This window comes from Chiloscyllium plagiosum, chromosome 37, assembly GCF_004010195.1.
Source record: "Chiloscyllium plagiosum isolate BGI_BamShark_2017 chromosome 37, ASM401019v2, whole genome shotgun sequence".
Classification (NCBI taxonomy): Eukaryota; Metazoa; Chordata; class Chondrichthyes; order Orectolobiformes; family Hemiscylliidae; genus Chiloscyllium; species Chiloscyllium plagiosum.
The window spans coordinates 22,947,952-23,010,879 of NC_057746.1; the positions used below are offsets into that span (position 1 = coordinate 22,947,952).

The 62,928-nt window shown below is 43.2% G+C and overlaps 1 protein-coding gene and 1 long non-coding RNA gene across 8 annotated transcripts; one reads left to right on the forward strand and one right to left on the reverse strand.

Moving 5' to 3' along the window:
• Window positions 1-30,210: 30,210 nt before the first annotated feature.
• On the reverse strand, window positions 30,211-33,991 carry LOC122541372. Of its 2 annotated transcripts, none has more exons than XR_006309581.1 (3): window positions 33,912-33,991; window positions 32,860-33,182; window positions 30,211-32,125 (listed from the first exon to the last, which is right to left on the reverse strand). It is a non-coding gene; the product is annotated as an uncharacterized LOC122541372 (long non-coding RNA). The 2 variants fall into 2 exon arrangements; XR_006309582.1 differs by lacking the exon at window positions 33,912-33,991 and adding an exon at window positions 33,585-33,772.
• Window positions 33,789-59,457, forward strand: LOC122541371. 6 transcript variants are annotated; one of them, XM_043678081.1, is made up of 6 exons: window positions 33,790-34,135; window positions 38,760-38,804; window positions 39,557-39,949; window positions 54,871-55,017; window positions 56,393-56,472; window positions 58,592-59,457. In XM_043678081.1, the coding sequence occupies exons 1-6, from the start codon at window positions 34,063-34,065 to the stop codon at window positions 58,736-58,738; spliced, it is 885 nt and encodes a 294-aa protein (XP_043534016.1). In that variant the 5' UTR covers window positions 33,790-34,062; the 3' UTR covers window positions 58,739-59,457. The 6 variants fall into 6 exon arrangements, with proteins under 6 accessions (XP_043534021.1, XP_043534016.1, XP_043534020.1 ...); XM_043678083.1 differs by having other exon boundaries at window positions 34,049-34,135; window positions 38,477-38,804; XM_043678082.1 differs by lacking the exon at window positions 33,790-34,135 and adding an exon at window positions 34,988-37,134 and having other exon boundaries at window positions 38,477-38,804.
• Window positions 59,458-62,928: the final 3,471 nt, after the last annotated feature.

The following is a 62,928-nucleotide window of genomic DNA, read 5'->3' on the forward strand; positions in this document are numbered from 1 at the left end:
AGTCAACACACTTCAAACCGACTTCTTGCTTGCCGGTGCCTTCTTGCAACCTTGAAATCTTATTTCTGACCTCAATACTCTCAACCTCCTGTGTACTGGAACTACAGTTTAGGTTCCCATCCCCCTGCTGAATTAGTTTAAACCCTCTCTAAGAGCATTAGGATGGACACAGTGAATGCTGGGGTGGCCCAGTGGGGTGCCAATCAAGCTGCATGATTTGTCCAGGGTAGTATCAAGCTTCTCCTGTATTGTTGGAGCTACAAATATCAAGATAAGTGGAGAGTATTCCATTACACACCTGACCTGTGCATTGTATAGCATTATGGAGCTGGGAAGTAGACAATCCATCAAACATTTCTAGACCTTGACCTGTAGCCATTGTATTTACATGGCTCATCCAATCCACTTTCTGATCGCTGGCAACCTCCAGGATATTAATAAGGCAGGATTCAGTGATAGCGGTAACATTGAATGTCAAGGGATGAAGGTTAGATTCTGTCTTGTTGGAGATGATCATTACCTAGCACTTGTGTGATGTGACTGTTACTTATGAGCCCAGGCTTGGATAGTGTCCCGATCTTGTTGCATTTGTGACTGCTTCAATACCTGAGGGTACTGAATGGTTCTGAACATTGTGCAATCATGGGTGAATGGTCCCAATTCTGACCCTGTGATGAGGGATGGTCACTGATGATGCAACTGAAGATGGTGGAACCTAGGATGCTCCCCTAGGGAATTCCTACAGCAATATTCTTGAAATGAGTTGATTGAACTCCAACAAGAACAGCCATCTTCAATTGTGCTGGTGACTCCAACCAAATAGAGATTCTTTCCCCTGATTTCCAATGACTCCCATTTTGCAAAGTGTTGAGTCCCCAAGAGCTCATTTCCTTCTTTAGATTTTCAAGTTGACTTGATGACCGAAAACATGCGTTCTGCTGATCACATGGTGCCAAGTTGGCTGCATTTCTGACATTTCCAGCAGTAATGGAAACTTCAGGAGGGTTGTTAAGAAGGCACATGGTGTGTTGGTGTTTATTGGTAGGGGATTGATTTTTGGAGCCACGAGGTCATGCTTCAGCTGTACAAGACACAGGTAAGGCCACACCTAGAGTATTGTGTCCTGTTCTGGTCACCGCATTATAGGAAGGATGTGGAAGCTTTGAAAGACTTCAGAGAAGGTTTACTGCCTGGTATGGAAAAAAAGTTTTACGAGGAAAGGCTGAGGGAACTGAGGCTGTTTTCGTTGGAGAGAAGAAGGTTGAGAGTGACTTAATCGAGGCCTATAAGATAATCAGGCGGTTAGATAGGATGGACAGTGAGAACCTTTTTCCTCGGATGGTGTGGGCTAACACGAGGGAACATAGTTTTAAATTGAGGGGTGATAGATTTCGGACAGATATTTCACTCAGAGTTTCTTCACTCAGAGAGTAGTAGGGGCATGGAACGCCTTGCCTGCAACAGTAGTAGACTCACTGACATTAAGGGCATTTAAATGGGCATTGGCTATACATATGGATAATAATGGAATGGTGTAGGTTAGGTGGGCGTCAGATTAATTTTGCAGGTCGGCGCAACATTGAGGGCTGAAGGGCCTGTACTGCGCTGTAACATTCTATGTTCTATGTATGTTCTAATTGCAAAAGCCAGAATCTAAAACCACTAACCTCCTGAAACATTGGCATTGTTTGCAATTTGCAGTTCACAAGCACAAAGGTCTACAGATGACATGTCTCCCAACTACTTTTGAAAACAAGGAAGCTATTGAAACTTATTATGCCTGAAGTGCAGCTCACTACTTATCTCATACAATAAGACAATGGATTTTGACTGGAGGCATGGAAGTATAATCTCATTATGCTGTGGAGGCACCTATATTTCCATTTGTCTCCTACATTGCTTACTCAACCCCTGGCCAGAAAAATAGAAACCTTTTGTTACATAGGAGCGGCCTAGTTACATTGAAGCTGATTTATCCAGGAGCCTCATCACATAAACAATACTCCTTTGGTTCAATTGTACATTTCTGAACCCTTGCTTCAGGCAGATCAGAAACCAATTTGGTGTTGGCCTCAGTCTGTTCGTAAACTAGGTGGTAACACCACAGCCAGCTTCCAGGCTCGGCTGAATTCGTCTCTTATTTCAATCTCCTCAAAACCCAGAAAAACATCATATCCACTGGAAAAGAGAGCACAAACCTAATCTCACCATGGCTTCATCAACTTGAAAAAGAATTCAGCAAGTTCAGCCATTGTATCTGACCAGACCTGAATGTACACAGAATGGAATAATCTTGTGGCCTCAGTCAAGAGTCATGTGAATTAATCCTCTTGGAGTTATAGAGTCATATAGGACTGAAACAGACCCTCTGGTCCAACTCATCCATGCCAAACCAAGTTTCCCAAACTAAGCTAGTCCCACTTGCCTGTATTTGGCCCACATCCCTCTCAACCTTTCCTAATCATGTGCCTTTTTCATGTTGTAACTGCACCTGCATCAATCACCTCCTCTGCCAGATTATTCCACATAGGAACCACTCTCTGTCTGAACATGTTGCCCCTCAGGTCCCTTTTAAATTTTTCTCCTCTTATCTTAAAGTTATGCCCCCTAGTTTTGAACTTCTCCACCTTGGGGGAAAGACTTGGCTATTCACCTTATCCATGCTCTTCATGATTTGATAAACCTCTATAAGGTCACCCTTCAACCTCCTACACTCCAGTGAAAAAACTCCCAATTTATCCAGCCTCTCCTTATAACTCAAACCCTCCAGTCCCAGTAACATCCGGGTAAATCTTTCCTGAAGCCTTGCCAATTTAATACTGTCCTTCCTATAGCAGGGCGACTGGAACTGCACACAGTACTACAGAGGAATCCTCAACAACATCCTGTACAACGTCACCATGACATCCCAACTCCTATTCCTGAAGGTCTGAGCGATGAAGGCAAGCGTGCTAAATGCCACCTTCACCACTCTGTCTATCTGCAATGTAACTGTCAAGGAGTTATGTATCTGAACCCCTAGGTCTCTCTGTTCTACGACACTATCCAGGGCCCTACCATTATCTCTATAAGTCCTGCCCTTGTTTCTTTTACCAAAATGCAAAACCTTGTATTTATCCAAATTAAACTCTATCTGCTGCCCCTCAGCCCATTGGCCTAATTGATCAAGATCACTTCGTAATTTATAATTATACAATGTTTGATGACTTCAGAAATGTCTAAAATTATTTAAGTACATCAGCTGCATAGTTACTGTTATAATGTAGGAATCACAATAGCCAATTACACAAGCTCACAATGGGTGGCATGGTGGCTCTGTGGTTAGCACTGCAGCCTCACAGCACCAGGGACCTAGGTTCGATTCCAGGTGACTATCTGTGTGGAGCTTGCACGTTCTCCCTGTGTCTGCATTGGTTTCCTCTGGGTTTCCGGTTTCCTCCCACAGTCAGGTGAATTGGCCGTGCTAAATTGCCCATAGTGCTAGATGCATTAGTCAGAGGGAAATGGGTCTGGATGAGCTCCTCTTCGGAGGGCTGGTGGGGACTTGTTGGGCCGAAGGGCCTGTTTCCACACTGTAGGGAATCTAATCTAATACATCCTTTTGTTCGAGTTCCTATGGAAGACAAAGGCAGGGGTCATGTTACCAACTCTCTCCTCACAATAGCACGGGTGGTGCTGGAAGGTGAAAAATGTTATTGAAAACTAGCTCTTCCTGTGTCCATTTGTTATGAATGATACGCAACCAATAATTTCTTAGTGATTTTTAAAAATGAATTAGATTTCATTGTCACATGAACTCAACTACAGGGATACAGGAATACAGAAAAAAGTGTACAAAGTCGCCAATCGTGATGCCATCTTAGACACAATAATGCCGAGATAAAACAATCTTCACTATAAAACAGAAAATCAAGAAATAAGTTAAGGGTTCAACATGACAGTCCTTTTTAAAGGCTTAGCCATGGCCTGGATCCAGGCCCTTCCACTCCAGACCAACAGCAGCTGGAAGCAGTAGGCCAGCCCTTTCTCCACACCACCCATCACCATCTTGCCGCCATCGACAATGCTCCTGCCATGAGCCCGCTCTGGGCCGATTTCAGCAGAGCAACCGCTGCTTAAGATGCTACACTGGGCATAGACCGGAACTCACCTCTCTCCTCCGACACCAGGACCACAGCCTCGCCTCACTCCTCCATCACCAGGAGCCCAACCTCGCCCCCCCTCTTCCATCACTAGGAGCCCAGCCTCGCCTCCCTCCTCCATCACCAGGGACACAGCCTCACCTCCCTCCTCCATCACCAGGACCACAACCTCACCTCCCTCCTCCATCACCAGGACCACAGCCTCACCTCCCTCTTCCATCACCAGGACCACAGCCTCACTTCCCTCCTCCATCACCAGGAACACAGCTTCGCCACCCTCCTTCATCACCGGGAACACAGTCTCATCTCGGTCCTCCATCACCGCTGGGGAGAAACCTGTATCAGATGCGTTGGACGTCTTGAATTGGACAGTGAAGAAGGCATTTGGTATACTTTCCTTTATTGGTCAGAGTGGAGAAAGTAAGGACTGTAGATGCTGGAGATCTAGCTTAAAATGTCTTGCTGGAAAAGCGCAGCAGGTCAGGCAGCATCCAAGGAGCAGGAGAATTGACGTTTCAGGCATGAGCCCTTCTTCAGGAATGAGGGGCCTCATTCCTGAAGAAGGGCTCATGCCCGAAACATCGATTCTCCTACTCCTTGGATGCTGCCTGACCTGCTGCGCTTTTCCAGCAACACATTTTCAGCTTAATTGGTCAGAGTATTGAGTACAGGAGATGGGAGGTCGTGTTGCAGCTGTACAGGACATTGGTTAGGCCACTGTTGGAATATTGCGTGCAATTCTGGTCTCCTTCCTATCGGAAAGATGTTGTGAAACTTGAAAGGGCTCGGAAAAGATTTACAAGGATGTTGCCAGGGTTGGAGGATTTGAGCTACAGGGAGAGGCTGAACAGATGGGGCTGTTTTCCCTGGAGCGTCGGAGGCTGAGGGGTGACTTTATAGAGGTTTACAAAATTATGGATAGGATAAATAGGCAAAGTCTTTTCCCTGGCTCGGGGAGTTCAGAACTAGAGGGCATAGGTTTACGGTGAGAGGGGAAAGATATAAAAGAGACCTAAGGGGCAACCTTTTCACGCAGAGGGTGGTACGTGTATGGAATGAGCTGCCAGAGGATTGGGTGGAGGCTAGTACAATTGCAACATTTAAGAGGAATTTGGATGGTATATGAATAGGAAAGGTTTGGAGGGATATGGGCTGGGTGCTGGCAGGTGGAACTAGATTGGGTTGGGATATCTGGTCGGCATGAACGTGTTGGACCGAAGGGTCTGTTTCCATGCTGTACATCTCTATGACTCTATGGCTCTATGGTCTGAACTTCTGCATAGGGTAAGGAAGGTTAAAGCAAGGAAAAAAAAAGTGAGAAAGAAGGAAAAAAAGGAAAAGCAGATGGAGCTGATGAGTTCCAGGCAGGAGCCCGCACTCCTGCTTCACTACCATCTCCCAGTTAAATGGGAGTGTGTATGTGGGACAAGTTGATCAAGCAATTTCAATATCATCTCCATTTTACACATTACATGCCAATCTCTCAGACAGTGAGTATAGAGTTACCAGGCAATTGACCAAATTCTAAAATCACCCCATTGTCTTCCGAGAATTTGAAAGAACATGCATCATGCAGGAACCTGTGCAAAACCACAGGATAACATCCAATGTGACCACAGTTTCAAATCTATCAACCTTGCTCTGCTACTGTTATAACAAGGCCTTACAACTCGGTGTTTAGGATCAACTCCATTCCAGCTAGAGTTAGTGGGCACTCGTCCTCAACAGGGACAGGGCTGGAGAGCTGGATTTTCAAAGAAAAATTAATTCTTTAAATTGTTTGCAAAACAATTATGTTTTATGTTTTTCTGGACCTTTGTGTGGGAAGTACTCATTGTCTGCTTGCTACAGTAGCTATCAAAGGCAGTGGGTTAGCTGAGAGAGTGACACCAACTTTTAATGAGGCTTGAAATGGAAAATGGATGGGGCAAAGTCAGCCAGTGCCCTTTTCTTAGCGATCCAACAGCAATGTTGGGAGAGACCATCACTGGATATCTAATCAGGGAATAGGTAGGTGCGCCTCAACGCAAATACCTTAGCCATTACCCTCGGTGGGTATCTTTGAGTTTTAAGTTATTCTGAATTGTAGAGTGTTTCTTTTCCTGCTTGCATTTTCTCTTCCTTGTGTATGTGAGCTTTTTGTTACAATTGGCTCTCTCCATGGGTTCAAATGCAAGAACAAACTGTAATTTTGTTTTAACACCCAAAAAGGTTGATGTGGTCCCTTCAAAAGTCAAACTTCATAAACTGAAGGTTTGGGGGTGTGACACACCATGGTCAATTTCAAAAGCGGAATAAAAAAACTTTTTAAATTCGCTGAAGTGGAGAAAAGTAAAATATTTTAAATTCTTTCATTCTCCCTTTTCATAACATAGGGCTCCTTGATGCAACACTCCATCGAAAGCGATTTTGGTGTCCAGGGCTGTCACTCTCATCTCACCTCTGGAGTCCAGCTCTATTGTCCATGTTTGATCCAAGGCTATAATGAGGTCAGCAGCTGAGTGGCCCTGGCAGAACCCAAACTGGGCATCACTGAGCAGGTTAATGCTGAGCAGGGGCTGCTCATTAGCACTGTTGATGACACCTTCCATCATTTTATTGATGATCAAATGTATTCTGATGACAAGGTAATTGGCCAGTTTCAATTTGTCTTTTTTTTGTTCACAGGGCAATTTCCCAGTTATGGGGAAGACACCAATGTTGTAGCTGCACTGGAAGAATTTGGCTGGGTGCGCAGATAGCTCTGAAGCAGATAGTTTCTATCGCTTGAAGTATCTATTGTCTTCTTTGCTTGCAATTACTTTCTGACGGGGGAACGCATTCACCACTACGGGCTCCCTCTCAGCCATTTGAAGCAAAACTGAAAAACAGAGAGATCAGGGCCATGTGCAGGCCAGTGTCAGCTACCCTTGTTGGTTACAAGCTTCATAACTCAGTGGTTGGTCAACAGTCTTCAGTATAATTGCTGGAATGTTGTTAAGGCCTGTAGCCCTTTCAGAATCCAGTTATCTCAGCCATTACTTGATATCACATGGAGTGAATCGAATTGGTTGAAGAATTAGATCTGAGATTCTACGGGGAGGTCAGGAGGAGGCTAAGAAAAATTACTTGACATAGCTGAAAAATGTGTTGCTGGAAAAGCGCAGCAGGTCAGGCAGCATCCAAGGAGCAGGAGAATCGACGTTTCGTGCATAAGCCCTTCTTCAGGAACGTCGATTCTCCTGCTCCTTGGATGCTTCCTGACCTGCTGCGCTTTTCCAGCAACACATTTTTCAGCTCTGATCTCCAGCATCTGCAGTCCTCACTTTCTCCTACTTGACATAGCTGTAAATGCTTTAGCCTGGTCTTTTGCACCGATCTGTCCTATCATTGGAGACACTGAGCCTCTTCCTCCACTTAATTGTTCAACCATCCACCACCATTTGCAATTCAATTTTTCATGACTGCAGAGGTTAGTGGAGATCTGCTTGCTGTGGGATCACTTCACCCTATGCTGATTCTGCTGCTTGGCATACAAATAGTCCTGTCTCGTCTCATTATTAACGGGTTGACACCTCGTCTTCAGGTGCACCTGGTGGTTGCTCCCGGCATGAACTTCTGTGCTGTCCATTGAACCAGGGTTCTTCCCTGGCTTGATGGTAATGGTAGAGTAGAGGATATGCCGGCTATAGATACAGATTGTGGTTGAATGCAATTCTGCTGATGGCCCACCTTCAGCATCTCTAGTTGTTAACTGAGTTGCTCGATCTATTCCAAGTCAATCCCATTCAACACGACAGCAGTGTCATGCAAGATGATGGGGTGTATTCTTAAAGTGAAGAAGGGCCTTTGTCTCCACAAGGACTGTGTGTTGGGCAGTATTGTTAATAGAAGGTGGATCCACCACAGATAGCAGCAGAGTGAAGATTAGATTAGATTACTTACAGTGTGGAAACAGGCCCTTCGGCCCAACAAGTCCACACCGACCCGCCGAAGCGCAACCCACCCATCCCCTACATTTACCCCCTTACCTAACACTGTGGGCAATTTAGCATGGCCAATTCACCTGACCTGCACATCTTTGGACTGTGTGAGGAAACCGGAGCACCCAGAGAAAACCCACACAGACACAGGGAGAATGAGCAAACTCCACACAGACAGTCGCCTGAGGCTGGAATTGAACCCGGGTCTCTGGCGCTGTGAGGCAGCAGTGCTAACCACTGTGCCACTGTGCCACCGTGCCGCCCGTGAACTACTGGGCCACCTTGAAGGGAGGGCTTCACAAGTTCAAAGCCCTGAGATATGACTGAGGATGTTGGCTGGGTGCCCTCGACTCACAAATGTTGAACTTTACAAGATGACTATCTTTTCAGAAATGTACTTTTTAACTTGAAGTTAAAAACGGAAAGTTCCGAAAAGAGAGATGGTGAACACCTGATAAACACCTCAGTTCTAAGAAGTAGACTGTGATCGCAGGTTGCCATGGAGAGAGAGAGAGAGAGTGAGAGAAACCAAATAGAAATGACTTAATCTGAAACTTATCTTTTCTTTCGCTTGAAGTATTTATTGTCATCCTTGCTTGTGACTACTTTCAGACGGGGGAACGCCTCCACCACTGCGGGCTCCCTCTCAGGCATTTAAAGCAAAACTGAAAAGCAGAGAGACCATGGGCGTCTGCAGGCCAGCATCAGCTGTCCATTTTGGTTACAAGCTTCATGTCTCAGTGGTTGGTCGACAGTAACTCTATGGCTCTATGTCTCACTAAAGGTTCACCCATTCCATTTGGTGGCGCAATGCACTCCCAGGCTCCTCAGCTGGTGTGTCTGCTGAGGATGAATGCCCAGAGGCCTGTGTTACACTGAGGCCCGGCGTTCCTGACGCCTAGTCGAATCATTGAACCTGCTCTGATACTGGACCCAAACTAGGAGCTGCCCATTTTCTGCCGACTGCAAAAGGCCAGCTACATCCACCTCTGCGCAATCCAGGCTTCCCTTCAGCAAGAGGGAGGTGAATCCACGAGGAAAGGTATCATCGCCCTCATCTACAAGTGGAAAATAGTGGGGGAGGAAAGAAATTAGAAATTGGCAACTAATATCACTGGTGAAGGCAGACAACAAAATCCTGTCTCAGTCCATTGCCCAACCGGGTCAGGTCTGCTCTGGGATTGGTGATTCACCCTTACCAATCCTGTGTTGTACCGGGCAGGACGATCTCTGACAGCCTCGTGCTCCTCAGGGATACGATTGCCTAGGTGCAGGACCAGGAGGGAATGGACACTTACCTCATCAGCTTGGACCAGGAGAAGATCTTTGACAGGATATCGCGCACCTATATATTGGACGTGCTTCCCAAACATGCACTGGGAGGAAATCTGCAATTGGATCCGAGTGCTCTATACCAAAATCATTTGTGCAGTCTCAATCAATGAAAGCTTCCTGATCAGACCAGGAGTCAGGCAGGGCTGCCCACTCTCTCCGTGTGTTTGTATGTGTGTGTGTGTGTGTTGCATAGAGCCCTTTGCTGAGTCCATCAGGAAGGATGTGAGCCTGAGAGGGGAGACTATGCCAGGCAGTGGGGGCCAGCAGGTCAAAGCCTCCCTGTACATGGATGATGTTGCCGTTTTCTGCTCGGCTCCGCTGCCCATGAGCAGACTCCTGAGCATCTGTGACCAGTTCGAACTGGCCTCAGGAGCCACATAAACCGAGGCAAGAGCGAGGCCTTGTTCTTCAGGAACCGTGCTGACCAATTCTTTATACCCTTTATCATCCGGATAGATTGGTCCTGGGAAGGTGCTGGGAATATGATTTGGAGGGGCCGGGGCTGGGGAGGAGTGTACCACCAAGACCAGGCAGAAACTAGGCAGATGGGACAACTGTTTCTTCTTCATTGCGGGTAAAAGCCTGATCATCAGGTACGAGGCACTCGTTCTGTTGTCGCATGTGGCACAAATTTGGCCCATTCCTGAAGCCTGCATCACTGCAGTCACCCGAACTATCTTCTACTTCATTTGGAAGTCAAACTTGGAGTGGGTCTGAGGGTTCAAATGTATAAAGCACTGGACAAGGAGCGTGGGGAAGTAAATAATGCCAGGAGATCCTGCTATTGATTTGGAAGGCTTTGTTAATCTCTAAATGGCCGAGTAATATTTGTTCCATTGTTTTAGGCTTGAGGGTCTGTTTCTTGGATCCACTATTTTGTTTACTTAATGAGATATGCCAATGACAGGATATGCCCTTTTCACTATGCTAATGTCTTTAGCACCTAGTTACTGTTTGCGTCTGGTGTCTGGGTTTTGTGACATCAGATTTTTTACTTGGCCAATGTACCCAGCATCCCTTGCTATTTTGCCAAGTTGGCAATCGATCTGCGTTTTAGCAGCCAGGAGGCTGTTACACCTGGCTGTCAAATACATCTCTGAGGGGAATCCTCTGTGAAACTCAGGGTTAATAAAAGGTTTCCTATTGGCTAAAGGGTACAGCACTCGCAGGCAAGACAGTAGCCCTGAGGTGCTTTCATTAGATCAGTAATCCAGGAACCAAAGTTCAAATCCCAAAGCAGCTCTTAGAATTTAAACTAATTTAATCAATAACTCGAATTGAAAGGCCATTTAATCCATGAGAATGAGACGTGAATAGGGAAGAGCTTTGCATTGATTTGGGGAAATTTGTGTGAAAAGGAAAGATCTGTCAGGAAACCATCGCTGGCAGACGTAAAAACCCAACTGGTTTAATTACAGAGGGAAATCTGATGGCCTTACCTGCTTTTGGCTTACATGTGATTTCAGATCCACACAATGCGGTTGATCTGACAGCATTCAACTGTAATGCATTGCCAAAGGCACCAGATGAAGGTGGCTCACCATCACTGTATCAAAGAACAATTAAAGATGAGTATAAAATCGTGGCCTTGCCAGCGATTCTCAAATCTCATTTCATCCTTTGTTCCCCACCCCCCACTGATGAAAATCAAGCCCAAATCAGCAGAGCTGATAGGGAGACAGCTTTTAAGCACAGAGGCATGGACTGTAGGATGATGGTGGATAAGGAAAACAGGCAGCGTCTGGGACAGGATGGAGAGCAGAAATGGGTAAATGACAAATGATGATGATGCACCGCAAAAGGGAGGATTCTTGGTTAGGCATCTTAAAGGCGGCTGTGCACAACTTTGAGTTCAGCAATTTCATGACCTCTGTCCCCAGAGGTGGCACCTGACGGCAGCAAATTTTCTTCGATTTACACCTTCTCTCGTCCCAACTCTAGTCACTTTCCCATCAGCAGCAATCTCGGAATTTACTGAATCCTTTTATTTCCTTAACACTTCTCAGGTCTGACGAGACATCATCAACCCGAAGCATGCTGAACCTGAAAGTTATCTTTCTCTCTCTCTCTGAAACCTTGCTGAGAATTCCCATCAGTTTCTGGTTTTATTTCAGAATTTGCAGTATTTTGCTTTTGCTTGAAATTGCTGTAATTTTGTTTCTTGTTGTCACAAAAGGAAGGTTTGCTTTTGTGCCATGAATGCATCTTGTGCTGTAGCAAAAATGAATATAATTGTTACAACCAAGGAAAACACAGCCAATCCCATCAGTTGTATCTGACAAAGAAATAATGCATTTATAGAGGAATTTGTCTTTTATTGCAACAGCTATTTTAAAAAATATTGCCTTGCTGTAATGAAGGAAATACAACATCTAAGTTGTGCAAAACAAGATCCCGGGAACTGTATAAAGGTAAAGTCACCATAGTACTGCCGGATCATAGTTTGCAGACTGGCACATTCCAAAGTCTAAGGCGATGAACTAAAGCTTTGAGCAGCTGCTAGCAAGTGGGGAATGGCCACTATCTGAGGTTTTCCTGCTGAAGTTAAATGGGGCTCCATTCAGTTATTCGACCCTCCTCATGCCTCACATGTATGTCAATACAATTTGGTTCAAGTAAGAAATGGCTTAGGTTTGTTTGCACAGAGTCAAACAATATTTGTTTGTTTCCTTGTTATGCCACTGTACAGAACCAAACTGTGTTTGTGACTATATATATATATAAAGATCTTTTTTATGAATAAAGTATATTTTGAAATGTAAAAAAATTGAGTTGCTCCCTCATTGGAAAAGAATGACTGGGGACAGTTTAACCTGAGGTGCATCATGCCTCTCACAAGGGGAGAGATTGACACAGGGAAACCCTACATGGTCATCTCTGCTAGCATGAGCATTGAACCCATGCTGCTACCATCACTTTACACTGCAAGCTAGTTACACAGCCAACTGAGTTAAACTCACCCACCAGGTAAGCCATTGTAGTGATGTTGTTGTGACACAGAGTCATAGAGATGTACAGCTTGGAAACAGACCCTTCCGTCCAACCCGTCCATGCCAACCAGATATCCCAACCCAATCTAGTCCCACCTGCCAGCGCCCGGCCCATATCCCTCCAAACCCTTCCTATTCATATACCCATCCAAATGCCTCTTAAATGTTGCAATTGTACCAGCCTCCACCACATCCTCTGGCAGCTCATTCCATACACTTACCACCCTCTGCGTGAAAAAGTTGCCCCTTAGGTCTCTTTTATATCTTGCCCCTCTCACCCTAAACCTATGCCCTCCAGTTCTGGACTCCCGACACCAGGGAACAGACTTTGCCTATTTACCCCATCCAGGCCCCTCATAATTTTGTAAACCTCTATAAAGTCACCCCTCAGCCTCCGACGCTCCAGCGAAAACAGCCCCAGCCTGTTCAGCCTCTCCCGAAAGCTCAAATCCTCCAACCCTGGCAACATCGTTGTAAATCTTTTCTGAACCCTTTCAAGTTTCACAACATCTTTCCAATGGGAAGGAGACCAGGATTACATGCAATATTCCAACAGTGGCCTAACCAATGTCCTGTACAGCCGCAACATGACCTCCCAACTCCTGTACTCAATACTCTGACCAATAAAGGAAAGCATACCAAATGCCTTCTTCACTATCCTATCTACCTGCGACTCCACTTTCAAGGAGCTATGAACCTGCACTCCAAGGTCTCTTTGTTCAGTAACACTCCCTAGGACCTTACCATTAAGTGTATAAGTCCTGCTAAGATTTACTTTCCCAAAATGCAGCACCTCGCATTTATCTGAATTAAACTCCATCTGCCACTTCTCAGCCCATTGGCCCATCTGGTCCAGATCCTGTTGTAATCTGAGGTAACCCTCTTCGCTTTCCACTACACCTCCAATTTTGGTGTCATCTGCAAACTTACTAACTGTACCTCTTAGATCTTTGCATGTGTTTATGTCTCTGACACTTTCACTTCCATAAAGAGACGGGCATATTCATTCACAGGTTGTACCTCCCTCTTCTTAACACTAAAGGTACCAGCATTTCAAAGCCAAGTGTTACTTGTTTTTTTTGCCAGTCGCTGCATGGGACGTTATATAAAACAATGAACTGTGGATGCTGGAAATCTGAATCAAAACCAGAATGTGAAGGAGAAGCTCAGCAGGTCTGGCAACATCTGTGGAGAGAAAAACAGACTTAGAGTATCAAGTCCAGTGACCCTTCAATAGATCAGCTTCGGAGCTTCTTGCTTTTGTTGCTGCGGGCACGGTGGGTTCTGTTGAAATGGAATTAAGCATTTACCCGCAACCGTTTCTTTTGCATTAATTTAAATGTTGCTGAGCTCCTCCCCCCTCAACAAACTGAAAAAAAAGACAGAAAATCAACAAGTGCTCACATATTCAACCAGTACATGAAAGCACAGAGGTGACAAAAAAAACATTTAATCAAAGGTTGCCACACTTGTCCCTTTGATGGTCATATATAATGTTCAGCCATAGATAAAGATCTTGATGTCTCAAGTATGAAAGGATGAAAAGGAAGGCAGTTTATCACATTATCTAAAGGCAATAGTGTGAAGCCATGACTGTGAACGTGTTGCAGAGCAGCAAAGAATTTAACCTCAAGTAATAGCTTCACAGTGAATGTTGGTCAAACGTGTTGTATAGATTTGTTTTAGTTTCCATCAGTTAAGGTCGAATTCCACAATCCTCATCTCTCATTTCCCTTGAATCAATGAGAAAACCTTCCTCTACAAGCATATGTAATGACTTACAATCAGTAAGAGATGAAACAAAGCAATTCTTCCCGAATCAGAATAGCCATGGTGTGGAGGTTCTTCCTTAATTCACATCTGGAATCCTCCAAGTTTGCATGGGATACTTTTCCCATTTACATCTCATTCGAAATCCTCTTTTATTTCCAATCATTTTGTCGCGAGGAACTTCCATTTTCCCTTCAAGTACATTTAGATATCAGTACGGTGCTTTACATTAATAAAATAACTTTAAAAGGAAGACATGAGATGACAAGTGTTAAAATGTGAGACGTTTACTTTGACACCAACAAATGTGTCAGGTGCAAAAAGCTGGAGCAAGACTTTAGCAGAAACAATGCTAGATTTGTAAAAACAGAGCATCAACTGGTTTTATTAGTAATTGTGTGCATTGTGAAGTTTAGCAGTTGACGAGAAAACAGGAACAACTTTAGATCCCTACCAAGATTGCACATTTGTGAAGGAATTTGTAACAAACATCTGGAAGAATGGCACGTAGATTGGAGTTTTTGTATCATTGCTCTTGTCTCTAGGAACACAGTGGAAAACATTACAAATTGATGAATATTCTGACATGTTGACCACATTCATATCTCTACACAGCTCTCTGGGAAAGTACAGCAGATAGCTGAAATAACTGTGACAACACAGAAAGATGAATAATAAGCAAAAGCAATTTAAACCACAGATGTAACAATATGATTCCTATTCATAATAGAAGGAATGAGCTCAAGGCAAAAGCTGAGCCAGGCAATTTGCAGAAGACTGAAAAATGGCAACTGATTGGCAACTAACACTAACTAGCATGACACATTTAGGAAGGGACTGGAGTGTGAGAAGCTGACCAAGACAAAGATAACATATTGATAACTTATAAAGGATGCCAATAATATCAAAATGGATGCAGAATCTATACAGATGCTGCAGGTGTTTGGTAATACAGAACCTGAGGATTGCTGAAATGGGACACATTATGCCAACCCGTTTTAACTTACACACATGAGAACAATTCAAAGAGATCCAATTTAAGGATTAAATCAACATTTATACTTTGAGTGAATAGTGCAAATAGGCTGCCAAGAACACTCTGCTAAAGGCAATGCCCTGGCGAATGCACCAGTTCATGGTAACTAGGCAAAAGTGGAGACTAGAAACCAGAGTTTATATCAGAGTGGTGCTGGAAAAGCACAGCAGGTCAGGCAGCATCTGAGGAGTAGGAAAATCGATGTTTCAGGCAAAAGCCCTTCATCAGGAAAAGGGCTTTTGCCCGAAACATCGATTTTTCTGCTCCTCAGATGCTGCCTGACCTGCTGTGCTTTTCCAGCACCACTCTGATCTAAGTTCATGGTAACTGGCATTTAAGTGCCAAGTTTTTTTTTGAATAGGGAGCCTCGCTTAGATTGGCCACTGCCCTGAGGTGGAAACCAGCTTATAGCTGTCACCTATTTTGTTGAGTTGAAACAGGCATTGTGAATGCATGTGCCTTTACTGTCTGCAAAGAACTGGGTCTTTTATATGATTATATGCAGCTTTCCAGTACACATAAGTACACCATACGACAATCTCGATTAACAATACTCGATTGTTAGCAGTTAACTGTCTGACATCATTAATTTATCCACTCGCCATGGCAACATTTCTACAAATCAGAGTCTACTAGCCAACCAAACAGCACTTGACTCTCCAACAGTTAAATTTAGTCTTCTCTTTAATTTGGTATTCTTGCAAATTGTCCTGATGGGAAATGAGCAGCTTATGAGGAAATCAAGATGAATGTAAAACTGAAAAAATCCTGAAAAGAAAAGAGATCAAAACACAGTGGGATATCTTCAACAGGGTAATTAACACACTTTAAGAGAAATATATTGCATTATAACCACAAAGCAAGCAAGTAATGCAACATGGTAGATGAATGAATAACTAAAGGGAGGATAAAATCTAAAGTAAGGGACACATAAAACGTTTATACATAATAAAGGAGAGGGCAAAACGAGATATCAAAAGTTTAGGAGGAAGTCCATAAACCATTAGGATATCAAAGAGAGATAAAAAAAATCAAGTTAGGAAGGAACATAAGCAGGTGCACTCTTTCAGCACATCCATAATACAAAGAAAATTAAAGTAGAATTAGGGTTATTAATATGAATGAACCACATAAACTCACAGGTAATGACAGAAGAAAATCTGATCTCCTGAATAACTGTTTGTCCTACCTATTATTCAGGTTAAACTTCAGTCCAACTCGTCCAGATATCCTAAACGAATTTAGTCACATTTGCCAGCATTTGGCCCATATCCCTCTAAACTTTCCTATTCATGTAACCAATCAGGTGCTTTTTAAACGTTGTAATTGTACCAGCCTCCACCACTTCCTCTGCCAGCTCATTTCGTACATGCGCCACCATCTGCGAGCAAAGGTTGCCAGTTAAGTCACTTTGAATTTTTTTCCTCTTTCACCTTAAACTTATGCCCTCTAGTTTTGGACTCCTCTACCCTGAGAAGAAGACTTTGGTTATTCACCTTATCCATGCCCCTTGTGATTTTATAAATTTCTATAAGGAACCCTCAATAGCCTCCAATGCTCTAGGGAAAACAGCCCCAGCCTATTCAGTCACAGCTCAAGCCCTCCAACTTTCCAATTCTTTTCTGAACTTTTTCAAGTTTCACAATGCCTTTCCTATGGGAAGGAGACCAGAATTGAATGTAGTATTCCAAACGTGGCCTAACCAATGTCCTGTATAGCCGCAACTAATTACTTGTTGAGCCTGCATATGAACCTGTTGCACTCCAGTACTCATTACCTGCCAGAATCTTCCGTCATTTGAATAATATTTCAATTTTTTTTATTCTTGCTGCCAAGTGGACAATCACACATTTTCCAACTGTGCACTCCAGTCGCCAAACTTATCAATATCGCTTTGCACAATAAGAAGCCATTGAGATAAATAAAGTAAAGTTTCAAAAGGAAACGAGATAAAACATGAGGAAACATGCAGCTGAAGACTAATCAAAATGCTGAGCTGAGGTAACTTAAATGGGAGGAAGTTTGTGTAAAGTCTAATTGGAAAAATAGCCTGTTTCTGAGCTGTATGTTCTATGTAGTGAAGTGAAACAGTTGGGGCCCTTGACAATATGGTGGGTACATTTGGATATGGGTATGGTACTGCACAGTGGTCAAAAGGCTTGGAGAAATTTGAAACAGGTCACTGATAGAAACATTTGATTGACTTCCTGTGTAGACACAGGAAGTGGCGTGAACCCACAACAGCTTCCAAAAACAATAGAAAGGGTTGAATTTCCCCACCTTTGGCCATGTTTCTTTTCAGCCTTTGCATCAGGTTGCCTTTTCTCACGCAATCACCCCCTCTTCATTTGATTTATTGTGCATCTGGTCTCTACAATAGAATCATCATTGGCCACAAAAAGCCCAGCTCCAAAGCATTTCAAGCTCTGTAAGCCAGTCATTGTCACCTACTCTCTGGTCCTGCACTATTACCCCAAAGGAAATGGTCCAGAATGTTAGCTCCTCACTTTACCAGCAGGGACATGGAGGTGCTGGTTTGTGGGCTAGTCAAAAGAAGGACAGTGTTTCTTCCCTCCAGACTGCCAAAGGCGGGCATGCTGCCAAAGACAGTCAGCCTGCACAGAGACACAAGCCTAAGTAAGGGCAGTTTCATGGGTTTAAGGCACATCTAGCAATGCCAAAAGAAGATTGATGAGTTTCTGTGCTCCGCAACGGTAAGTTGTGAATGTACCACCTGATTCTAACAGTGCCACTGCTTCTCACTTTAACCATATTGCTGCATACAACTCTCCCATCTACAACTACTGGTAAAGTGCCTGAAGGGTGGGTGGCTAATGTTGTCCCTTTGGTTAAGAAGGATTGTCAAGAGAAACTGGGAAACCATAGACCTGTGAGTCTGACTTCAGCTGTGGGTAAATTGTTGGAGGTGATTCTAAAAAATGTGATTAGTTGACATTTAGAGAGGCAAAACTTGATTCAGGGTAGTGAGCATGGTTTTGTGTGAGGAAAATCATATCTTACAAGCTTGAGTTTTTGAGCAAGTTACCAAAACGATTAATGAGGGCAGAGCAGTAGACTCATTCTTTAGTAAAGCCTTCGACAAGGTTTCGCAAAGTAGACTAATTACTAAAGTTAGGTCACATGGGATTCGAGATGAGTTTGCCAATTGGATACATAATTGGCTTAATGGCAGTAGACAGAGAGTAATAGTGGACGCTTGCTTTTTGGACTGGAAGCCTATCACCAGCAGTGTTCCACAGGGATCGGTTCTGGGCCCTCTTCTGTTTGTCATTTATATAAATGATCAGGATGAGAATATGGAAGTCATGGTTAGTAAGTGTGTGGACGTCACCAAAATTTGTGTCATAGTAGAGAGAGAGGAAGGTTTTGTCATATTACAAAGGGCTCTTGATCATATGAATCAATGGGCTCAAAAACTGGCAGATGGAGTTCAATCCGGATAAATGTGAGATATGGCATGTTGGAACAATGAACAGGGGCAGGACTTATACAATTAATGGTTGGGCATTGGGACAGAGGGATCTAGGGATGCAAGTACATAATTCTTTAAAAGTTTGCATGACATGTAGATAGGGTGGTTAAAAGGCATTTCTTCATTGCTCAGTCCTTTGAGTAAAGGAGTTGGGAAGTCATGTTAAGGTTGTACAGGATATTGGTGAGACCTCTTCTGTAGTATTGTGTCCAGTTCTGGTTTCCCAGTTTTAGGTAGGATATTATTAAGCTAGAAAGGATTCAGAAGAAATTTACCAGGATGGAAGGTTAGACTTATAAAGAAAGGCTGGATAGGCTGGGACCTTTTCCACTGAGCATAGGAGGTTGAGAGGTGACCTTGTTGAGGTTTATAAACTCATGAGGGGCAGACATAGAGTTAATAGTAGGTGCTTATTCCCTTGAATGGGGAGTCTAAAGATGAGAAGGCATTCTTTTAAGGTGAGAGGAGAGAGATTTAAAACAAAACACAAGAGGGGCAAATTTTTTAAGCATAGGGTGGTTTGTGTGTTGAGTGAACTTCCTGAGGAAGTGGTGGATGCGGGCACAGTAACAATCTTTAAAAGACAATTAGCTAAGTACATCATTAGGAGAGGTTTGGAGGCATATGGCCCAAATGCAGGCAGGTGGGATTAGTTTGCAATTATGATCAGCATGGACTGGTTGGACCGAAGGGTCTGTTTCCATGCTGTTTGGCTCCATGACTCTATGTAACTGTCACTGTTGCTTGCAGCATGTCCACTCAATAGCTCTCTCCAACCTCACCCTCCAAAATGCCAATGCTTCTTGTAAACTGCACTTCCTACTCACTCACTGGGGACAGCTCGCCAACTCTAGCTCGCCATTAACACCGATAGCGCTCAACCACTTTCATCATACTCAGTCCTCCACTTTGGGTCATTGCAAGAAAAGATACGGTGTAACTGGACCAAGCGCACCAAGACCAGTAGCTGGGTGATGGACAATAAGTCCTCATCCCAAATGTGGTGAAAATACTGAGTTGGCTGACCAAAACGGATACCACTTAGGTAGGGACATCAGGACATCATGAAGAATTGACTGAGTGAGCTCCATGATGCTGATCTCCTCTCTCATTACCATCAGTGCTCATCCAGAATGAGCTTCCTTACAGCTAATTACTTCTCACCTCTTAGGCAGGCATCAATGGGAATCAATGAACAAAAATGGCAAAGCAGCCAGTACCTCCTACCCTTAGCTCAACCTCCATCCCTGAGGAGGTGGACACTCAACCCTCAGATGATGCACTAGCAAGGCTTTCACCCCTCACCTTCCTCCAGCTCAGAGACATTTGCCTCAATTTCTCAATTGGATCCAGGAACACAATCTGGCGAGGACATCACTGATGCCTCTCTGCAGCTGGGTGAGGAAGAAATGCCACAGGTCATTGGCACCCGCTCAAGTCCAAGTCAGCAATGCACAAACAGGCACCCGCTCAGCTCCAGGTAGATGTTGATCCTCATTAATGAGTTTGTGAAGATGTACAGACTGGCACAGGACTAACAGACAGGCTTGTCAGAGGCAACTGGCAAACTGGATAGAAGGATAGAAGAGTCCACCCATGGTAGATATTATCAATGCCATGCTGTCACTGGCATGTGTCTGGCTGCATCCATGGACAGGCTGGTGACTGCCAGTGAGACCCACAGTGTCTGTTAGGTATGAGGACAGAGCATAAGAACATAGACATATGAGCATAAATTAGACTATTCAGCCCATCAACTTTGCTCTGCCATTTAATCACGGCGATAAGTTTCTCAACCTCATTCTCCTGCTTTCTCCCTAGAATCCCGCTGATACTCAAGAAACTATCTAACTCAATCTTTAATATACTCAATGACCTAGCCTCCGCAACCTTCTGTGGCAATGAATCCCACAGATTCATCACTCTCTGGCTGATGAAGTTTCTCCTCATCTCCGTTCTAAAAGGTCTTCCCTTTACTCTAAGGTGATGCCTCTAGTCCCTCCCACCAATGGAAACATCCTCCCAACATCTACATTATTCCATTGATCCAAACATGGGGTTCAACAAGTTTGGTTACTGACCCCTTAAATAATGAATAAAGTGGCTGCCTATCCATTCTATTCATGCCCCTCATAACCTTGCACACCTCAGCTAAGATCCCTCTCAACCTGATAATTCCTCATAACTCAGATCCTCCAGCCCAGGTAGGATCCTGGTAAATCACCCCGCAGTGCAATCACATCCTTTCTATGATGCGGTGATGAGAACTGCACCCAGAACTCCAGCTGTGGTGCAGCCAGCGTTTTGGACAGTTTATACAGTTTTTCTGTTCCTTGACGAATGAAAGCAAGAATCCCAGAAAATCCACTATTTTCTACCTGAACCTGCCATCTTCAGCAGCCTGTGAACATGCACAGCACAATCTCTTTGATCTTCAGTGCTTTACAGTTCCTTACCAGTTATAGTGCAATCCCTTTTGTCGCTCGCCCTCCCCAGGTTGAATTGCATTTGCCACAGATCCTCAGATGCTGCCGGACTGGCTCTGCTTTTCTAGCGCCACACTTTTTGACTCTGACTGTCCAGCGTCTGCAGTCCTCACTTTCTCCTTTGTGACAGCTCTTCCAAGCTGACCAAGTCTGATGATATCCGCCTGCAGTTTCCAGCTCTCCTCCTCACCATTTATTTACATGTCACCCACAAACGTCTTGATTATACTCCCATAATACAGCCCAAGTCAGCAATGCACAAACAGGATAAACCCCAGAGCTGTGCCCTGTGGAATCCCATCAGAAACAGACTTCAAGTCACAGAAACATCCCTCTAGCATTGCCCTCTTCTCCCTGTCTGTCAATGTACCACTTTAGATCCCATGGACTCTTACTTTCTTGACTATTCTGCTATGCTGGATCTTGTCAAAAGCTTTGCTAAAGTCGACCGAAATCATGATAAATGAATTACCCCCAGCAACATTCCTAGTTTTCTCCGCACAATTTGATCAAATTTATCAAGCAAAGCTTCTCTTTAACAAATCACACTGATTATCCCATCTCTCTCTCCAAATGCAGTCATATTCTGTCTCTTAGTCTAAACTGCGGTGCTGGAAAAGTACAGCAGGTCAGACAGTATCCAAGGAGCTGGGGAACCGACATTTTGGGCAATTCCTGATGAAGGGCTTACACCCGAAACATTGATACTCCTGCTCCTCAGACGCTGCCTGACCTGCTGTGCTTTTCCAGCACCACACTCTCGACTCTGATCTCCAGCATCTGCAGTCCTCACTTTCTCCATATTCTGTCTCTTAGAGTTCTTTCTAATAACGTTCTCACCACTGAGGTTAGAATGAGTGGTCTGTAATTTCCAGCTCTATCCCTTTCTCCCTTTAGTAATAACAGAACAGCCCTCCAGTTCTCTGGCATCTCATCTGTGACAGAGAGGATTTGAAAATTATTGCCAGGAAGTCTGATATGCCTTCCCTTCCCTTTCTCAACAGTCTGGGTTAAATCTCAGGGTAAAAACAATGACTGCAGATGCTGGAAACCAGAGTTTAGATTAGAGTGGTGCTGGAAAAGCACAGCGGTTCAGGCAGCATCCGAGGAGCAGTAAAATTGATGTTTCCGGCAAAAGCCCTTCATCCAAGCTCACGGATTTATCCAGTTGTGACTCTGCTGAACTCACCCACACTTGCTTTCTCTCTCTGTTAATTTGTTCCAATAATTCACAGTCCTCCACCTTGATGTCTATCTCCAAATTGTCCTTTTCCATTATAAGGACTGAAGCAAATATTCATCGAGGATTATGCCTATATTTTGTGGCTCCACAAACTGATTGACGTTATGGTCCAGAGTTGTCCTCTCCCTTATTGATCCTTCTTCATACTGGCTAAAAAGCATTCTCCAGGAGGAAATTTATTGTTCCCTCGCTACCTTCTACACAGAAACTATCCCAAGTAATACTTGGGTATCTAAAATGCCCTAATCTTACACTTCTTCAAACTTTGATCACATATCTAATTATTATATCGCTCCCTGACTGTTTAAGCACCTATGGTAGACACCCCATTATGTAAATAACCTCTTGCTGTTATTAGTTCCTTCCACCTTGCCTCATTTAATGATCTTTTCAATATAGATGCCTCCTTGTTGCTATAATTGATTCTTCAACCAATTTAGGAACTGCCTGCTTTGTTTCTTCTACCCCATTCTCTAGTGCATCTGAAAACTCATGTACCAAGAGTATTTAGTCAAGTCCCAATTATTTCTGCTCCCTTAAGAGGCTGTGTGGCAACTCTGGGGGTTGCTGTTTATGGGCTTGGAGGCACCATGGTAATTGATGTCTTCTTCAATACTGTCATGGCACGCTCACCAAATTCTCAAGGAGCCCTCCAAGCATGGGTTCCATGTCAGATATGAGAGCCGATAATCTGTGAGGAATGTCAGAAATAGAACAGCACATCAGTACCCCAGATTCCTTACAATGAAGCACATGCCCTATCAAGTACAGATGTGGAGGGTTCACAAGGATGTCAATGCTGTACCTCAATATGGAGCTTTAAGCTCAATAACTTTATACAGATGCATGTTGCAGCTCCAAAGTGCTAAAACCATATTTTATTTCAAAGATACACTATATTCATAAAAGAACTTTGTATATATACTGTCACAAAACAGTTCAGTTCTGTACAGTTGCATATCAAGTAAATAAGCTGAAAATGTGTTGCTGGAAAAGCGCAGCAGGTCAGGCAGCATCCAAGGAGCAGGAGAATCGACATTTCGGGCATAAGCCCTTCTTCAGGAATGAGGAAAGTGTGTCCAGCAGGCTAAGATAAAAGGTAGGGATGAGGGACTTGGGGGAGGGGCGTTGGAAATGCGATAGGTGGAAGGAGGTTAAGGTGAGGGTGATAGGCCGGAGTGGGGTGGGGGCGGGGTTTTTAACAGTAGAGGTCCTTTACAGGTCTGTGAGAGTGTTGTTCTGAGCTGGGGTAGGTCTAACTGCAGGGAATGTAGGTAGCGGCGCATGGCTGCAAGTGTGGAGTAAACAAACAAGTAAATAAACAAATACATTGGACTTTGACTCTATCCAAAAATACCAAAGGTCTCTCTTACACATGCAGTACTAGTACTTACATATATTTGAGGCACTAGGAAGGTCCAATAACTGAACAGACTCCCATTTACCTTCAGCAGGAAGCCCTCAGACAGTGGTCTTTCCTCACTGCCCCTTGGCAGCAGCTGCCCCAAGCTTTAGTGCGCCCCTCAGCGCATAGTCCGAGACCGTGGAATATGCCAGTCTGCAGCCCTCAGTCGGGGTCAACTCCTTGCTCTGGAAAACCAACAAGTTTCAGGCAGCCCAAAGCTCATTGTTCACTGAATTGATGGTCCTCCAGGCGCAGTTGAAGAGCTTATGCTTGAAACGTTGACTCTCCTGCTCATCGGATGCTGCCTGACCAGCTGTCCTTTTCCAGCACCACACGTTTCAACTCTGTTCTTCCAAAGTGATAAAGCTACACTGTTAGAGTTGGGAAGAGAGGTTTAAATTCAGACACATATATACTGTGAGTACACACTTAACGCTAACCCTTGAACATCTCAGTCCATATTATCGCATACATACAGTTAAGTCCACCTCGAAAGCATTGGCTTCCAGTGTCAACGTGAGAAGGTATACAGAAATGGAAAACCTAGCTGAGGCGTTTGAGTTTACACCTGTATATCTTACCCAAAAAATGCTAATCTCGTGAAAATTATGTCACAGTCTTGTTTGCTTGAAGCCATAATTTTTAATGTTAATTATTTAAATCCAATCTAATATGATGGCAGTTGAGTGGTATTACACGATCAGTGAGTGTATGATTATTATGATTATTCCTAGTGGGGTCTCATTCGCTTCCATTAAAAACAAGATTTAAAACACAATTGATACATTTCTGTTTTAATGTCAGATCTCGAGCATCTGCAGCATTTTACTTATATTTAGAGTCATGGAGATGTACAGCATGGAAACAGACCCTTCGGTCCAACCCGTCCATGCCGACCTGATAACCCAACCCAATCTAGTCCCACCTGCCAGCACCCGGCCCATATCCCTCCAAACCCTTCCTATTCATATACCCATCCAGATGCCTCTTAAATGTTGTAATTATACCAGCCTCCACCACTTCCTCTGGCAGCTCATTCCATACACATACCACCCTCTGTGTGAAAAAGCTGCCCCTTAGGACTCTCTTATGTCTTTCCCCTCTCACCCTACACCTGTGTTCTTTAGTTCTGGACTCCCTCACCCCAGGGAAAAGACTTTGCCTATTTACCCTATCCACTCCCCTCAGGATTCTATAAACCTCTAGAAGGTCACCCCTCAACCTCCGATGGTCCAGGGAAAACAGCCCTAGCCTATTCAACCTCTCCATATAGCTCCAACCCTGGCAACATTCTTGTAAATCTTTTCTGAACCCTTTCAAGTTTCACACCATCCTTCCAATAGGAATGAGACCAGAATTGTACGCAATATTCCAAGAGTGGCCTAACCAATGTCCTGTACAGCCGCAACATGACCTCCCAACTCCTGTACACAATACACTGACCAATAAGGAAAGCATACCAAATGCCTTCTTCACTATCCTATCTACCTGTGACTCCACTTTCAAAGAGCTATGAACCTGCATTCCAAGGTCTCTACTTTCAGCAAATTCCCTAGGACCTTAACACTAAGTGTATAAGTCCTGCTAAGATTTATTTTCCCAAAATGCAGCACCTCACATTTATCTAAATTAACTTCATCTGCCATTTCTCAGCCCATTGGACCATCTGATCAAGATCCTGTTGTAATATTTGAGAAGGTTAGTTGCCTAACTATACTGTAAAGAATGGTATAGATTTTTAATGCAGCATATGAGACTGATTATTGATTTCAATAAGTATAAGAAAAAGGGTCAACCGACTTGCATTCCATGAGCAAGCTTTATACGCCTTTCCTTCCATTGTGCTATAACAATTTCAGACTTTTTTGTCATTCTAAATATTACAACATTAGAGACGGTGAGAGGGGAAAGATATAAGAGGGACCTAAAGGGCATCATTTTCACACAGAGAGTGGTACGTGTATGGAATGAGCTTCCAGAGCAAGTGGTGGAGGCTGCTACAATTGCAGCATTTAAAAGGCATCTGGATGGGTATATGATTATGAAATGTTTAGAGAGGTATGGGCCAAGTGCTGGCAAATGGGACGAGATTAGGTTGGGATATCTGGTCGGCATGGATGAGTTGGACTGAAGGGTCTGTTTCTGTGCTGTACATCTCTAAGTCTCTATGACTGTTAGAGGTTCGAGGTTCTGCTGGGGTCCTGGTTAGAGGTGCTGGATGGGACACTGGTCAGATGTTTGGACTGGGACCCAGGTTAGAGGTTCTGGATGCAATCCAGATTTGACATTCTGTCTCTTACATCAATTAAAGATCTAGATGGCCCTGTGTTTCGAGGATCTGGCTCTGAATTTATTAGTGGTTCTGACTGAGACACATTTGGTATGTCATGTCTCGAACTATGGTTTGAGGTTTTGTCTTGGTTGCTAGTTCTGGGTTCTGGTTTCGGTGTAAAACGCATCTTTAAAGTCTCTGTCTGGGAAATACTGGACAGATATTGCATGGTGGGGAGGGGGGGGGGGGGGTGTGGTGGTAGTAAGGTAGAGAGGCTCTGCTGCTCCAACCCTCAGTGTTAAAGCTTGATCAGCTCACCCTGCAGACATTGATGGAGGTTGGGCCATTAATTGGCCAAAGGTGGCACCTGATTGCCATCAGTGATGAATTTCCAGCTCACAGAGCTCCCAGCCAATCCATAGCTGTCTTGGCCCTGCCTGCAGTGGTTCCTGCAGTGCTGAAGAACAGCCAGGGAGCTGGGAATGAGGCCAAGTCGGAAGTCTCACTGGGGACCAGATTGTCAAACTTGGGAGAAGGAAGCGTGGAGTCGAGTTTAGGGGAAATGAGGGCCTGGGAAATAAATCAGGGAAGAAAGAGGCCTCCAATGGGCACAGTCCGAACCATTGCCCCTCTTTGAGCCAGCCTTTCAACCTGAACACTGAAGGAAAGATCAAAGGGGGTGCAGGAGGCTGCATGTTCACTCTGTAGACAGTTTGGAGCTACAGTGAGCCCATTGACAAGTGAGCCACTGCATTTACAGTAACTGTAGAGGTGGATCTGCAGTCAATAAGTGACAGATGTTAGGCCTATTTATGATCCACCCTACATTTGCGAAGCTTTCCCAGAATTCTGACCAAGAGACTCATATTGTTCAGTCGTAGTGCTTGCTTCGCTGAGGTGGGAGGTCTGAGTTCAAACCCCCACCCATCCCTGAGGTGCAGCATTACTTGCTGAAGCAATCTGCTTACAATTCTGATCAAACCTTCTGTTAGCTGGTGTTTGCAATTTCACAACCTTTGGAAATAATGTTAATGTCTGCAATTTCAAGGATGGTTCTCAGGATAAGTAAAATGGGGATAGAGGACAAATGCCCATTGACACAGTAGCATTCTGCTAAATAAAACTTACTTGGCATACGCTGTCATGAAACTCAGAAAAGAAAGCAAAAGCTTCTCTCAGGAAATCAGGACATCGCAGTGAATTTTTCAGTTTGTTAGGTGCTTCAGAAGGGTAGTTGGTGTTATAATGTATGAAACAGATCTACTATACAGCAAGCTTCAGTGGAAATCAATGAGATATATCACCAATTAAGCTCCTTTCACCATAATTGTTTGACCGATAAAATACTAACCAGCAGAGCTCTGAGTTCTAATTCCAAATGTTGCAGTGTGATTTATGAGAGTGGCAACAGGTATTTGGTCTTGCTCTAAAATTAGCAATGGTGAAATGTTGGGGTTCATTCCTATTGGGTTGAATACCCCTGCTGAGGGTTTTAGTGAGGATCTATGACAGGTACAGACAAATGAGGTGACTGGGGTTTTCACACTTAGAGAGTGGGCTGCATAAAGCGGCTGTACACAGGAAGCAGCCTGCGGCTCTTACTGTGGTTATTGTTGCATTAAATATAATTGCTCCAAGCAAAGGCTCAGCATTTAGATGGTTCATGTCAAGAATGGCTCTAATGTCCTACACTGAAATTGTTGACAGTGCTCAGTGAGGTGATGGCACTGTTAGACATGTGGGAGTTGTCACGCTTTGCGAGAGTATCAGTGGAGGTGAAATGGTGCAGAAGAGCGATGCCTTTTATTCCAGTGGCAGCAGCGCAGTGAAGGGGTCTCATGCCTGGCCTCCAGGTCCATGGCTTATGACAGAGCACTTAACAAGAAGGACTGCAAAGCTGGACACTTTCTTCACTTTTCTGGCTTCACATTCTCTGCTTTGGTTCATTCTCTGTGTTTTAAGACGGTGCCGGAGAGTGGCAACACCATGCAATACTTTTCACTGTATTTTGTAACAAGATGCACATGACAATAAGTGCATCAAATGAAACAAATTCTATGCAGATACGTCAATGCAGGGGTGACCTCTTTTATATCAGATGCTCAATCTCCCTCCTCAGGTCAGAGGATTCTCTGGTCATCATTAATGATGCTGTTGTCAGTTGGACACTGTGGTGCACAAATTGGCAGTTGTGTTTCTTATGTTTTAATTGCTTCAAAAATTACTTAAATGAGCTATAAAGTTCATTGAGATGTGCGTAACTAAAAAGGTGTGCATAAACGCAATTTTATTTTACTTCTGTAACCCAGAGAAGCTGGCTTTAATTTGAATCTGTACTATATAACACTCATAAGTTTAAAATATGGAGCAGGCAATGAAATATTAAGTCAGTGGGATTGCCCCTGGGAGAGAGTAGCGGCATTGGACTAATAATCTCAAAAACCAGCTTAATGCTCTGGGGACACAGGCTCACATCTCACCACAATAGCTGGTGGAATTTAAATTCAGTAAATCAGTCTGGAGTGATAAAGTTAACATCTATAATGGTGACTGCTGCATAAGGCCTGAATGGATTAATATGAGGCCACCGAAATACGTGCACAGGTTGTAAGTCAGTGTTTGTCTGGTTGTCTTATAGTTAGGCCTCTCTCGCAACCACAACTTAGTTTAGACATAGCTTAGATATCGGAGAAGATACCCTTACCTCTTACCAAGTATAAAGGCAATGTTCTGGAACATAATGACATGCCTGGCCATTACAGAGGCTAGTTATGAATCAACCACATTTCTGTGGTTCTGGAGTCAGACTGAGCAAGCAAGACAGTCAATGATAGTTGTCTTGGCCACTGGTGTAAGAGGTGACCACACCTGGCACCTGTTTGTGCTTGGATCTGCTTTGAGTAGATTTGCTGTAAGCAACTCTTCTTACAATTCACACTCTGGTAATAAATGGTGCAGGGTTAGCCACGAATACAGAAGAGACATGCTCATGAACAACAAGTACCCACAGCTCATAAACAAATTTTTAAAAAAACAACCAGCACACTAATTGCCTTTCCTCAATATGGCCTATGTGACACTAGGCTCATGCTGACATGGGTTGGTTTGGCTGTTTCAGATAACAATTGAGGGCAGATAAGGATTCAAAGAATGAGTAAGACAAAGCTTTCCTAGTAATTGATGTGTCTCATGGTATAACATTCTATAAAATAAAACAAATAATGGAGCCTGCAGTAAGAAGGGAGGTGGTGGCCAAGTGTTTTTATCACTTGACCTATTAATCCAAAGATTCAAATAATGTTCGGAGACCAAGGTTTGCATCCTCCTATGGCAGCTGGTGGAATTTGAATTAGATAAACACCTGGAATTAAGAGTCTAATGATGACCAATGAAATCATCACCAATTGCTGGGAATAACCCATTTGGTTCATTAATATCCATTAGGGTAGGACAGTTCTGCCCTACATCTGACTCCTGTCCCACTGCAATGTGGTTGATTTAATTACCTTTGAGTAATTTAGACAGGGGTAATAAATATTAGCCTAACTCATGACACCTGCATCATATGAATTAAAAAAAACATCCAGAGTAACCAAATAATAAAATAACCTATGAAATAGGAAATGAAACTCCTCTAAGTTAATCTTTTAAGAATGAAACATACTGTTCTCACATGCTCAGACCTAAACGTGACTCCAGTCCTAATGCTCTTGGGAGTATCTTATGAATGGTCTATAAATGTCAACTTTTTTGAATGATCCGAAATCCTGACTTCAAACTTTGAAAAGCCAGGAGTTCATCCGAACTAGCCATCGAAGAAAACCTTTTAAAGTGTTTAAGGGTGATCATAACATTGGAAAAATAATGTAAGATGGGCAATATTGAGTTGAATGGCTATGATACTCAATTTTTTTCTTGTTTTGACTTCAATGAAAAAGAAACTTGCGTTGGTGTATGATAGGAGCTTAATTTCCTCTGTGCATTTTATGCTATCACCCAAAAGATAAAATTATTTCCATGTGTTACTAACTGATTGTGCTAAAACATCTTATGTTACATTCGGTCACTCTGTTAATGCAGAAGTTCAAATCTTGCTTGATCTATTTTTGATCTTTATTTTCTCTACGTATGAGTCACCAAGTTCCATTATAAAAATAAACCTTTCTTTTAAAAAAAAGACTACCACCCTTTCCAGTGGTTATTTATAGACACAATGATATCAAATAACAGGCATCCCACATTCTTCAGTAAAAAGTCTTTTGTAACATTTGGAAGTATGTGCAGTGAAGGTAATGGGACAATTAAGTGGGATCAGCAATTGTACAAAAATAACAAAATGCAAACAAATATAAGGTATTAAACAAAAACCTTAATTCTAATTATGGATGTTCAGAAGGTAATTGATCAAACTACTCACAGCCTTTGAGCTAGAGTGTATTATAAATGCATGAATCCACAAGATTTAAGAATTTTGTTTAGAGAAAGAAGCGGGAAGAGTTTGTGTCAAATCGGATAAAGAAATGGAAATAAGAGATTAATTGGATCATACGAGAAAAGGAACAAAATTGAAACTGTAAGGTTTGGAAATTTTAATTCTTTCAACAATTCACTCTGAAGAATTAAGACTCCATGATTGAAATTGTTGAGGGGCTTTGTTTGGCAGACATTAACAGCACCTTGTATTTAAGTAGGAGCTTCAGCTAAGCAAAATGGCTCAAAGCATTCCAAATAAACCTGTTGGACTCTAACCTGGTGTTTTGTGATTTTTAACTATGTACACCCCAGTCCAACACCGGCATCTCCAGATTATTTCAGAAGAGTAGTACTCAAACAAACTTAAACACCCAGCCATTTATAGAACCTAATTAGAGGTGCAAAGAGAAGAGAAGCAGAGCTATTTCAAGGGGAGGAATTCTGGAGTTAGGTTAAAGGCATAACTGCCAATGATGAAGTGATTATACTCAACAGTGCTCAAGAAGCTAGAGTTGAGAATAGCTAGCGTCTTGAAGGAATGAAGGAGATGACAGAATCATGGAGTGATGGACCGGGGTATGAAACCTAGGAAGAGTATTCAAATAATTGAGCTATTGCCTAACAGGGAGTAAAGCTAGATGAATGAGACTTGATGCAAGTTACGAAACTGAAAGCAGTGTTTTGGTGGTGCTCAACATTACACAGAGTGTGATCGATTACTTCATAATTTAATTTTCTGAGAGGCATTTACTGGGCATTTCACGTGCAAATCCAGTTGGTTTTATTACATACGAGGGAAAGGTAAAAGGGACGATGGTTTGTGTGAGCATCAAGCCCTCCCCCGCCTAAAATGCACTAACAGTTCATTGTAGCAGCAAGTTTCACTGTGCAATTCCTAAATTTTTTAGTGATTGTCTCATTCCCAACTTTAACGCTGGGGTAGAAATTGAACATAATTTGTCGAAGTTTCAGATTCCATTCACATGTCTATCGCTCCTAAATAAAACAATCACATTGTATCATGATATCACCGAATGACATTGGAAATAAGTGATTCGCTATTACACTTGAAGTCATCATGCTGCAGGGTCCTGTGAATGTTTTGGCCGTGATGCATGTTCAATTACTTTCTGCGTGACTCCCACATTAACAGGGACGGAAGGTGACTGGACTCGAAACTCTATCTTTGTTTTTTTCTCTCTCTCCCTTTCCCCACGGATGCTGCCAAACTTGCTGAGTTTCTCCAGAACTTTTGTGGTTTTTTTTGTTTCAGATCTCCAACTTCCCCAGTTCTTTGTTGCAGTTTTACCCTCACAAAGGCACCCTGCCGTTTGCACGGTTAGCTTTGGTTCCTTTGACAGTAACGCTGCGTGTTGCTCCATCTATTTCCGCTTGACTTCAAAGAAACGACCAACCTGTGTTTTCCACCTCCTTTCTCCCGGGAGCTCAGAGCTTGAGCTCAGATGAACAACAATCATGATTGAAAGGTGTTTTTTTTTAAATAGTCCAGCTTGTGAGCTGGACGGGGTGGGAGGGAGAGAAATGAACATGTTTTTAAATCAGTGTTCACGCCTCAAACTGTTGCAAATTGTGTCGATCGGTGCTCGACCTTCCACGGATCGGATTACAGTTCACATTCTCCTTTTGACTCGCAAATGTACAAATCACACAACACCAGGTTATAGTCCAACAGGTTTAGTTGGAAGCACTAGCTTTCGGAGCGACGCTCCTTCATCAGGTGGTGATAAATTTGCTATAAATTCTGGTGTTTTACAATTGTGCCCTCCACAACCACCTGGTTAAGGACCGTCGCTCCGAAAGCTAGTGTGCTTCCAATTAAACCTGTTGGACTACAACCTGGTGTTGTGTGATTTGTAACTTTGTACACCCCAGTCTCCAACACTGGCATCTCCACATCATGAGTCGCAAATAGGTGGTGAGAGCCAGTGCGATCGGAAGGCAGTGTGCTGCAGTCCCACGGTTTACTCTCCCCTCTCTGTGATATGAGGTAAATGACTGACTGATGTCTCGCCCTGCTGCAAGGCGATCTATTGAGGCGAAGGATTCACTCTACCCCCGGCAAAACAAAAATCTGTATTGCAATTGTTCAATTCTCCACCTTATGATTTCGAATTACGTGAACATCTACGCTAAGCTGTAAGTTTTATTGGCGTTTGCTGGTCAAATATCTTTGGGGTTTTGTTTTTGAGAAAGGTAATAAAACCCAGGGAGGTTACAAACCAACAACATACCTGAGTCGAGCCACCGCATCTTGGAAACTTGTTCAATGGGGAGGGTAAATTGAAGTGTGCACTGATATTAAAAGATTAGGCGTGCGGGGCTTTGTTGAGGATCAGTCTCGGTTAAAAGTCCCGAACCTTTCGGTTTTGTTTTGCTTAGCGGTCGGTTCAATGCATTCCACCGGGTTACACAGATAAGCTCGTCAGAAATATAAAGCAAACGGGCGTCCCCTTTTTTTCCCCGGGGGCTGGTGTTTAATCTTATCGCCAACAGAGGAACTTGAAGGTTTGGTACTGCTATCCAGGTCACTGCGAGCTGTCTTGCTCACCATGTCCTGCAGAGAGAGAGAGAGAAGTGACCAGGAGCTGCAGACACCCAGGAGGTGTTACATAGAAGGAGAGAGGCTGACAGAGTTGCCCCAGAGAGTGTAGCATTGTCGGGGCTACCCTCTCTGGGCTGAGGTGACCGCGTGACGACAAATCCGTCACAACTTCCAATTAAACCTGTTGGACTATAACCTGGTGCTGTGTGACTTTTAATTTGGTACTCTCCCCTCCTTTCTCTTCCTCAGTATAGGAGCTGAGGAGAGTACTTACTTCACAGTGGCAGGTGAGAGTCAGAAACCTATTACCCTGATGCACTTATGTATAGTATGATAATGTCTGCACAGCTCGCAAAACGCTCCTGTTCACTGTAACTCTGTACACGTTACAAAGATAAACCAAACGCACAATACCTAGGAGGTGAAATGTGAGCCACTCTGAGTGCTGCTTGTTTTGAGAGGCTGTTCGGAGGAAGTTGTTGCTGTTTCTGTGCTACTGTGGAACATTATTAGATTTGCTGCACCGCACTGGGCCACTTTGAGGATGTAACAAACCCCGTAGCTGTGGGGAGGAGGAACGGAGAGATTGCTAATTTACAATAGGTACTGGTGCCTGAAATTGTTAGGGGGAGGGGGAAGTGGCGTGAAGTCACGCAGGAACCGGGCAGAGTGACAGATTATTCTCAACAAGAAATGACATCCCATTCAAACACGGTCACACCTATTAAGTTAAATGTGTACCTCTCTCTCGCTCGCTCCATCAGCAACGTGTGGTTTCTGACACCATCCTATGACTGCTCCGCTTGCTTCCGCTGCCAGTACAGGATCGCCCCAGTGAACAGCTCCGGGCAGTGGCTTTTCCCCTTCCCCGGGTGGGACCGGGCCCTTCGCTATGTACGAGCAACGGAGCTTGTTACAATTCGCCAGCATTCTCTTCCTCAGCTGTTGTTTCACTCGCCTCTCCGGTAAGTAAGGTGTCCATTACTTGCAGAAGTGCAGTTTCTGGGCGCCTCTTGGCTCCGTGTTTAATGGGGCATGACCTTTCCCTGAATTACTGTAAAAGAACCTCGGTTTCTGCTCCAGATCTTGCAGGCAGGCTCCTTTGAACGGGGGAAATTGTCCCCTGTTCCATCAAATTGAAGTTGCCATTGAGCTAGCTGTTCACACAAGTGAATCAACCCATCTCCCAAATTAGAGCTCAGAGTGCGTGCTTCTATACATTGTCACCTTGAGTCAGTTAGAAGTTATTTTTGTGTGTGTTTTAGATTAGATTAGATTACTTAGCGTGGAAACAGGCCCAACAAGCCCACACCGACCCTCCACAAAGAGCTACCCACCCAGACCCATTCCCCTACATTTACCCCCTTACCTAACACTACGGGCAATTTAGCATAGCCAATTCACCTAACCTGCACATTTTTGGGCTATGGGAGGAAACCGGAGCACCTGGAGGAAAACCACGCAGACACGGGGAGAATGTGCAAACTCCACACAGACCACACGCAGGATTTTATCACGAGGGCTGATCCTTCAGTACTGAGGGAAGGTGATGGTCTTCCCCTGCCTTCTCTTGCAAGGTGCCTGGGGACAAGGTTTCGAGAGTCGCTCAGCTTCTCAGCTTGACAGTCCTGCCTCAGTTAGGAACGCGGCTTAAAAATGTGTTGCTGGAAAAGCGCAGCAGGTCAGGCAGCATCCAAGGAGCAGGAGAATCGACGTTTCGGGCATAAGCCCTTCTTCAGGAACGAAACGTCGATTCTCCTGTTCCTTTGATGCTGCCTGACCTGCTGCGCTTTTCCAGCAACACATTTTTAAGCTCTGATCCCCAGCATCTGCTGTCCTCACTTTCTCTCTAGTTAGGAACGCGTTTGTCTCTGAGTCAAGGCGCTGCTGAGTTCAAGACTTGCGAGGCCTCAGATGCTAAACTCCGTCTGCTTCCTCAGGTCGACAAATTACCGATCAATGTGGTACTTTCTATCAATTGTTGAGGTGCATTTATGTAGCGCAGTGTAGTTGAAAATGTAGTTGGAAAATAAAATTGGACACTCAACCACAAGAGATGTTGGGCCCAAAGGTCAATTTGTCGAGCATTTTTAACGAGGAATGTGAAGTTAAAGGAATGTAAGAAGGGATTTCCAAAGCTTAGGGTTAACTGAAGCAATTGTGGAGTCAAACGGTTTTTTTAAAGCCTGGAAAATGGCCCTTTAGCCCCATCGCATCCACACCGCCATCAGGCATCTTTCTATTCTAATCCCATTTTCTAGGGTATGCAATCTCACATAATGGGGCTTGCCTGAGAAATTCTGCAAAAGTACATTGTTTGACATTACAGCAGAGAATGCCCACCATGGCAGAACTGGGGCAGTAAAGCCATCTCTCAGGATTGTGGCGTTAGAGGGTTTCATACCCATTGGAAAAGACAAGTTTAGGGAAGGAGCTGAAAATGAAAATTTGAAAACATCTTGATCAGGAGCTAATATAAATCAGAAAGTACTAGGGTAGTGGGGAATCTGACTCACTGTAAGACAAAACATAGATTGTAAAGCTTGTGATGACTTAAACATAGAAGGTGAATATTGGAGATCAGTCAGTATGCACGTTGGTGGGGAAGAATTGCTTAAAACTCGACACATCTTCATCTCTCAATCAACATAGTTAAAGCAGATTGGACACTAGAGACAGCTTTACGGTGTGTAAATTGATGCTGTATTTCTTACATTAAACAGAGATCACAATTCAAAGTTTTCTTCAGTGGAAGTAAAGAACTTTGGGAACACTGAAATCAGCAACACATGATACAAAAGGAAGCTTCAGCTTATTTGTAATTTGTGGACAAGTTGGTTGTAATGTTTGCTACAGTTGCTATTTTTGAAATGCTGTCAGTATTGGTTTGTAGGTAATACACAAAGGAAATCAAGGTATTTAGGTGTAAATTCTGATGGTATTATTCTTTGATGAAAAATGCAGGTGTTAGGTGGCTTAGCACAAATGGGAGCTATGGCTGAGATTCTGAGAACAGAACAAAAGAATTATATTCAACAAGGAGCATAAGATGGACTCCTCTCTCCACTGGCATTCAGAGCTGTTGATCATTTCCAGCACTTTGCGGTTTTAGATTTCCAGCATCCGCAGTAGTTTTCTTTTGCCGAATTGAGGGCTGATCTAACTGGAGTGTTTTAAAATGGTGAAAGGACTGATCAGATGGAGAGAAATTACTTCCTCTGTAGTGTCAGTTCAGAACAAGGTGTACAAGCTTACAAATAGAACCGGGCTTTTCAGCACTGAAATAGAGACACGTTTTCGCACAGAAGTTAATGGAGATCTGGAACAATATGGTGATCTTAAACTGAAATAGAATGTTAGGTAGATAGCATATAGAAAAATACCAAGTGTGCCAAAATTGCTGAAAACTAATAGTGTATAAAAGTTAGACACTCCTCACTACTAAAACCTCCATCCCTATGTTCAAATGTAAATATAAGTAGTCATTTTTTTTTCCAATGATTTAGCAATATCTTGACATAATGTAACATAGATAGTGGTTTATTTCTGTTTAGTAATGAGGACACTGTGAAATAAGTTTAAAAGTGTCACAAGTTGTGTTTTTGGGCTCCATATTTTTAAATAATGAAGGTGTTCAATAGGAGAAACTGTTCACACACCTTGGTAATTCCAGAATCTATGAGCCATAAATTTAAGAAATGGATCAAGTAAAGAATTTAGGTATGTATTTTATTGTTTTAAACAGAGTGATGAACTTGTGGAATTTACTGTCACATTGAAGAAAGTAACTTTAATACATTGAAAAGGAAGCTTGGTTTTCATACAAACAGTAGTTTGCCCTTAGTTTCTCTTTTATTTTTAAAAACTGGATTTTCATCTCAAATGCCCACTGAAATCGCCACAAAAGTGAAATGACGGCCATTCTGCAGACAAAAATTTTCCAGAGGTGAGAAATTAAATGCAGGTAAGTTATATCCTTACCAATTTGTTCTTTTCCAAAATTCCTGGGTTTCCTGTGAGTACAGCTTTGTGGAATTTGGGGTATCCTAAAATTGTGGAAGGAGTCATATAAACTTCTAATCTACTAACTTCTCATCTCGGCATTAAAATCATCCACTACCTTCTGCAAAGGGTGATGGAGTTGGCAAATAGCTAAAATCTAACGCAAATCATCACTTAAAGTCATAGAATCCTGCGTTGTATCACTTTGCTTTTAGACAGTGATCAGACTGGAATGTTTAATAAAGCAAATGGGTTAGACAGGATAGTGAGAGAAAGAAATGTTTCTCTCTGTTCAGGAAGTCCTGACCATCAGCTTTGAGTTAGATTCAGGCTACTCAGGAGTGAACCTCAGAATGTGCATTTTCACAAACTGGGTAGTAGAATTTTGGAATTCTCTCCCCTAAAACGTTATAGGCAATGGGCAACTGAGATATTCAGAATGAAATGAGCAGATATTTTATTCATTAAAAGGTATAGAGAAAGGTCACTCAAGAACAGGTTAGCAGAGTTGAGGTTCAATCTGCTTTTAATACAACCAGTAGTCATTTTACTTTTAAAGTCACAGATATCTCGACATGAAGATATGACTGATAGAGGAATTAGTGTCCACATTATACATCGAAGAGTGTGGTACTGGAAAAACACAGCCAGTCAAACAGCATCTGAGGAGCAGGAGAGTCGACATTTTGAGCATAAGCCCTTCATCATCCCTGATGCTGCCTGACTGGCTGTGCTTTTCCAGTACCATACTCTTCGACTCTGATCTCCAGCATCTGCAGTCCTCACTTTCTCCACATTATACTGTCAACTGAAGTGCAGGTTTATAATTGTTATCCTGATTCATCTTCAAGGTGATTCATGTATTTAATCAATTTACAGATCTGATGAACAAAGAGTACAGTGAACATACTCATTGTATTTCTGGGACGATTCTCTCTGGTCTGTATGGTACAATTACTTGAGAGTCCAGTCTCCAAAATATAGCAAAATATGATTGTGAGAGGCAATTGATAAGTTGGATGAATATAGGAAGTTGATAAATTGTGACTGGTCTGATTTTGATCTCAACTCCACTTTCCTGCTCACCATTGGAACCATAAAGAAACAGTTGCAATCAAGCCTACTTATATATTTCATTGCTGCTGGTAATAAAGGCCAACATTGCACTTGTTTTCCAAGTCATTGGCTGTACCTCCATAACATTTTTTAAACAATTTAATGTATCAAGCCACCTTTGTACCATTACACATTGCAATCTCTTTCTACTCAAATGGTAAATTGTTTTTCTATTCTTCTGACCAAAGTGAACGAAGCAAACCCAACAAGAAAAAAGTGAAGAAAATGAGTAACAACAGCTAGAAATACTATGATGCAAGAACAGAGGGAATTCATTCAGGTCTTCAAGCTTGTTCTGGTATTCGATGTGATCAAAGCTTTTTTGAAACCTTGCCTCATACCCTTTAAACCTTATGGCTAAATCTATTCATTTCAGATTTCAAAATTGACAATTGACCCAGTATTGTTTTTTCTGCATATTGAATGGGAGTTCCATGAGAACAGAAACTAATTGGTATTTTGGGTTCGTAGGAACAGGAAAAGGCTATTCATCCCCTCAAGCTTGTTCCACCATTGGTAAGATTCTAACTCCACATACCTGCCTTCGGCCCACGTCTCTTAATACATTGGCTTAACAAAGCAGTGGGTTCAGTAGGGTAGATAGTGTAGCGGCTGTGTTAATATATCTGAGAAATCTCACAATTCAGAGGATGCAAGATTAAATCCAATTTGATTTAATTTCAAATTGGAGCTGGTTGTGGTGACATTGAGGCAGTCGAGTTGATTTTAAGTCATAGCTCCCATACCTCTTGACTGGGCTTAAATAGACGACTTACTCTAAAATAGCTTCTGAAGCCGATCAGTTAATACGCAATCTCAAACCATCAGTACTTCCTTCAGGCAACCAGTGACAGACAATAAATTCTTACAAGCCAAAGAACAGTCCTGTCTCAAACTTTAAATAAGTCAGAAACAGTGCAGCATTCATAAAGGTAGAGAGTAAAAGTGAAGGAAAGATAGCCACATTTTGGAAAGGAATGTTGGAACTTTTGAATTTCTCGTGTAAAGTTGCTTACCTCACAGTTATGTCTTTTTTTGACACGTTATTGATTTTAAGAACATGCCAGCATTTTTGGAGATGTTTATTAGAAGTTTTAATTTTTTTGTGGAAAGTTGCTTATCTTTTGTTTTGTATTTCTGACACCATCAGCTCGTCCATCTCTCTCTCTCTCTCTCTCTACCTGGAGATTTCACTGTGTAAAATGTAACTGACGGGATGAGACTGCGATGCGGTTGGAAACTGACGTCGTGTTTTGATCTTGTTGCAGCCTCTGGAAGCGGTGTTACCCTGAGTGTCCCTCAGAGAGAAGTGAAGGGGACCGTGGGCCAGCCTGTCAATCTCTCTGTCTCCTATGTCACACTCACACCCTACTCCACGTTGAAGATCCAGTGGTGTTTATTCTCCGAAAATACTCCATTCGTGACCCTAAGCCGATCAAACTGCTCTCCAGGCCCTGTCACACCCCGGTATAACTGTTCAGATCACCGGGTAACACGGCCTTCCTACCAGCACCGGGTTCACCTCGACCCAGACACTGGATCCTTGTGGCTGCGGGATTTTCAATCTGATGACAGCGGCGTGTATGTGATATCAGTTTATAGAGATGGTGTGAACACAACTACTGAAGGGAATGTGACTTTAACCGTTTATAACGAGACAGGTAAGTGTTTACAGACATTTAACTTGTTTAAGGGGCAGGAGGTTGATGTACAGGAATACTTAAAAAGACTTGAATTGCTTACAGATTCTGGATAGAAGTCTTGAGACGAGATATAGAATCAGAACATGTGGGATTGAATTTGACCCTCCCCTCTGGGTGGCATGTATCGGGGATAGTGGAGGGGAAAGGACTGATCAGGGCGAAAGAAGGCATGGGGACAGTTAATGGTGTCAGCTCAGAGGGAGAGAAGGCATGTGGAGGGCTACGGTTACAGGGTCAAGGCCAATGGGTTGGTGTTCAAGGGCGACAAAGGGGCGAGGGATGATAGTGGGTGGGTTCAGTGAGGGGAGGGAAGTTGGATGGTGACTGGGAGAGGGTACACAATGGGATGATCAAGTTTGGAAGGTGATGTGAAAATTTCCTTTCACTTTAACACCGTCAGGGTGAGAATGCAATCTTTGGGCATGAGGAGAGTTTTTATTTCCCAGTGGATGGAGTTAAATTTCAGCTGAATTGACCCATTAAAGAGACTGATGATGAACCATGGCACAGACACAACCATTAAAGGGAACGTGACTTTAACCATCCATAATCAGACAGATCCTGATCCATTCCGTCGTGTGCTATCCTCTGCATGGTTACCCTCTGAACACAGGGACATCCAGTGAGAGGGGGGCTGCAGGAGGGGAAACCACTGAGGGGTCAGCTTCTGCTAAAGGAGGAGGAGGGGAGTTAGCAGCAAAGTACTGTGGGGGGGTGCAGAAGCTGAGATGGGGGAATGCAAAAGGGTAAAGTAACCAATGTCTCACTCTCTCACGACAGACAACTGGTTGTGATGGTTTAACCTGAGGGCTAGGAGAGAACTTGGAAAGTTTAGGGTAACCATCGTTGGGTGACTCAGTGGTTAGCACTGCTGCCTCACAGCACCAGGGACCTGGGTTCCATTCCATTCATGGGCAACTGTTGGTGTGGAGTTTGCACATTTTACCCCGTGTCTTTCCTCCCTTGGTCCAAAAATGTGCAGATTAGCTATGGGTAAAGGGTGGGTCTAGATGAAATGCTCTTTGAAAGGTCAGTGTGGACTCAATGGGCTGCTTCCACGCTGTAGGGATTCAACAAATCTATCCTCAGCCTGTACAGGATTTGAACCCATGCTGTTGGTGTCACTATATATGGCAAACCAGCTATCCAGCCAACTGAGCTAACCAATCCCCTTATAGGGTGATTGACATTTAGAGTTTCAGAATGACTGGAGGATGGGCAAGATACAAACTAGGAATGGTAGTCGCAGGAGACACACTGAGAGAAGGCCAGGGTCATGCAGAACAGAACAGATAGGGAGAAGCTGTTCCTGCTCATGAAAGGAAGAAGAACACAAGGGTTATAGAGTTAAATTGCTGGGCTAATGAAACAAGGGTGAAATGAGGAAAAACCTCTTCAAATAGTGAGTAGTTAGGATATGGAATGTACTGTCTGTGGTGAAGATAGGTTCAATTGAGGCATTCAATAGACCATTTGATGATTACAGGGGTCTCCAATTTACAAATATCTGACATACAAATATTAGCACTTACAAACTTGGTCTTACAACATCAGGTTAAAGTCCAACAGGTTGATTTGAGAGTGCTGCTCCTTCATGTGGTTGTGGAACAGGACCATAAGACACAGAATTTATGTGAAGGGTTACAGTGGCATACAGCTGAAATTGTAGATTGAACAAACCTAGATAGTTAAGTCTGTCTTCTTTTAGAATTAATTTGCTTGGTTTGGTTCTTTAATATATAAATCCCAGAACTACTTTTAAGTCACATTCTCAAGATAATTTAAAGTTTTATAACAAAAAGTGATATCTCAGCTCAGACAATACCTTAAAGGTGTGAGGTTAAAATCTGTCTGTGTCCCAATCTTGAGTCAGACTGGTTCTATTTCCAAAGTGGTATTTGCAAAATATTATATGGATTGACTGCCTGCAGGTTCTGCATATTTTGAGCAAAATATAATTCTACAAAATCAAATTCATTCCATAAACTTATATTTGTGTGCTCATGCAGGAGAGAGACAGAGTGGATGTCTAAAAGATGAAAGACTTAACAATCTAGGTTTGTTCAATATATCACTTCAGCTGCATGAGGCTGTAATCTTTTGCTTTAAATTCTGTGCCTTGTGGTTCTGCTTCACAACCACCTGATGAAGTAACAGCGCTTCAAAAGCTAGTGCTTCCAAATAAACCTGTTGGACTACAACCTAGTGTTGTGTGATTTTTAACTTTGTCCACCCCATTCCAGCATCGGCACCTCCACATCAAACCCGATCTTATACGGGGATGTAATGTTAAAGACCTGACATACCAACATTTTATGTACAAACGGCTCCTTTACATCGTGTTCCACTTGTGTTAAAATCGACTCCAGGATGGAACCCATTCCCAATCCTGGCACTGTCAGTATTTGGATAGAGATGGTGTACATGAATATGGGGAGAAGGCAGGAAAATGGCATGGGGTAATGGAACCAGGAGCTGAATGATCTCCTTCTGTGCTGTAACAATTCTGTATTGAAGGTGACAGCGGCATTGAATGTCTTCACCAGTAGGTCTTTCCAGGGGTCCTCTGGGCATATGTCCAATGAAAGGCTGTGCAGACAGTGTGAAAGAACAGAACTCACACTCATAGAATAAGGGCAAAATATAAGTGGTTTACTCACATATATGTGGGGAGCAGCTCAAAGGCTCTCCAGTGAGCCACACATATTCATGACTTTTATACATAAAATATAGTTACACACCACATACTGGTGGTTAATGTACGTATCACTAGCCTTGGTACATTTCACATGTAACAATGCTTAAACCACCTGTCCAGTAGCTGAACTGCCTTACACAAAATGGAACTTTATTACAGTTAAGTGGGATTGACTCATTCAAAGGTGTTCTCCAAAAATAGTAGAAAATTAACATATTCTCCAAATAGCATTACACTGTAGTTTAATTAGCCATCCTGATTGGTCAGAAGGTGCAAGTTTGACTCGTGACATGGGAGTTACCCCAGTCATAGAGTCATAGAGTTGTACAGCATAGAAACAGGCCCTTCGGCCTAATTCATCCATGCTGACCAGATATCCTAACCTATTCTTGGCCCATTTTCCAGCATTTGCATATCCTCTAAACCCTTCCAATTCATATACCACCAATCCAGATGCCTTTTAAATATTGCATTTGTACCAGCCTCCATCACTTCCTCTGGCAGATCATTCCATACATGCATCACCTCTGCATGAAAATGTTGCCCCTTAGGTCACTTTTAAATTTTTTCCCCTGACCCTAAACCTATGTGCTCTAGTTCTGGACTCTCCCACCCCAGGAAAAGACCTTGTCTATTTATCCTATCCATACCCCTCATGATTTTATAAAGCTCTATAAGTTCACCCCTCAGCCTCTAATGCTCCAGGGAAAATAACCCCAGCCTATTCAGCGCCTCCTGGATTTCTACAGAAGATTCATTGGCTGATACAGACAGAAGTTTTGAGTTATGACCTGAAACTATGAGGAGACCCTCCGTTATCTTTGTGCCCAATTGCACCATATCTTAAAACTTCACAAACTCAGCGAGTCTTCCTTTCCTTATTACCAGTCAGTTTATCAAAGGGGAGAAGATCATTCTTTGTGTCTTCCATTTCCTGCTCTCTGACATCTGTCCTATATGCTTGTACAGTGTTCTCTCAGTAATTTTCCACATTATGAGCCAGTCTGCATTAACCCTCTAGATTCCATGCTATCATTTTTAATACTGCCCTTTTTTTGTCTTTTATTTTACTTTTCACTTTCTTTCACCCTTAATGTCCCAGTCTGCCATGAACAAATGCTAAATACGTCTTGAACGTGGAAAGCCTCCTCTTCGGAAGAGCAAATGAAAAGTTCAGTACAGACCCTGAGAACCAGGCAGCTAATACAGTGGGACTTGAATCAGAATCCTTCAAATATTGGGGCATAATGATCTTTACACACATAGCACTGAGAGTTGCACACATTAACAGATAGCAGCTTCACTCTATGAAAATGCAGGCAGTCTGTGTTCAAAGGAGACCAACCTTGCAGGTTTCAGCCAGGGAGCTCTTCATGATGCACATGACCAGAAGAACTTGCAAGTGGCACAAGTGTTTGTTCCACCTCCTCATTGATTACAGGGCTGGCTCAATGGTAACACAGAGGATTTGGCGGAAGGCATCCATAATGAATGTGCAAAGTGTAGCAGAGAAGAAGTACAATGTTCAACCAAGAGCAAAAAATGAGATTCTGTTGTCTGGACCATTCATTTAGAACATGTCAAGCACTCGCACAGGTCATATCCAGGATCATTGTGAAATATCCAGGAACCTCGACCAGTAAAGAGGGTTTTGCAGAATTGGGAAGCGCAGGACCCTGATATCGCCCTGATAAGGGAGGAAGGGGAAAACACTGCTGATGAGGGAGTGAACAGCACCAGAAGCCAGGGGAGTAGTGCAACACAGCAGACTGCAATTTTATCAGCACTGGGTTTCAGAATAAGTGTGGCACCATGCGTCTCTACTACACTGAGCATTACAAAGCTATATTGTTTGGAAGGCTGGGATTCCCTATTGAGCACAGATGATTTTGTTTAATTTCATTGCTCTGGGGCTGCATTAAGTTTTGCTCTTCCACCTTGAAACCCTCGATACTTTAAATCTGTATTTGTGTCTTTCTGAAAACAAATGCTTCTGCAAAATGTGCTGGATCAGCACCAGCAGGAATGTTTAGTTAACGCTACATATACCATGACCTCTGTAAAATGCTGCAGCTCCATGGCACAAGCAAGCCCACGTGCATACTGCATCAGAAGCTGAATGCACTCCTAATTTGGTTGTGATGTACTCAAGACTCACTGTTGCATGCTCCAAGTGGGGAAATCCCTTGCAAACAACTCAGTTACTGCCTCAGCCACAGATACTGCTGAAATTACAGCCTTGGAAGGATAATAATCAGAGCAAGCTAACAATTTGATGGATGCATTCCAAACCTACAAATGATGCCCTAGTTTCATTCCTAACCATCAGAATAACTAAAGATGGCTGCTACTAATGAGGTGCTGCAGTAACTGGTGCACCATACATCCACATTATCTGAGGCTGATCAAGAAAATATAATGACCTCAACGGATGCAATCATTGCAGCAAATAACATCACAATTCAAACATTCTAACTTGAGATCTGAACACACAAAAGGCTCTAAATTCATGAAGCAGGGATTCTTTGTACCACTTGCTGCTTGGTCAATACAAAACAGGAGGGAAGTTAAGGATAAACAAGGAACTCTGCAAAGTATGGAAATGGTACAAAATAAAAAAGGCAAAGAAGACACTGGTGGGAGGAATTTTCAAGTCCCTTGACAGTAGCTGTTCTGTCAGACACAGAATCAGTCCTTGGAATGAGTCCTAATCCTTGCAGGGAGGTTTCCCAATGCTGTTGGGGAGTTTTAAACTAATTTAGCAGGGGGATGGGGAACAGAGTAGATGTAAAATTAAGAGCAATGTCCACTCAGATATAGAAGGAATGCTGGGACAGTCCAGTAGACAATGGGCAGGAGAAGGCACGCAGGGGGTTTAGAATGCTAAATTACATATATTTTAATGCAAAGAACTTAACTGGTAAGGATGATGAACTCTCAGATGAACATTTATCAGCTTGTGGAAATATGATATTGTTGCCATTGCTGAGACATGTTTGAAGGAAGGGCTGTACTGGCAGCTCAATATTACAAGATGTAGGTGTTTCAGGCACAGTATGCAGGAATGTAAGAGAGGCAGGGCATCGTGTTATTGATAAAGAAGACCATCACTGCAGTAATGAGAGATGACGTACTAGAAGGATTTTCAAATGAGGTCATTTGGGAACAGCTTAGAAATAAAAAAGGGGCGATTACCTTAAACTACAGCCCTGCCAACAGTCAGAGGGAGATAGAAGAGTAGACATATAGGCAAATCCCAGGAAGGTGCAAGAGAAACAGATTCATAGGTTTCGGGAACTTCAGCTTTGCTAACATTAGCTCGGATTGCCTTAATATGAAAGGATTAAACAGGGTAGAATCTTTAAAGTATATCCAGGAGACCGTTTCGCGCCAGTATATAGATAATCCCAGTAGAGATGGGGCAGTGCGAGACCTAATCTGAGGGTCCGGTGAAGTGGTTAATGTTTCAGTGGTTGAGCATTTTGGGAATAGTGACCATAACTCCATCAGTTACAAAGTCATTATGGAAAGCAATAAGGACACAGCAGAAATTAAGTGTCTAACAGATTTCACGATAGAGTCCTAGAGATGTACAGCACGGAAACAGACCTTTCAGTCCAACTCGTTCATGCCGACCACATAGCCCAACCTAATCTAGTCCCATTAGGCAGCACTTGGGCCTCTGAACCCTTCCTATTCATGTACACATCCAGATGTTTTTTAAATGTTGTAACTGTACTCGCTTCCACCACTTCGTCAAGCAGTTCTTCCCATACATGCGCCACCCTCTGCATGAAAAAGTTGCCCCTTAGGCCTCTTTTATATCTTTCCCCTCTCACCCTAAAGCTATGCCCTCTAGTTCTGGATTCTCCCACCCCAGGGAAAAGACCTTGTCTATTTACCCTGCCCATGCCCCTCTATAAGGTCACCCTTCAGCATCCGATGCTCCAGGGAAAATAGCCACAGCTTATACAAGCTCTCCCTGTACCTCAAATCCTCTAACCCTGGCAACATCTTTGTAAATCTTTTCTGAACCCTTTCAAGTTTCACAACATCATTTCTATAGAAAGGAGACCAGAACTGCATGCAATATTCCAAAAGTGGACTAACCAATGTCCTGTACAGCTGCAACATGACCTCCCAACTCCTATATGCAATGCTTTAACCAATAAAGAAAAACATACCAAACACCTTCTTCACTATCCTATCTACCTGCGACTCTACTTTCAAGGAGCTATGAACCTGCACTCCAAGGTCTCTTGGTTCAGCATCACTCCCCAGGACCTTACTATTGAATGTACAGTCTGTCCTGCCCTGATTTGCTTTTTCTAAAATGCAGGACCTAACACTTATCTAAATTAAACCCCATCTGCCACTCCTTGGCCCATTGGCTCATTTGATCAAGATCCCATTGTAATTTGAGATAACCTTCTTCACTGTCCACTACACCTCCAATTTTGGTGTCATCTGCAAACTTACTAACTATAACTCCTATGTTTATATCCAAATCATTTATACAAATGACGAAAAGCAGTGGACCCAGCACCGATCCATGTGGACACCACAAGCCTCCAGTCTGAAAGATAATCTTCCACCATCACCCTCTGTCTTCTTGCTTTGAGTCAGTTCAGTATCCAAATGGCTAGCTTTTCCTGTATTCCATGAGATCTAACCTTGCTAACCAGTCCCCCAAGAGGAACCTTGTCGAACACCTTACTGAAATCCATATAGATCACGTCCAGCACTCTGCCCTCATCAATCCTGTTTGTTACTTCTTCAAAAAACTCAATCAAGTTAGTAAGACAGGTGGGATTAAGGAAATCCCCAAGGCTTTTTATATATATATATATATTAAGAGTCGGAAAATTACTAGAGAAACAGTCGGACCTATTAGAGACCAAAAGCAGGAAACTGTGAATAAAGCTAGTGGCTGTGGGTGAGGTCTTAAGCAAATACTTCACCTCTACATTCACAGAGGAGAAAAGTGCTATCGCTGGAGATTTCATTTGGGATAGTGAGTTTCTTAAACATGTTAAGATTAATAAGGAGGAGATATTTGATGTTTTAGCAGGCATTAAGGTACACAAATCCCCAGGGCCTGATGCGATGTATCCCAGATTTCAATGGGAGAGAAGGGAGGAAATTGTTGCAGCCCTGAGGGAGATATTTAACATTTTGCTGGCCACTGGTGAAGTGCCAGATGACTGGAGGATGGCTAATGCGGCCCGTTTGTTCAAGCAGGGATGGGCCAGTTAGTCTGACCTCACTGCTAAGGAAAACCATTGGAAAATAATCTGAGAGACAGGATTAATCAATCCTTGGAAAGGCAGGGATTGATCAGACATAGACAGCATGGACTTTTTTTTTGAGGGATATCATGTCTAATTTAATTGAGCTTTTGAAAAGATCACTAAATATATTGATGAAGGTAGTGCAGTTGATATGATTTAGACAGACTTCAGTAAGTCCTTTAATAAGGTCCCACAGGAAGTCTAAAAGATAAAAGCGCAAAGCTAGTCAGCAAACTATCCAAAATTGGCTTACAAGGAGGCAAAGGGTGGTGGTGGAGAGTTGCTTTTGTAATTGAAAGCCTGTGACCAGAGGTGAACCACAGGGGTCAGTGCTGAGACCCTTACTGTTTGTTAAGCACATTATTGACATGGAGGTGAATGTACAAGTTTATAATTAGTAAGTTTGCAGTTGAGTTGAAAATTGGTTTTGTTGATCAGGAGGAGAATGGTCTCAGGCTAGAGTCTAATATTAGTAGAACGTGAGGGCCCCCTAGTCCTCACCTTCCACCCCACCAACCATCGCATACATCACATTATTCTTCGCCACTGCAGCAACCTACAAATGGACCCCACCACCACAGATATATTTCCCTCCCCACCCCTATCAGCATTCTAATAAGACCCCCTCGTCAACTCCCTCGTCAGGCCCACACACCCCCACCAGCCCACACCCACACCCCACTCCCTTCTCCAGGAAGTGCAAAGCCTGCGCTCACACCACTCCCCTCACCTCTGTCAAAGGCCCCAAAGGAATCTTCCACATCCATCAGAAATGTACCTATATCTCCACCAATGCCATGTACTATATCTTTTGCAACCGATGTGGTCTCCTCTACATCGGGAAGACAGGACCCCCTCCTAGCGGACCATTTCAGAGCACATCTCTGGCACACCCGCACCAACCAACCCCACCGTCCCGTGGCCGAACAGTTCAACTCCCCCTCCCACTCTGTCAAGGACATGAAGGTCCTGGGCTTCCTTCACTGCCAAACCATTACCACCCAACACCTGGAGGAAGAATGCTTCATATTCCGCCTTGGGACACTGAGCCACATGAGATCCATGTGGATTTCAACAGTTTCCTCATTTCCCCTCCCCCCACATTATCCCAGTCCCAAGCCTCCAACTTAGCACTGCCCTCCTGACCTGTCTATCACCTTTCCCATCTATCGGCTCCACCCTCCCCTCTGACTTACCACCTCCGTCCTCACCTTCATCCACCTATTGTATTCTCAGCTACCTTCCCCCCAGTCCCACGACCCTCCCATTTATCTCTCAGTTCCCTGGCCCACAAGCCTCATTTCTGATGAAGGGCTTATGCCTGAAATGTTGATTCTCCTGTTCCTCGGATGCTGCCTGACCGGCTATGCTTTTCCAGCACCACACTCTTGACTGGAGTCTAATATTGACCAGATGGTACATTGGGCAAATTGTAAAAGAGACAGATGGCAGATGAAAGTAATCTCAATAAGTGTGAGGTGATGCATTTTGGCATGTCTAATGAGGGAAGGATATACACAATAAATAGAAGGTCCCTAGGGAACACTGAGGAACAAAGGGACCTTCATGCCCAAATCCATAGATCTCTGACGGTGTCAGCACAAGTACACAAGACAGTGAAGATGGCATTCGCTATGCTGGGCTTCATTAATTGAGGCATTGAACACAGGAGGAAGGAAGCCTTTTTCCAACTTTAAAAAAAATTGGTTAGACTACAGATGGAACACTGTGTGCAGTTCTGGTTACCATATTATTAGAAGGCATGTCCGCACTGGAAAGCGTGCAGAGGAGATTCAACAGTACGTTAGCTGGGATGAAACCTCTCAATTATGAGGAGAGACTGTTTAGAATGGATTTGTTTTCCTTGGAGAAGAGGAGGCTGAGGGGGAATCAGATTGAGGTATACAAAATTACAAGAGGCATAAACAGGGTAGATTGTGAGAATCTCTTTCCTAGTGCAGACATGCCTAAGACCAGACGGCATAAGTTTAACTTGAGAGTAATTAGTTTGGAGGAGATGTGAGAAATTCTTTTTTCACCAGAAGGTGGTAGATATATGGAATGTACTGTGTGAGAGGGTTATGGAGACAAGTACTCTTGCAAGACTTAGGAAGTAAACCACACAAAATGGGGGAGATACGAAATGAATATTTTGCATCAGTATTTACTGTGGAAAAGGACATGGAAGAGGTGACATCTTGCAAAATGTCCAGGTTACAGAGGAGGAAGTGCTGGATGTCTTGAAATGATTAAATGCGGATAAATCCCCAGGACCTGATCAAGAACTCTGTGGGAAGCTGGAGAAGTGATTGCTGGGCCTCTTGCTGAGATATTTTAATCATCGATAGTCACAGGTAAGGTGCCAGAAGACTGGAGGCTGGCAAATGTGGTGCCACTGTTTAAGAAGGGCGGTAAAGACAAGCCAGGGAACTATAGACCGGTGAGCCTGACCTCGGTGGTGGACAAGTTGGAGGCAAGGACTGATTAGGGATAGTGAACATGGCTTTGTGCGTGGGAAATCATGTCTCACAAACTTGATTGAGCTTTTTGAAGAAGTAACAAAGAAGGTTGATGAGGGAAGAGCAGTAGATGTGATCTATATGGACGTCAGTAAGGCGTTCGACAAGGTTCCCCATGGGAGACTGATTAGCAAGGTTAGATCTCATGGAATACAGGGAGAACTAGCCATTTGGATACAGAACTGACTCAAAGGTAGTTGGAGGGTTGTTTTTCAGACTGGAGGCCTGTGACCAGTGGAGTGACGCAAGGATCGGTGCTGGGTCCTCTACTTTTTGTCATTTACATAAATGATTTGGATGCGAGCATAAGAGGAACAGTTAGTAAGTTTGCAGATGACACCAGAATTGGAGGTGTAGTGGGTTACCTCAGATTACAACAGGATCTGGATCAGATGGGCCAATGGGCTGAGAATTGGCAGATGGAGTTTAATTCAGATAAATGTGAGGTGCTGCATTTTGGGAAAGCAAATCTTAGCAGGACTTATACACTTAATGGTAAGGTCCTAGGAAGTGTTGCTGAACAAAGAGGCCTTGGAGTGCAGGTTCATAGCTCCTTGAAAGTGGAGTCGCAGGTAGATAGGATAGTGAAGAAGGCGTTTAGTATACTTTCCTTTATTGGTCAGAGTATTGAGTACAGGAGTTGGGAGGTCATGTTGCTGCTGTACAGGACATTGGTTAGGCCACTTGTGTACAATTCTGGTCTCCTTCCTATCGGAAAGATGTTGTGAAATTTGAAAGGATTTCTGAAAAGATTTACAAGGATGTTGCCAGGTTTGGAGGATTTGAGCTACAGGGAAAGGCTGAACAGGCTGGGGCGTCGGAGGCTGAGGGGTGACCTTATAGAGGTTTACAAAATTATGAGGGGCATGGATAGGATAAATAGACAAAGTCCTGGGGTCGGGAATTCAGAACTAGAGGGTATAGGTTTAGGGTGAGAGGGGAAGATATAAAAGAGACCTAAGGGATAACATTTTCACGCAGAGGGTGGTACGTGTATGGAATGAGCTGCCAGAGGATGTGGTGGAGGCTGATACTGTTGCAACATTTAAGAGGTATTTGGATGGGTATATGAATAGGAAGGGTTTGGAGGGATATGGGCCAGGTGCTGGCAGGTTGGACTAGATTGGGTTGAGTTATCTAGTTGGCGTGGATGGGTTGGACCGAAGGGTCTGTTTCCATGCTGTACATCTCTATGACTCTAAGTATCTGGATGAGTTCTCAAAAGGCATCTTAGGCTATGGACGAAGTGCATGTAAATAGAATGAGCATATTTTTGTGTTTTTGGATGGTGTAGACATGATAGGCTGTATGACTGTATGAGATAATTAAGAAATTAATTAAAGGGCATCGGTAAGGTAAATTTTCATGAAGATTGGGAAAATTAAAATAGCTAAGGTCGCCATGAGCAAGCATTCGTTGAATTCGGGGCAGAGAACAGTATGTTTTGGATCTAACCAAGGATCATGGTTTTTTGAATCTGGTAAGGTGTAATGAGGCAGGTTTAATAAATAATCTCTGTGTAAAAGAACCTTTGGGGAACAGTGATGATTACATGATGGAACATAGCATTCAGTTTGAGAGTGTGAGATTTGGACCAGAAACAACTATCCTTAACTTAAATAAGACTAATTACTTTAAGGTGAGGGCAGCGTTAGCTGGAGTGGACTGGAAAGGTGTTTAGCAGAAAAATGTAGTTGAGGAACACTGGCAGGTGCTTAAGAAAATCGTCCATGACTCAAAGTAAATATACATCCTGGTGAGTCATAAAGATTTAGGAAGGGTATAAACCAACCAATGTTTACCTAATAAGTTCAAATTGGATGAAAAAGCACACAAAGGTTAGTGGTAAACCAGAGAATTGGGAAAGTTTTGAAAGCCAAGAAATGATGGTCAAAAAAAGAAGAGGGAGTAAATAACCTGTGAGGGCAAACTGGTGAGTAGTATAAAAACACACACACAGCTTCTTTAAATGTACAAACAAGAGCCAAAGTAAAAATAGGCCCCTTAGAGAATGAGGCAGGTAAAATAATCGTAGAGAACTAGGAACTGGAAGAGGTGTTGAATACAGGCAGTTCTTCTCGAATGCGATGGGTGCAATTATGGAAAAATCGTGTTTTAGGAAGAGTGTTTAAAGTGTTGGTGATGTAATCGCAGTACAGCCAATGCACGTTTTAAAAGTTCACATTTTAGAAACAATGTCCCCAGTTGTCAATCGTTTTAAAGTGAATTTCCATTAACGGAATGCAGGCTACAGCAGAACGACCCGTAAACACTTTGCATCTGGCTTCACAGTGAACAACATTCATCACATTCTAAACTTATTAAATATGCAAGAGGTTTATGTGGGGAGAAAATAAACACAGTCAATATCACAAGAGAATGAATTATGTGAGAAACTAATGGGGTTAAAAATGATAGGTTCCCAGCATCAAATAGGATTTTAATAGAAGTAGTTTTGAGATAATGGATGTACTGTAATCTTCCAAGAATTTATAGAGGACTGGAAAACTCCTTATTCAAAAGATGAGGGAGCCAAAAAGATAACTTTAGGCCAGTGAGCTTATCTCCTGACATGAGGACAATGTTTGAATCTGTTATAAAAAATGTAATGGTGGATCATTTGGAAACACATAGTATAAAGGATGTACTGGCACTGGAGGGGGCAGAGGAGGTTTGTTAGGTTGATTCCAGAGTTGAGGGGGTTGGTTTATGAGGATTGGCTGAGTAGATTAGGGCGGCACGGTGGCGCATTGGTTAGCACTGCTGCCTCACAGCGCCAGAGACCCAGGTTCAATCCCTGCCACAGGTGACTGTTTGTGTGGAGTTTGCACATTCTCCCTGTGTCTGCGTGGGTTTCCTCTGGGTGCTCCGGTTTCCTCCCACAGTCCAAAAATGTGCAGGTTAGGTGAATTGGCCATGCTAAATTGCCTGTAATGTGAGGTGAAGGGGTAAATGTAGGGGAATGGTTCTGGGTGGGTTGCGCTTCAGTGGGTCGATGTGGACTTGTTGGGCTGAAGGACCTGTTTCCACATTGTAAGTAATCTAATCTATATTCATTGGAATTCAGAAGAATGAGGAGGGATTTTATAGAAACATATAAAATTATGAAGGGAATTGATAAAACAGAAGTAGAGAGGATGCTTCCACTGATAAGTAACGGTAGGATAAATAGGCATAGCCTCAAGATTAGAGGAAGCAGGAATGAAGAAAGGTTGTTAATCTATGGAATTCTTTGCCCAGGAAAGTAGTTGATGCTGCTTCAGTTAACACTTTTAAAGTTAAGGTAGATATATTTTTGAAAAATAAAGGCATTAAGGGATATGGTGAGAGTGTGGGTAAGTGGAGCTGAGTCCATGAAAGCATTAACCATGATCTTATTGAATGGTAGAGCAGGTTCAAAGGTCCGGATGGGCTACTTCTGCTCCTAGTTCCTATGTCCTTATGAACTGCAGGCCCTACTGCTGTAACTCTTCATCAGAATGAAAGGTTCTGCCCACTGCCCCTTTATCTAAACCACTCATTGTACTTACCTCTGCCAGCTCTACCCCATATGCCCTCACATTTCAAGTAAAAAGAAACCCAGTCTATCAATGTTCTTATTGATGTGTACACCCTGACCTTTCTGGTATTGCTCTTATAAGTCTTGTCTGCATCCTCTCCACTGTGTCCTTATCATTTTTTATAATATAGAAACCAGAATCACACTAAGTAGTGCACCGTCCAATACAGAAACAAAAACAGAAATTGATGGAAAAGCTCAGCAGATCTGGCAGCATCTGTGGAGGGAAATCAAAGTTTACATTTTGGGTTGAGTGACCTTTTCTCAGAGCTGTTCAATATAGATTTAGCTTTAATTCCATAATTCGCAATTTTATCATTCCAAGAAATAAGCCTAATGTATCTTTTTATGGCCTTGGTGATCGCTAACATAGCTTCTTGAAATGGATGCATTTGCATTCAGAGATTCCTTTGTTGTTCTAACTCACCTCGACTTGTGTCTTGTGGATAGTATGCAATCTCCTTGTTTTTCCTCCCAATGTCTACTGCCTCACATTCATCCATTTTAAATTTTGAAAATGTTTGCTCACTTTGCCCATGTCTCCTACTAAGTTGTTGCACTGTTTCTCAATCTTGATTGTCACCCTGACATTCCCACTTCTGGCTTTGCTGTTTTCAGTGAATTTACAAACTGCGCCTTTTATTCCAAAGTCCAAATCATTCATGTAAGTTGGGACCAGCAGTGACCCATGTGGACCCAGCTTCTGCAGTGCTCGCTCCTTGCTGTTTTAAACTCATCTCTTCAGAGCTTTAACCTGAAGCTCTACATTAATCTGTTGACATTACCATTAAACTATTAGTGCTTTGTTACAGATGTTGGATGTACTACCCAACCTGGTTCAACAACAAGTCAACCTCTGAGTACAGAGTCAATCGAGTACCTGCATATCATTGTCTCTGTTGTTGGCTGTTTCCTTATTGTTCTCATCCTTTTCATCTTGGTAACGAAGAAGTACAAAGGTATGTCACCATTCTTGATGATCAGAGTTTACACCAGTGAATGAGCAATTGCAGCAGGGAAGGTGAAAAAGCCTGACAATGACTCTAATTAATGTGATGGACTATCATTTTATCTACTAGTGATGGGCTAAGATGTGGAAATTCAAATTGTCTAGCTACCCAATCTTTACTCCTGTTGAGTTTAACATCAAGGAAAATTGGGGAAGACATATACTGGGTAGCTTAAGTTGATATCACTAGTTTTATACAAGTTAACACAGTTAAAAGTACAGTCTACAGTCAAGTGACTATCGCCCTGCTACTGTCGGAAATCTACTCCACTCCTGGATTGGGCAATGAAGGGCACTCAATTCTTGTACTGCCTCAATCTCCTGACTTCCATTTCCAATTGAATTATCTACCATGTATCGTTCTGCATACTCCCCCTCATTTAGCTCACTGAGAGTCTTGGGGCTGAATCAAAGTCTCCTTTTCTGAAAGGGGCACAGGTTGGGATGATGATCTGAAAGCAGATTAATGTTGAATCATAAATAACCAGACATAATACAAGTATTCATAACCGTGACACTTTAACTGCCATTACAGGTTGTAGTTTGTTTCATTTTACTGGGTAATACACTTCAGTATGAGCTGGTCCTTGGGGAGTCCAGAACTAGAGGGCATAGGTATAGGGTGAAAGGGGAGAGATATAAAATAGACCTTAGGGGCAACTTTTTCACACAGAGGGTCGTACGTGTATGGAATCAGCTGCCAGAGGAAGTGGTGGAGGCTGGTACAATTGCAACATTTAAGAGGTATTTGGATGGGTATATGAATAGGAAGGGTTTGGAGGGATATGGGCCAGGTGCTGGCAGGTGGGACTAGATTGGGTTGGGATATCTGGTTGGCATGGATGTGTTCGACCGAAAGGTCTGTTTCCATTCTGTACATCTCTATGGCTCTATGGTGATCAAATGAAAATTTTGCTATGGGTAATCAGAATCTCACTGTTTTTAAAATGTTTAAATAACTCATGCACAATGGATAAGGAAAATGGTTAAGAGTTTATTCTAAATTTATTTCTTCACCTTGCCAAAATTCTGATCATTTGACTGGACCTTGCATTGTCTTTACATTGGACAGATTTTTAATCATTAACTATGTGCATTTGGTGAGAGATTTTGATTAATATTTCAGGGAATGGTCCCCGTAAGTGAAAAAAATAAAATAGGCCAAGTGACCAAACACAAAATTGGAGCTTGCGTTAACCAACTGAAAAGCAGTGGCAAGCTTCCTTCTTTATACAGTGGTGTCTTTATCAAATTTTAAGTTGTTTTGCATCTTATCATTCACACACAATGCAAGTGATTTTGTACATCTGAATATTTTAATTCAGGTTCTTGTCTGCAACATGATTCAGTTGCCATGGAAACACATGATCAGCCAATTGAAGGAATGAGGCAAGACTTTGCTGAGGTAAGAGTGAAGTTGATTATTACGAACCTGACTCCTTCTCAAAGAAAGACAGACTATTGGGAAAATGATGGGATTAGGAGCAACATTACTTTTACAGCCCAGTGATTTTAATTTCTATTGGTTTGATTTGATTTATTATTGTCACACGTACTGAGATAATGTGAAAAGTTTGCTTTGCATGCTAGTATCATGTAAAGTGCATTAGGGTAGCATAACAAAGTGCAGAATATAGTGTTACAGCTGCAGAGAAGGTGTGCAGAGAGCGAGAGAGAGAGCGATTGGAGTTAACTTTGAGAGATCCATTCAGAAGTCTGATAACAGTAGGAAGAAGCTGTTTTTGAATCTATTCATAAAAGTATTCAAACTTTTATGTCTTATGCCCAATGGAAGCTGGTGATAGAGAGAGTATAACTGGGGTGGGAGGGGGCTTTGATTATGTGGGTAGTTTTTGCAAGCCAGCAGGAAGTATAGATGGAATCAGAGAGTCACAGAGATGTACAGCATGGAAACCGACTCTTTGGTCCATCTCGTCCATGCCGACCAGATATCCCAACTTAATCTAGTCCCTCCTGCCAGCATCCGGCCTATATCCATCCAAACCCTTCCTATTCATATACCCATCCAGATGCTTTTTAAATGTTGCAATTGTACCAGCCTCCAACATTTCCTCTGGCAGCTCATTCCATACACATACCACCCTCTGTGTGAAAATGTTACCCCTTAGGTCCCTTTTATATCTTTCCCCTCTCACCCTAAACCTATGTTCTCAAATTTTGGATTCCCCCACCCTGGGGAAAAGACTTTGTCTACTTATCCTATCCATACCCCTCATGATTTTATAAATCTCTATAAGGTCACCCCTCAGCCTCCAACACTCCAGGGAAAACAGCCCCAGCCTATTCAACCTCTCCTTATAGCTCAAATCTTCCCTGGCAACATCCTTGTAAATCTTTCTGAACCCTTTCAAGTTTCACAACATCTTTCTGATAGGAAGGAGACCAGAGTTGCATGCAATATTCCAACAGTGGCCTAACCAATGTCCTGTACAGCCCCAACATGACATCCCAACTCCTGTACTCAGTACTCTGTCCAATAAAGGAAAGTATACCAAATGCCTTCTTCACTATCCTATCTACCTGCGACTCCACTTTCAAGGAGCTATGAACCTGCACTCCAAGGTCTCTTGGTTCAGCAACACTGCCTAGGACCTTACCATTAAGTGCATAAGTCCTCAGGATATATTACACATGGCCTTGGTGAGACCACACCTGCAGTACTGCGTGCCATTTTAGTTTCCCAACCTTACTGAGAATAGACTTCCCAAAGAGAAGTGCAACAAAGATTTGCAAGGCTAATACCGGGGATGGCAATACTGTCATATAAGGAGAGATTTGTTCAAATGGGTTTGTGTTCACTTGGGATCAGAACTGTGAGAGCCGATCTGATTGAAATGTATCAACTGTAACAGGGTTGGAAAGACTAGATGTAGGGAGGATGTTTTCTCTGGTTGTGGTGCTGAGCATCAGTGGGTCACCCCTGTCTCAGGATTCTGAGCGGTGATTAAGATGAGGAAACTTTTACTCTCCCAGACGATGGCCAACATGAGGAATGCTCTCCCACAGAAGGCCGTGGAGGCCGGAGCACTAAGCGTGTTCAAGAAAGAGCCTGATATATTTTCAGTTATTATCGGCGTCAAGGTGTTTGGAGAGAGAGAGAGTGGGAATAAGGCATTGTGGTAGATGATCAGCTGTGACCATATTGGATGGTGGAGCAGTCTCGATGGGCTGAATGGCCTACTCCTGCTCTTCATTTCAATGTTTCCATATCGAACATGGGTGGATGAACAGAGTGGAACTGCAGATCAATCATGGTCTTATTGAATGGTGTATCAGGACAAGGGGGTGAGTGGCCTGTTCAAATGTTCCTCCCAGGTAGGAAATCAAAAGGTGACTTGTCTTGCACCTACTAGTTGGATAGATTTCCATGTCAGGAAAGCTCAGGCAGTGACTCCTCTCCTCCTGTTGCTGACAGAACTGTCCGTGGCCTTTCATCTATTTTCCTCCCAAGCTTTTACTGTTTCGCACATCTTGTAAGCTGTGTCTTTTTCTGTTGTGTGCAGGGCCAGGATTCGGTACTGAACGGTGATCTCACCTACTCCCTTCTCCAGTGGTCTGAGCACAGGATCCCAGCAGCTTCAGGAGGTGACCCACAAGATAGCGGTCTGGAGACGATATATGCTTTTCCACAGAAAGTGAACCGCAGGTGAAGTGCCTGGGCTCGAGAGACAAGGAGCTGAATCAATCCCCACATCCTGCAGTGAGATATGGATAATGGGCTGTGGGGAAATGTGACAATCAGATCGACACTAGCCGTCATTAGCCAACACAGTTTCACAGGCCTTTGTGTAGATGCAGTGAGAAGCTTTCCTTGGGACTCATCGATGTGCAATCAAGTACCAATCAGGTCCAGTGTCTAGGGTTCCTACTATGCATGGAAAGTGTTGATGTGTTAACAGAACTGAGTGAAATCCGGGGCTCAGAGCCTCCTCAGAATGTGCTGTCAGTGCTGTTTGGATAGAAGCTCCTGCCCTCAACCGTCAAAAACACGGGAAGGAAGGGAGCTGTCTACTCTGTGCAGTGACCTGCTCATAGCAAGTCAGCAGGTCACATTACCTATTCATAGGTCAGTCCCTATTAATTCCAATGGAAACAAAAATCAGAGAGAACTGCAGTTAGGACTGTCAACTCGGTTATGTCCCCTTTACATTATCTTGGGAAATGATTGCAGTGAAGTGATAGGGGGAGCAGGGGTTCTGACATTCTCTGTTCCTAAGCTCGAGTGCAATGATGCTGAGGACAAATATGCAGAAATACATGAGCTGTTTCTTCTCTGCATTTCCGAAGCAGCTATCGATAACTGGTAAACATTCTTCAAATGTTCTCTTATTTATTCAAATGATGTATACTCATTAAAGCAAAAACGAAAGGTGGTTTCATTTGTCTTTTGTATTAAACTGTCTGGATGCAAGTCTCATTTTCTGTCTGTCTGTCTGTATCTGTGGCTGGTGCAGGCCATTTCTTGTTTTTGGTTAATCAGTTTAATTAGCGGATACAGTCAATTTTATACAAAGGTTTCCAGCCACAGCAGGCCTGTTCTTTTGTTCAGCCATTCTGTTGGCTGGAATTGTAACAAATCTTGTTGGAACTCTATTCCATTTTGTTGGAGGAAATTGTAAGACAGGGTGGTTATACTTAGTAGCAATAGGTTGGTTAGCTTAGAAGAGCACATTGCAATGCAGACTGATGCCCAGAGTGTGTGGGTTCAATTCCTGCACTGGCTCCATTTTGTTGGAGGAAATTGTAAGACAGGGTGGTTATATTTAGTAGCAATAGGTTGGTTAGCTTAGAAGGCTGGCTTGCAATGCAGACTGATGCCCAGAGTGTGTGGGTTCAATTCCTGCACTGGCTGAGGTTCCCGCGAAGGATTCTCTTTCCTAATGTCTCCCTTTGACTGAGTTGTGTTAACCGTCAGATTGAACCACCAGTCCTGGAGTGTTGCCGAACAAAGAGACCTAGGGGTGTAGGTTCATTGTTTCTTTAAGGCGGAGCTGAAAGTACACAGGATATTGAAGAAGGCATTTGGTATATTTGCTTTTATTGGTCAGAACATTGAGTGTAGGAGTTGGGGATCTCATGTTGTGGTTGTACAGGACATTGGTTAGACCACCTTTGGAATACTGCCCTCAATTCTGGACATCCCTGTTAAAGGAAATATGTTGTGAAACTTGAAATAGAGCAAAAAAAATTTACCTGTACATGGATTGGAGGGTTTGAGCTATAGGGAGAGACTGAATAGACTGGGGCTATTTTCCCTGGAGCATCAGAGGTTGAGGGGTGATCTTATCGAGGTTTATAAAATTATGAGGGGCATGGATAGGTGATTAGACAATGGCTTTTTTCCAGTGTAGGGGAGTCCAAAACCAGATGGCATAAGTTTAAGGTGAGAGGGGAAAGATTTAAAATGGCCCGAAGGGGCAACTTTTTCACACAGAGGATGGTGCGTGTATGGAATGAACTGCCAAAGGAAGTGGTGGAGGCTGGTACAATTACAGCATTTAAAAAAACATCTGGATGGGTACATGAAAAGGAGAGGTTTAGCGAGATATGGGCCAAGGGCTGGCAAATGGGACTAGATTAATTTATGATACTTGGTTAGCATGGACAAGTTGGACCAAAGGATCTGATTCTGTGCTGTTCATCTCTATGACTCCATGATACTCATTCTTTAGTGAGCGAGCAAGATGATGGTGACAATGCCATTCCCTTAAACATGGGACCTTTGTGGTGACAATGTCAATTGGGAAATATTGCATCTACTGCTGTTTATAGTCTGCATGATTTTCTATTCAACAGTGACATGACATGTGTATAATGGGAAATTTGTCCAACATCAGTGGAATTAAAGCCTCCCCATTGGATCCTGGAGCAACAGTTGATCCTCTGAGCAACTGATATGGAGCAAATGGCCTTTTATTTGTTTCACTATTATGCAAATACAAAGTAATGCCTAGCAGTATTAATTACGCAGATATTAAATCTGAAAACAGTTGGACCAGCCTTAGTGCAATTAGGGTTATTTAACAAATGCTACAACACAATTAGGCTGACCACCAATTTAAGGTTGTTAGTTGGACTCTTAAATGTCCTGAAAACTACCCATATTAATACCTAGAGTTCTATTTCTTGCAGACTGAAAATGTACACTCTGCACCTGTTTTCACTAAAAGCAAAAGAAGTGAAATGTGACTAGATTAGGTTATGATGTCTGGTCGGCATGGACGAGTTAGACCGAAGGGTCTGTTTCCATGTTGTATATCTCTATGACTCTCTGACAGACATTCTCTGGTCAATTCCTCAAGGCAATGCATAAACCAGACAGAGACAACCTGCCTAGTTTAAAATTTAAGCAAAGCCTGGCACTTAACTGTCAGTCATTATCTAACCAGTGCATTCTCCATGACAACATCTCTAACAATCAGCAACCTGTCAGCACAGTCTTCTCAAGCAGGATGCAATTATGTTTTCTTTTATTTTTGCATTGTCCAGTTGGGTACTAGCTTGAACGAACTACGTATTTTTTTTCCAGCAATAATGGATTTCTGTATTCACAATATGTAAAATCCAGTAAGGGATTCAAAGGTACGTGCCTTTATCAGACAGTGGTGGATGAGAAACCAGAACGTGATGTCACGTGGACTGGCTGAGACAGGTAGCAGAGATGTATCTCTGGAAAATGTTGGGTAAACAGGCATAATTGAAGAGAAAAGAAGGAGGAAGATGGAGTGGAGATTGGAAGAAACTCAACTGCAGCAAAAAGAACAGCGTAGGTCGCTCTGGTGGAGTGACCTACCATGAAAGAGGGCTCAGCCAGCTCCATGAAGATGTTTCCACTCTGTTTCCCTCTCTCTCGTCCTCCCACGCTGCACCATCTAGGTAACATTCAGAGAGAGAAATTGATAGAAGGTTTCAAGATGACTATACGATGTGAGGTCTGCTGATTCATTTTTTGAAAACGAGGGACAGCAAGCACGATCAGTCATACATGACTGGGGCCATACTTTTCAAATTTGAGAACAAGCACTTCTGTTGAAAAATAATCTGCAGGGGAGGCAGGATGGGTGGAAGGACAGAGCTAACAGAGTGGTGTCTGCAGAGAGCTAGGACAGAGACAACAGCTGATTGACCTCCTGTAACCATCCCATGGATCTCTACACCCAGCCCTCCCCCACACCTTGATCACTTTGTTCATCACGTACCTGTTTTTCCTCAGTACATCCATATGTCCTGCCACCCGAAATTGCCATTTACCATCTTTCATGTCACGACCGTGGACTTGCCAGATTGGAAGAAACACCTCAGTTCAGTGCAAGTCCAAAGGACTAAATCTGTTTTATCTGAATCTGCCTGAAGAAATAATGGATCCAAAGTCAAAGGGACTGATTTTTCAGGGACAGCGCCCCCTCCCTGTGGGTCAGAATCTCTGCAGGTCCAACAGCGCCACCAGGAGCAATGGTCATGACTGGACCTGCACCCAATCCCAACAGTGTAAGAGCAGGTAGTTCAGGGTCTCATGGTGCGGGAAAGAGGGGAGTCCGGGGGCAAGAGACATTGCAAAAGAGTGGGGAGAAGAAAAGGGGACAAGTATTGAGGCTCACCATCAGACAAAACAATTCATGAGGGAGGCTGCCCCAATTTCTCAGCTAAGGCTTATTCAGAATAATCAGCCTTGCAGACCCTACTCCTGAGATCTTTCTGCTGGTCTCAAATCAGGAATCAGGACTCAGCAACACAGCTGATGCATGGATTCTAAGCCTTGTCAGCACTCTCTAACCAGAATATTCCCCCCCCCCCCCCCCCCCCCCCCCCCCCCCCCCCTCCCCCCCTCCCCCCCAGCACC

What these genes read in the sequence shown, in the direction of transcription:
- LOC122541371 (XM_043678081.1), top strand. Translation starts at nt 34,063, where the DNA reads ATGTACGAGCAACGGAGCTTGTTACAATTCGCCAGCATTCTCTTCCTC. An exon ending in AACCGTTTATAACGAGACAG is followed by an intron (nt 39,950 to 54,870) that starts GTAAGTGTTTAC and finishes GCTTTGTTACAG; the next exon opens with ATGTTGGATGTACTACCCAA. An exon ending in TGAGGCAAGACTTTGCTGAG is followed by an intron (nt 56,473 to 58,591) that starts GTAAGAGTGAAG and finishes TGTTGTGTGCAG; the next exon opens with GGCCAGGATTCGGTACTGAA.